The sequence below is a fragment of the Triticum aestivum genome, chromosome 3B (assembly GCF_018294505.1).
Source record: "Triticum aestivum cultivar Chinese Spring chromosome 3B, IWGSC CS RefSeq v2.1, whole genome shotgun sequence".
Taxonomy (NCBI): domain Eukaryota; kingdom Viridiplantae; phylum Streptophyta; class Magnoliopsida; order Poales; family Poaceae; genus Triticum; species Triticum aestivum.
Window position 1 is genome coordinate 356,606,503 of NC_057801.1, and position 72,089 is coordinate 356,678,591.

A 72,089-nucleotide genomic window follows, 5' to 3' on the forward strand; every position below is an offset into this window, starting at 1 on the left:
AATGAATGGCATGGCATGGATGATGAAAGTGGATCCCTCAAAATACTAAGGACAAAGGATTGGCTCAAGCTCAAAAGCTCAAGACTCTTCATTTTACATTTTAGTGATCCAAGATCACATTGAGTCTATAGGAAAAGCCAATACTATCAAGGAGGGATGAGGTGTTGCTTAATGAGCCTCTTGCTTCATGTGCTTAGTGATATGCTCCAAAATCCTCAACTACTTTCCCACATCCACAAATGACCTAAACCTAAAGCCAAAATCGGTCACACCGATTCTTTCTATCCGGCGCCACCGATTGCAAAAGTCATAACCAATGCCACAAACCCTAAGCAAATCGGTCTTACCAATAGGGATCTCGGTCTCACCGAGATGGGGTTGCAATCTCTTTGTTTCCCTTCGTAACATTTCGGTCTAACCGAAGTGAGCGATCGGTCCCACCGAGATTGCAATGTAAACTCTCTGTTTCCTTTTTGTAATATTTCGGTCTCACCGAAAAGAGCAAATCGGTCCCACCGAGTTTACTTGACCAACTCTCTGGAAAGCATATTACCAAATCAGTCTCACCGAGTTTGTGTAATCAGTCTTACCGAGATTACGTTATGCCCTAACCCTAACCGAATCGGTCTCACCGAGATGCATGTCAGTCCCATCGAAAATCACTAACGGTCACTAGGTTTACTAAATCGATCCGACCGAGTTCAACTATTCGGTCCCACCGAGATTGGTAAATTGTGTGTAACGGTTAGATTTTGTGTGGAGGCTATATATACCCCTCCACCTCCTCTTCATTCGTGGAGAGAGCCATCAGACTAAACCTACACTTCCAACTTACCATTTCTGAGAGAGAACCACCTACTCATGTGATAGAGGCAGGGGCTATGGGTGTAACAATGGTATTGATGTCCTCATCATCATGTGTTGAGGCCGAGATATTCCATTCCTACCATATGAATCTTGATCTCTAGCCTTCCTTGAGTTGCTTTCCACTCAAACCCTCTTTCCACTAGATCCAAATCCTATGAGAGAGAGTTGAGTGTTGGGGAGACTATCATTTGAAGCACAAGAGCAAGGAGTTCATCATCAACGCACCATTTGTTACTTCTTGGAGAGTGGTGTCTCCTAGATTGGCTAGGTGTCACTTGGGAGCCTCCGATAGGATTGTGGAGTTGAACCAAGGAGTTTGTAAGGGCAAGGAGATCGCCTACTTCGTGAAGATCTACCGCTAGTGAGGCAAGTCCTTCGTGGGCGACAGCCATGGTGGGATAGACAAGGTTGCTACTTCGTGGACCCTTCGTGGGTGGAGCCCTCCATGGACTCGCGCAGCCGTTACCCTTCGTGGGTTGAAGTCTCCATCAACGTGGATGTACGATAGCATCACCTATAGGAACCACGCCAAAAACATCCGTGTCTCCAATTGCGTTTGAATCCTCCAATCTCTTCCCTTTACTTTCTTGCAAGTTGCATGCTTTAATTCCGCTGCCTATATACTCTTTGCATGCTTGCTTTAATTGTGTGATGATTGCTTGACTTGTCCTAAGATAGCTAAAAGCTGCCAAACTCTAAAATTGGGAAAAGGTTAAGTTTTTAATTGGTCAAGTAGTCTAATCACCCCCCCTCTAGACTTACTTCAAGGTCCTACAAGTGGTATCAGAGCTTTGGTCTCCATTTGCTTTGATTTCCATAGCTTTTGGTGGTCATAGCCTTGGCTTCACAACCTAGGAGAGTATGGCGTCTAGCGAGGGAAATTATCACCGTAGAGGTCCTTACTTTGATGGTACTAATTTTGCTAGTTGGAAGCATAAGATGAAAATGCATATTCTCGGACATAACCCCGCCGTTTGGGCAATTATTTGTATTGGCTTGCAAGGTGAATTCTTTGATGGGAGAGAACCGAACCGTGAAGCGAATGCGGAAGAATTGAAGATGCTGCAATACAACGCTCAAGCTTGTGATATCATCTTCAACGGGTTGTGCCCCGAAGAATTCAATAAAATCAGCCATCTTGAGAATGCAAAGGAAATTTGGGATACTTTGATTGATATGCATGAAGGTACCGAATCCGTCAAGGAATCCAAGTTGGATGTGCTCCAAAGTCAGCTTGACAAGTTCAAAATGAAGGATGGTGAAGGTGTTGCTGAAATGTACTCTAGGCTTGCACTTATCACAAATGAGATTGCCGGCTTAGGGAGTGAAGAGATGACCGACAGATTCATCATCAAGAAGATCCTAAGAGCATTGGATGGGAAGTATGATACCGTGTGCACATTGATCCAAATGATGCCAAACTACAAAAATCTCAAGCCAACGGAAGTCATTGGAAGGATTGTTGCTCATGAGATGTCACTCAAGGATAAGGAGGAACTTCACAACAAGTCAAGTGGTGCTTACAAAGCCTCAAGTGAAGCCCCCACATCATCAAGTGAGAAACAAACCTTCAATGAAGAATTGAGCTTAATGGTGAAAACTTCAACAAATTCTACAAGAGTAGAGGCAAAGAAAGAAGCTCCAAGTCAAGGTCTTATCATGACAAGAGATCTTCTAGTCGAGAGCGCAATTGCTATGATTGTGGGAAGCCCGGACACTACTCCAATGAGTGTACGGCACCCTACGAAAGAAGAGAATATTCTCCAAAAAGAAGAAGCAAAAGAGAAGAATCACCACCAAGAGAGAGGAGGAGTAGAGATGATCGTTATGAACGAAGACCCTCACGAAGAAGCAAGGATTCGGAAAGGAAGGACAAGTCATCAAGGAGCTACACAAAACGAAGACATCAAGATCATGTTGGTGAATGGGTTTCCGGCTCCGACTCCGACAATCACTCCGAGAGAAGCTATCACTCCGACTCCGAACATACTCAAGATGAAGGTGTTGCCGGTCTAGCACTTGTGTCAACCAACTCCTACGACATATTTGACTCACCAAATGAAGGTGTTGGAAGATGCTTCATGGCCAAAGGTCCAAAGGTAACACATCCTGAGTATGTTGATTTCAATAGTGATGAAGATGACTTGCTTGTGGATGATGATTTACTTGTTGACAACTCTAGTGATGAATACTATGATGAAACGTCAATTAATCATGTTAATCAAACGAATGACAATGATAAGGAGAAAATTGAGCTTCTAACTAAAGAACTAAACACTCTTAAGTTGGCTCATGAAACTATCTTCGAAGATCATCGAGAACTTTTAAGGGCTCATGAGAAGTTACGCTTTGAAAAGCTCAATCTTGAGCAAGAGCATGAGTTCTTAAAGGCAATCAATGATGATCTCCACAAGAAAAGTTCTTCTTACATTGCCAAGCGTTTACTCTTATCTACTTACATGCCTCAAGTCAAGACTAGTAATAAGTACAAGAAAGATACTTCCTCTAGTAGTAACAATAATAATGTTAAATGCAATGTTGTTGCTTCTAGTAGCTATCTTGATTCCACTAATGATTCTCTTAGCCAAGTTACACTTGAGCAAGAAAATAGTTTATTGAAGGGAATTATAGAGAAAGATGTTTACAAGAGCCTTGCCGGGAGTAAGCAATTCGAGGAAATTGTACGCAAGCAAGGAAGGCACCGGAAGAATCAAGGTGTTGGTTTTGAACAAAAGTTCAACGCCAATGGAGTTGAGTGGGAAGAACATAAATACCCCAAGACAAAGTTTGTTCCTCAACAAGAGAAGTATGATCCTACTTCCTTCAAGGGGACACAAGCTCAAGATGATCTTCCACCACAAGACCACAATAACAAAGGCAAGGACAAGCTTCAAGAAGAGATTGATGCATTTGAAGAAGCACCTAAAGTCTCGGTCAAGTGGATTCCCAAGACTACGTCAAGTTCTACTTCATCAAGTACAACTACAACTCCAAGGATTCCCACCAAGATGATGTGGATCCCGAAGAAGAAGAACTAGAGAGTTCTTGAGGGTGACTCCGCCAACATTCTTCGCTCATATCATTTTGGCAAGAACAAGTGCAATCAATTTTCACATCTTGCACTAGTTCAAGGAGTCACAAACCCTCTTGTTGGTAAGGCAAGGGACAAGGTAACCTAATGTTTTCATGGACATCATCTGGTGTGTGCATCACTCTATGTCTATGGATATTCTTGTTGGTTCCTTGTGGGACTAACCCATGTAGGCAAGTTGAAAGTGCAACTCACTCCAAAGGATTGCTCCAAATGATCTACATAAACATTGAGCATCTACATCTTCAACACCTACATGAAGTCATCATCGACAAAACCCAAGCTTAGTTCATCCCTCTAAGGGGGGATCTCACATCTAGGGGGAGCTTAACTCAAAGAATTGAGTCAAAGCGACTCTAATGGTGTGAACACATTAATGCATTATGTAAAAGTGGTAACTACACTTGAGCTTAAACGATGAGTATGACCTATGATCAAATGTTCTCATTTGACTCCTAAGTCAATATACTCATATATAGATGACCTAGTCATCGCCAATTGTTTGATAGATGCTAGAATTGGTTGTGCATGCTTTGCCACATATTTCATTTGCCATTTTATTGTGTGAGCATGTTGGTGCATATTTTACTCATTCAAGGACATCCACTTGTTGTTTTGATTGTTTGGTTCTTTCTTCTTTTGGCGAAGTGGATGGATAAGAATGCCTAAGAACCCTCTCTAGCTATCTATGCTTTTCGTCTCAAACTCTATTCATGCTACATTACAAAATTTGATCAAGTCGGATTCGAACCACTCTATGTGAGGAGCACTCGAAGTCCCCGATTCGTCATAGACTTAAACTTCCAAAACCTCTTTGTGATTCTCGGTCTGACTGATTCCTCCATTAAAGTCCTACCGAGATCATTAAGTTGATCTGAGTTTTCCATCTCGGTGCAACCGATTTGAACTTTTCGGTCACACCGATTGCTGTAACTGAACACAGTTATGCATCTCGGTGCCACTGAGTTGTTCCACTCGGTCACACCGACAGGGTCGGGCTATAAATAGACACGGGCAAAATTTTGGAAATTTCTCCGAAACCCTTCGTCCACGCAACAGCTCGCTCTGCCATCATGGTCTCCGGATCGTTTCCTCGTCGCCAGCAGCCTCCTGTCGCTGGTCTTCGCCGCCGTCAACGGATTTCGTCCCCACCGTTGCCGCCGTAGCAAGTCCACCGCCAAGTTAGGGTATGGAGTTAATCTTTGTGCTATCCACGTCTGATTCCTAGCACATTGTCTTCATATTGATTCTTGCCATGATTGAAACTCTTCTATCCAGCCAAAGTAGTTCATAGATTAGATGTGATTCAAATTTTTAGGGTTAGGTTTCCGCTGAAACCATCTCGGACCCACCGAGTTGAAAAACTCGGTCTCACCAATTTGGCTTATGCCATTGCACTAGTGACTCTCGGTCTGACCGAGAATTACTAATCGGTGCAACCGATTTGAGGATTCAGTGAAACCCTAGCAGTCTCGGTACCACCGAACTGAAACTCGGTCCAACCGAGATCATCAGTTTAGGTTCCAAAACTGCTTCGGTAGCACCGAGTTTGAAAATCGGTGGATCCGAAATGCTTTCTGTGGAAAACTAAGACTGAACTTTTGAATCATTCTTTTGCAAAAACCTCTGCATTTTGTGATGCTCATCTTTTCTATCTCATCTATAACTCTTCACAGGGTCAGCAGTCAGCTTTTGCAGTATGTCTGATCAAAGTGACAGCCAGAACAGGCCAGAAGAGAAGATGGACTTGAGTGAGGGCACTAGTCCCTCAACTTCAGATGAAGGGAGCAGAAGTACTCCTAGCAATTTGCCTAAGGCTGCAACTAGGCAAAGGAGGAAAAGAACTTCAGATTCATAGGATGAGGACTACAAAGCTGAGGAAGATGAGGCTACTTCCAAGAAAGTGGTGCTCAAGAAGGAATATGGCTCAGCTAAGAATATAAAGCCAGGCATGAAGATTAAAAGGCCTGCAAGAAGGCAACCTATGCCCAAGGCCAGAGCATCAACTCAACTGCCTGTGAATCCTGATCCCAAAGAGCCAGCTGATGAAAGCAAGAAGAGGAAGGAAAGGGTCAAGAAGACCATGGCCAGAGTTGTTGGGCAACCTTCTATGATGGAAGAGGAAGAGCTTGCTGCACCAGCACCAAAGGCACCTAAGCTTATGGGTGATGCTATCAAATCTGGGGCTGCAACATCTAAGCCCAAGGAAGCACCCAAAGCTGCCCCCAAGGCCAAGTCTGCACCAAAGAGGAATACCAAGAGTATTCCAGCTGCTGAGAAGAACAAGGCCCCAATGCCTGAGGTTGCTGAGGAGGAAGATGAAGAAGGACAGGTTCTAAGGAAGCTCAAGCCAAAGATACCAGATCACAATGATGCCCATCCTGTGGCTGAGGACATGAGAATCGGGAAGGATTCAGGGCTGAGACTGTGGAGGATGGCAGATCCATATGCCACAAGGAGAAGAACTGCTGTTGACTACATGTTCCATACAAAGGAACAATAGGACTTCTATGAGACAATCTTATTGGACAAGAAGCCCATAGTTTGTGATATGAGGTGGGTTGACTGGAAATTCATCAAAGAGAATGAATAGCACTATCCTGGAGTGCAAGACAGCTTTGTTGCTTGTGGAGTTGCAGATTTTGTTGGGCAAAAGCTCACAAATTTGAATGATGAACTCATCATGCAATTCTACTCCACAACACATTTTTACCCAGATGGAAGAATTGTTTGGATGTCTGAAGGTACAAGGTACCAATCCACTGTAGAAGAATGGGCAAAACTGATAAATGCCCCAAAGGAAAATGATGATGATCTGGATGTATATGCCAAGAAGAAAATGGGACACAATACCATGTCTCACATGTACAAGGAGATACCAGACAAAGCCCTAGAGACTTCCACTTTTGGATCAGTCCACTTTCTGTTGTCAGGGCTGCCTACTATCAATTGGATTCTGAGGCACACTTTGTTGCCCAAGTCTGGTGACCATAACATGATCAGAGGGCATGCCATCAATATGTTGCATTTATTTGATGTGCCACAAAAATGCAAAGTCATGAGCCTTATAGTTGAAACAATCAAGAGGACTACAGCAGATCAGAAGAGGAGTTGTGGATATGCACCTCAGATTCAAGAATTGATAAACTCAAAGATGGGCACAGGAAAATATCAGTTGGATAAGGAACACTTTCCACTTTATCCAGACTTTGAGGACAATGAGGTTGTCATGAATGAAGATGATCCATCATCAGTTCAAGCTCAGGAGAAGAAGGAGAAGGCAAAGAGGGAGAAGGCTGCCAAGATGCCAACTCAAGAGGAGGCATCTGAATATTTCTTGAAAACCAAACAAGAGCAGCTTGGTTACTTGATAGCATCATCTCTGAGGATTGAGAAGGGGTTGGCCACCCTAACTCAAAACCAGGAGAGCCTGGAAAGAATCATGGAACAAAAATTCTATGATTTAGATGTCAAGGTAACTGAGATTCAGTCAGTTGTGGAGTAGCTGCAGGATGACATGCAGGAGAGGAAGGGCAAGACTACCACCAATGTGTTTGCCAGAGTGCCTAGAGCCCAGAGGTCAGCTGCTGTGCCAGTGCCAGACACTAGAGCAACATCTTCAGCACCAGCTACTGCCCCTTCAGCTCCAGTGCAACCAGCTTCAGCATCAACTCCAGCACCCTCTACATCAACTGAAGCCTTCGTCCTAGGAGTTATCAGGACACCACCACCAGAAGATCAAGCCTGAGAGTTGATCTAGCACTATGCATTTTCTATGAACTTTTTGGTAACTTGTTGCCAAAGGGGGAGAAAAATGTATAGATCATAGGCTTCGAGAGAGAGTGTGTTGCCTTTGTTCTCTCTTGCTTTATTTGGTGGTTTGTCAATCTTTGTTTGCTTTTGGTTGAGATACTATGCTTATGAGACATTGATGATCATGTGTTTGATCATAAGCTACACTTATGCATGCTTGATATTATCCTATCTATCTTATGTGATCACTCATTATGCTTGGTGATGAGTGCATGTATTCATTGTTTATTATTTTGAGCGCTCCACCAAGATGTATGTGACATGGAAGAGTAACCCATGAGCCTAATTCATTGTGCATTTGCAGTCCAAAGCAAATCTAAAACTATGCACAAATTTAGGGGGAGCTCTTGCTTATCACATACTTCTCAAAGCAATGATGTTATTTAAATTTTATTATCATTTGTCGAAGCTTTGATCTATATGTTGTCATCAATTACCAAAAAGGGGGAGATTGAAAGTGAAATTATCCCTAGGTGGTTTTGGTAATTCATAACAACATATAGCTCATTGAGCTAATGCTATTCCAAGACTATTATTTCAGGAAAGCTCAATGAATGGCATGGCATGGATGATGAAAGTGGATCCCTCAAAATACTAAGGACAAAGGATTGGCTCAAGCTCAAAAGCTCAAGACTCTTCATTTTACATTTTAGTGATCCAAGATCACATCGAGTCTATAGGAAAAGCCAATACTATCAAGGAGGGATGAGGTGTTGCTTAATGAGCCTCTTGCTTCATGTGCTTAGTGATATGCTCCAAAACCCTCAACTACTTTCCCACATCCACAAATGACCTAAACCTAAAGCCAAAATCTGTCACACCGATTCTTTCTATCCGGCGCCACCGATTCCAAAAGTCATAGCCACTACCACAAACCCTAAGCAAATCGGTCTTACCGGTAGGGATCTCGGTCTCACCGAGATGGGGTTGCAATCTCTCAGTTTCCCTTCATAACGTTTCGGTCTAACCGAAGTGAGCGATCGGTCCCACCGAGATTACAATGTAAACTCTCTGTTTCCTTTTTGTAACATTTCGGTCTCACCGAAAAGAGCAAATCGGTCCCACCGAGTTTACCTGACCAACTCTCTGGAAAGCTTATTACCAAATCGGTCTCACCGAGTTTGTGTAATCGGTCTTACCAAGATTACGTTATGCCCTAACCCTAACCGAATTGGTCTCACCGGAGATGCATGTCAGTCCCACCGAAAATCACTAACGGTCACTAGGTTTACTAAATCGGTCCGACCGAGTTCAACTATTCGGTCCCACCGAGTTTGGTAAATTGTGTGTAACGGTTAGATTTTGTGTGGAGGCTATATATACCCCTCCACCTCCTCTTCATTCGTGGAGAGAGCCATCAGACTAAACCTACACTTCCAACTTACCATTTCTGAGAGAGAACCACCTACTCATGTGTTGAGGCCAAGATATTCCATTCCTACCATATGAATCTTGATCTCTAGCCTTCCCCAAGTTGCTTTCCACTCAAACCCTCTTTCCACCAGATCCAAATCCTATGAGAGAGAGTTGAGTGTTGGGGAGACTATCATTTGAAGCACAAGAGCAAGGAGTTCATCATCAACGCACCATTTGTTACTTCTTGGAGAGTGGTGTCTCCTAGATTGGCTAGTTGTCACTTGGGAGCCTCCGACAGGATTGTGGAGTTGAACCAAGGAGTTTGTAAGGGCAAGGAGATCACCTACTTCGTGAAGATCTACCGCTAGTGAGGCAAGTCCTTCGTGGGCGACGGCCATGGTGGGATAGACAAGGTTGCTACTTCATGGACCCTTCGTTGGTGGAGCCCTCCATGGACTCGCGCAGCCGTTACCCTTCGTGGGTTGAAGTCTCCATCAACGTGGATGTACGATAGCACCACCTATCGGAACCACGCCAAAAACATCCGTGTCTCCAATTGCGTTTGAATCCTCCAATCCCTTCCCTTTACTTTCTTGCAAGTTGCATGCTTTAATTTCCGTTGCCTATATACTCTTTGCATGCTTGCTTGAATTGTGTGATGATTGCTTGACTTGTCCTAAGATAGCTAAAAGCTGCCAAACTCTAAAATTGGGAAAAGGTTAAGTTTTTAATTGGTCAAGTAGTCTAATCGCCCCCCCTCTAGACTTACTTCAAGGTCCTACAAGTTGCTTCTCAGAAATGGTTGGAGAGGCCTACTAGACAAACTGAGGGTAGAACTGCAATATCAAGAAGAGAGGGGATGTGTTTCTCTCTCTCTCTCTCTCTCTCTGTGTGTGTGTGTGTGTGCGCGCGCGCGCGTGTGTGTGTGTGTGTGTGTGTCTGTGTGCGATAGATGTGTCGGGAGGCATGCATGGATGATGAAGGGGGACCATATTTGATTGGTAAGCAGACCTAACTAGATCGATAGATCAATTGTTGTGTGTCGGAGGAAGGAAGAGACATAACTAATGAGGTAGATTGATCGGCGCGTGGGGAAATGAGTTATAAATGACCTAGCTTGCTATATGTATAGTGGGAGATCGGTCGGTGTACATCCATTTGTTAGAGGCAAATAAGGCCCAGGGAGACGGATAGAGAGAGAGCGATGGAGCAAGGAGGTGGTGCGAGAGGCCTACTAGATAGGGGGAGGAGTGTGCGATTGTGAGATCGATGAAAAGAGGGGTGAGAGTTTACACATGTGTGGGACCGTATGAGAGACATTAGGCATGGACATAGAAAGGAGGAGATGGAAAGTGTGTGTATGTGGTAGGCGGACATCGCTAGAGAGGTTTATCGGTCGACCTGTGTAGGAAAGGAGTTGTGGAGACCTTGGGAGAACAACCTAAATAAAATAAATGAATGTGCGCGATGGATAAAATGCTGAGGGAGGGGAGGGCGAGGAGGGTGTGTGCATGCACGAGAGAAAGTAAGTGCTGGCTACAAAGGTTAGAGGATTGTGTGGGTGTAAGAGACTAACAAAGATCATAATTCGTTTGAAAGTGGATTCATAATTTCATATATTTGAATAAGAGATTATAGTGTTATAAACCTATGCATGCATGAATATAGAGGTGATACGCGTGGTGTGGTTTTGGACATGTTATACAATAATGTGATAATGTGTGGCATTTGCAACTCACAGCTAAATATCGAACAATCTAAACGATACTATATATTGAACAATCTCACATTTCATTTGAATTTGTGATAATGTGTGGCATTTGCAGCTCACAACTAAATATCGAACAATCTAAACCACACTATATATCGAATAATCTCACATTTTATTTGAATTTGTGATAATGTGTGGCGTTTGCAGTTCACAGCTAAATACTTGTAGGCGTAGGGTCGGGGTACCATACATTATGTGATAAACACATTATACATATGAGACATGGTTTAGATTATGAAGATCTAGCTAGAGCTTAAAATGTACTGTGATTTGAAATCAACATAAAGTGGATTGAAAAATTCAAGTTTGAGTTCATATAGTACACATAGTTCATATCTAACTTGACAGTAATCATGTGGTGTGTTGTGAAGATAATATAGAAACGATGGTTTAACTTGACAACAACGATGATTGCAGATCTTATTAAAATAGAGAAACAAATTCAAATGGTTTAACTTGACAGCAATCGTGATTGTAGATCTTATTCAAATAGAGAAAAGAATTCAAATTTAGTTCATATTGAAGCGGTAGTATATACGTTTGGAGTGCACTAAAATGTTCATTTGAGTAGCAGGTTACTTGCATTATACACATAGCAAAATATTTTAATTGAACATAACATGGATTGAAAGTTTTGAATGGCATTTGTTGTAACTCATACAGTAAAATGGGACTAGACTCTCTTGTGTGTTGAGAATTGATTTCTTTTTGGTTTTTTCGTCGAGGGAAGTGCGAGTTGATTTGGTACAGTACACGTTAGGCTTGTCCAAAAATTTCAACCCGCGCCTTGTTATCCCAAAATTTTAAGATATCTCTTTGTCTTGTTGTGTGCCTAAAATTCCCTCCATCTCAACCCGTGCCTTGCTATCCCAAAATTACAACGCGCGCAAAAACTCCCACCTCCTGCGAAATCCTGACACGCGTAATTCCCGTGATACCCCTGAACCGAAAGAACCACTGTCGGTGTCAAAACCGGCGGATCTCGGGTAGGGGGTCCCGAACTGTGCGTCTAAGGCTAATGGTAACAGGAGGCGGGGGACACAATGTTTACCCAGGTTCGAGCCCTCTCTATGGAGGTAATACCCTACTTCCTGCTTGATTGATCTTGATGAATATGAGTATGACATGAGTTTATCTACCACGAGATCGTAATGGCTAAACCCTAGAAGTCTAGCCTATGATATTATGATTGTTGTAGCTAAACCCTAGAAGTCTAAACCCTCCGGTTTATATAGACACTGGGGGAGCTAGGGTTGTACAAAGTCGGTTACAGAGAAAGGAATCTACATATCCGAATCACAAAGCTTGCCTTCCACGCCAAGGAGAGTCCCATCCGGACATGGGACGAAGTCTTCTATCTTGTATCTTCATAGTCCAATAGTCCGGCCAAAGTATATAGTCCGTCTGTCCGAGGACCCCTTAGTCCAGGACTCCCTCAGTAGCCCCTGAACCAGGCTTCAATGACGATGAGTCCGGCGCGCAGATTGTTTTCGGCATTGCAAGGCGGGTTCCTTCTCCGAATACTTCAAAGTAAATTCTGAACACAAGAATCATGTCCGGCTCTGCAAAAAAAATTCCACATACACCCATAGAGAATATAACATTTCACGAGTACAATCTACTGACAATCTTGGTGGCTTGACATTACGTCATCACTCAAGCATTATTTTGAATCGTTTTCTAGCCTGCCACTCCACGTTCCGAGAGGCGGTTTTTATTTGCACGTCTTATCAAAGCAGAGATCATGTCCCCTCATTGCGGGATTTTCATCAACACAGGCGTGGGTAACCCAACCGTTCTGTTGGCATGTTTCCTTGGGGATAGGCATGTTTTAAGGCCACGGAGGGGACGTTTGATATTCGTCGCCTTTATAAAGGGGCCAAGGCATGTCCTTTTACTGCCACACTAGTTCTTTCTTCCACCTCCCACCTCAAGCTCCAACACCCAAGGGTTAATCCAGTCGCTTCGAGCATCTAGCCATGTCCGGACTCAGCCTTCAAGGCCGGTGGCTGGCCTCTTCTATCACAGAGGAAGACATCTCGAAGCTTAGGGAGGAAAGATACTTGACTGCGGAAATTTATCACAGGCTTCCTGCTCAAGGGCAGGTTATTCCTACTCCCAGATCCAATGAGAGGGTTGTGTTTATCTCTCACTTCCTCCGAGGGATTGGGTTTGCACTCCATCCCTTTGTTCGAGGGCTCATGTTTTATTATGGACTAGATTTCCATGATCTAGCCCCAGACTCCTTCCTCCACATCTCGGCTTTTATGACCATGTGCAAGGCCTTCCTCCGTATCTCCCCACATTTCGGCTTATGGCTCAAGACCTTTAGCGTGAAACTGAAGGTAATCGGCGGGAAACAAGCGGAGTGTGGAGGTGCTTCAATAAGCAAACTTACCACTCCCCCCTGTCCGAAGGGCTCCTTCGCAGAATCCTCTGATTCATGGCAACGGGAGTGGTTTTACATTACCGAACCCCATGGTACAAAGCGGGTAGCTGCACCTGCATTTCGGTCTGGCCCTTCGCTTCATGAAAGTGCTAGTTATCGACTAGAGGGGGGGTGAATAGGCGATTTTTATCCAAGTCTTCAAAACGTGGAAGTTTCAAAGACAAACAATAGAAATGACCTAATTGATGTGCAGCGGAAGATAAACTACAACAAGCAAGCCATAGTCAAGTATGCAATAATTGTGAACGTGCAAAGACTAATAGCAGCTAGGTAGTAAGGATCAGGATGGAAGATAGTATGAAGCCAATCAACGATAGTAGTCAAGCAATGAAGTCAAACAGATAAGAAAAATAGGCAATGACTTCACGAAGACAAACTCAAAGTAAAGGAGGGAAGGGATAGAACCAGTCACTTGTTGAAGACACAGGATTTGTTGGACCAGTTCCAGTTGCTGTGACAACTGTACGTCTGGTTAGGGAGGCTGAGATTCAACTCAGAAGACCGCGTCTTCACCTTATTCCCCTTGAGCTAAGGACACACAATCCTCGCCCAATCACTCTGGTAAGTCTTCAAGGTAGACTTCCGAACCTTCACAGACTTCGTTCACCGGCAATCCACAATGACTCTTGGATGCTCAGAACGCGACGCCCAACCGGCTGGAGGATACACAGTCCTCAAGTGTAATAAGTCTTCAGGTCACATAGACAGAAAGACTTCAGTGATGCCTAACACTCTTTGGCTCTGGGTGTTTGGGCTTTGTCCTCGCAAGGATTTCTCTCTCAAAGGCTTTGAGGTGGGTTGCTCTCAAAATGACAAAAGCCGTAAACTAACTCTGAGCAGCCACCAATTTATGGTGTAGGGGGTGGGCTATTTATAGCCACAAGGCAACCCGACCTGGTATGTCCGAAATGACCCTAGGTCACTAAGGAACTGACACGTGTTCCAACGGTCAGATTTCAAACACACACGGCAACTTTACTTGGGCTACAAGCAAAGCTGACTCATCCAGCTCTGGATAAGATTTGCTCTCATTGTCTTCGCTCGAAGACATAGGATTTGGGTTGAGCATCACTTCATTCACTCTGACTTTGTTCACTTGGACCCCACTTAATAGTACGGTGGTTCCTATGACTCAACAAAGAAGAAAAGGAAACAACGAAACAACACAGTCTTCGCGCTCCATAGTCTTCACTCAATGTCTTCTCATGTCATAGTCTTCAATGTGAATATCTTCACACACCACCATTGTCTTCAATGTCTTCATAGATTTTTAGGGGTCATCTCCGGTAGGTAAACCGAATCAATGAGGGACACTACCTACATTATCCTGCAATTCTCACAAACGCATTAGTCCCTCAACCAACTTTGTCGTCAATACTCCAAAACCAACTAGGGGTGGCACTAGATGCACTTACAATCTCCCCCTTTTTGGTGATTGATGACAAACTGGTTGAAGTTTTCAACGGGAAGGAAGTATGTGAAATTGTAAAGGATAGGGTATTATCTTCATAAGTGGCAAGGGCTCCCCCTGAAGATGTGCATATAAGTAATTTGCTTTTGGAATGCAAATGCACATGGCAGGTTGTACTTGTGGAGATCCTCTTCAACTTATGAAGATAATTCATCATGCATGAAATGATATAACTAAGAGAATGACATGCATAATGAAAAATGGACGTCTGCATAATGATCTAAGTGCGGAAGTTATCATCGCACATGGAAGAGCAAGTAAGTAGCAGACGACCATCGAGTTTAAGTGTTACAACTCAACGAATGAAATGTATCAAAAGCAAGAGTTGTAACCACTAGGCAAAATATAAGCACCCGCTCATATGAACCCGCTTGAAGACTATCAAACTCATATGCTTCTCCCCCTTTTGTCAGTAATGACCAAAAAGGTTTGAAGACATAGAGCATCTACTCGTCCTCATGAGGAGTAGTTGAAGCAGCAGGGTTGTCGTTGTTGTTTGGCGGTGCAGACGAACTTGGTGCAGTGTTGATGCGTGCAGAAGTAGGGGGCGGTGAAGTAGCATCGTCTTCATTATCGATCATATTGGCATGCACAGTGGCCGCGGAGGAAGAATAGTCAGAGTCTTCAAGGGATGGAGTTCGTTATAGGACAGCATTCCTTGGAGGAGTGGAGTCAAACTTGAATCGTTCAGAAAAGCCATCGTCTTGAAGATCTGCTTTCAGCACTGAGCAGGGTCAAACTCTTCCACGATCGCCGACAAGTTTCGTGAGTGACAAATGCATTCTTGGTGGCAAGATTTCGAATGCGATTTACGTCCACCAAGAGGCTTTGCATCTGACGCTTGAGCCAAAAGTGATACTTATCTTGTTTCTGATGCAGTGCCACAAGAAGTTCTTGGTCATTTAGGACACGAGAGCGCTTCCTAGGCCTTTGAGCAATTGTGCTCTCAGTAGCTTCAGTTGGCGCACGATGAGGTAGACGAGTGTTACCAGCCATTGGATAGATACGAGTTACAGCTTGGACTCCTTCCATAGGCTGAGTGAAGCTTTGGTGTTCAGCATTTTGAAGACAAAGAGGCTTCTTGGCAGGCTCAGGGTATATGGCTTCAACTGACATATCAACCTATGGTGGAAAGATCACATGATTGCGAGCAGAGGGCTGATAGTTGATAGCAGAGTGTAGCTTGATGAGGCGCATGACCCATGGAGCATAGAATTTCAGGACAAACAGATCAGATCCAGACGCAGCCAGTTGACTGAGGAAGAAATCTTGTGCATTGAAGCTGATGCCATTGAGGATGTAAAAGACCAATGTCTTCATGGCTCCTTCAAGTTTTGCAGCTGACGAATGTCCTTTGATAGGCCATAGAGTCCGCCTGATGATGTGATATATGGTGCGCGGCAGATACTCAAGGTCATCAACAAAGAACTCCTTTGGGTATTCAACGTCATGTGGCAATGGCTTCATCATGCTCAACATCTGGCTCATGTTTGGTTCTGGCTTATGGAAGATGCTCTCCAGTGCATTGCGGTGGTTTTGACAACCAGGTTCATACAGCTCTCCGGGAGTGGATAGGCATGTAAGCTCAATGATGTCAAGAGCTTTGGCTTCATGATGAACATTTCCTGTCATCCACTTGAGAACCCATATCTTTGTATCTCTGTTGTAGCCGCAAATGTGGAGGGTAGCATAGAATTGAAGCAATAGTTCTTCATTCCAATGTTCTTTGTCTATCACAAAGCTGAGCAGACCAGCATCACGGAAGCAGTCAAGTGCTTCTTCTAAGAATGGCAGTCCAGCAATGGCTTCAGTGTCGAGGCGCATATGAGGGAAAATGCGCCCTTGATCATACAGAACGCAGGAGTAATAGCTTCGCTGCTGATGACTCCAGAAACGATCAGATGATATTCTTGGCCTTGTGTAGGGGTTCTTTGAGCTGTCAAAGAAGGTGTTGTGGCTTTTGAAGCCATTTGCATTGAAGGACCCGACAGATGTGGCAGTACCTGGAAACCTTGGTAGTCTTGGCTTTGGTTTCTGGACCTAAGGCCTATGCTCAATGTGATAATCAAACTGAGGACCAGAGACATTAGGCGGAGGGACCAGAATGGGCCATCTTACTGTGATTAGCTCGCCATGGTTGTAAGCTTGCTCAATTGTATAGGGCCTTGGTGGCGGAACAAGAGCAGTGGCAGCAACAGTGGCTTCAGGCTGCACAACAGAAGCTTCAGGAGCAGTTGCAGCATTGACTTCTGGCATGTTGCTTGGTGCAGGCTCCACATTAGCTTCAGCCATGACTACGTCATTGGCTTCATTCATGTTAGTGGTGGCAGCCTCAACATTTTCAACCACCTCTTGATGAACTGGAGGGTCTGGCATAGACACATTCACTTCAGGAACTACTTCTTCAGTTATGGGGGGAGTAGGGACACGTTCTTCTTGATGTTCGTCATCGGCTGATGCAGCCGGATTGTCTTTAGCAGCTGGGGCTTCAGACACGGAGACATTCACAGGTGGAGTGGCTTCTGAAAACACTTGACGTGCAATAGGTTGATGGTGCACTTCTCCTTCTGGAACGCTCGGAAGAGGGACTTGAGGCCTTGGTCCTTTGCAAAGCCTTTGTAATACAGGCGACGACTTTGGAGATGGAGTAGGCAGGTCCTCATCCTCTTCAACTTGTACAGATGGTGTGACTTGTTGTTGTTGGGGAGTACTGGGGGAGTCTTGTTGTTGCGGGCGATCAGCCGACGATGCATCCTGAGCAATTGGCGTCAGAGGACGACCAATGCTGATGATTTCGCTATTCGTGAGAACAGGCGATGATACCATATTGTGTTCAATCTAAGGAAGAACTTTATCATCTTCAACATTGTCATGGTGACCAATGTCTCCAGCAATGATGGGATCAACTGCTGGAATCTCTTCAGCTTCATGAGCCTCTGTGGAAGCAGGCTCATGAACAATCATACGTAGTTCTTGATTTGGAGATGCAGGGCGAACCACTGAGATAGGTTCAACAACAAGGGGCTCTGTGGGAGCAGCCCGATTCTACTTGGTCTTGCGCTTCTTCTTGGAGGGAGCAGCATCAGAGGCTTCTGAGGTTTTCCTTTTTCTGGCTTCAGCCTCTGCAGCCCTCGTCTTCTTCTGTTCTAAAGCGGTTGACATGGCTTTTGGCTTCGAGCCAGTCATGTTGCTAGGGAAGACTATGGGAGGTTCATCTTGCCTTGACAGTGCAGATTGGACAGTCGATTGCTTCTTCTTCTTTGCAGCCATCCTGGGGTCGATGCCAGGATGACCAAGAGCCTTGCGCTTCTCAGCCTCATTGTAGGCAAGCACAAACTTGTCAGCCAGACTCTTCATGCGCTCTCTAGAGCCTCAAGCTTCTTCACGCTTCTTGTGAAAGGCTTCTTTGAGCTTGTGCAGCATGATCTTGAAGTTTTTGGCATCTTGCACGTTGAGCGTGGCCACGTGCTTCTTGAACTGAGCCTTTTCAAAGTCAATCTTGTGCTTCAGTTCGATGATGCGCTGAGCAATAGCTAGCTCAGAAGCAATGGCGCCATTGAAGGCGACGCTGAGGCCAATGGGAAGTTGGAAATCATCAAAGCTGAGATTTGGTGTGTCAAACCACTCATCAATGAAGTTATGGATGATTGCCACGTCAAAGAGAGGCACATTGTTGAAGATCTCTGCTTCTGCCTTGCTCTTGATCAGTTGCTCAAGAGCATCATCAGGAAGATCGTCATCGCTGGACAGATCAATGTGCTCTTCACGCAGAATAGCAGTAGGAGTCAATGTCTGATCCGTACTCTTGATGATTTTCTTTTTCTTCTCCGTCTTCTTGGAGATGTGTGAAAGATATTTAGACTGCACACTATCTTCAGGAGGTGCAGTGGCCAGTGGCTTCGCACGTGAAGCTTTTGGAGGTGCAGCTGATGTTGAAGCCTTAATTTTCTTTGGCTTCTGTGGCCTTGGAGGAGGAGCTGGGGCCTCATCAGTATCAGCATCATTATCAGAATGATCCACTTTGGCACCTTGTACCAAGATGTAAGAGATGAGGCCATCAAGGTTCGTGAAGGGGCCGATTTCATTTTCTTCAGCTTCACGTGTGCTGTCATCACGGGGAGCAGAGGGACCAGGATTGAAGTCCAATCCCCATGACTTCTTGTTTTCCTTTGCCGATGCCTTTGCATACTGGAAGTTGCGCTTGAAGAGATTATCGTCACGACACCAGAGCAATGATGATGGATCGGCATTTTCAGGCTGTGGTCCACGGACCATACAAGGATAGAATTCTTGTGCAATAGCTTCAGCTTTGTTCTTGGGGGGAAGGCCTCGATAGAGAATATCACCCCAAGGACTTTTGATAGCATTTTTCTCAGCGTACTCCTGGGTCACGAACTTGTACTTGAACCATTGTTCAGCCCAATAGCATCGAATCCATTGGATTCGGGTCTTGCGCTGATTATAATCCTCTTCAGGATCTGTCTTATAGATTTCTGCGAGGTCATCAGGCAAATCTTTTGATGTTCCCCCTCGACGCTGTCTGCCACCCTTCCTTACTGATTTTTCTGCAGCCATGAACTTCAAACTGAATGGCTTCAATATGTTCAAAGGCTTCAAGGGCTTTCGCTTGCTGGTCAAACAGGAACTAGCTTCAGGAGAGTTAATGTGTTGCTATGAGAATTCTGCAAACGAATGCGGACTATGAGAACCAAGGGATTCTCCCACGGACATGTACCTGTGACAGCATTAGATATGCGAGGGAAGGGGAAGAGGTCATATGCATTCTCAGAAGATTTTGAAGATAAATCAGTTTGAAGACATTGACCTCATGTTGCGAAGACATTCACTTATATGTTGAGAGTTGGTTCCAGATTTGTACGAATCCGTGAATAAGTACAAGTGAGGAATCTAACTATATATGAAGCTTAAGTGAATATACTAGGCAGTATGAGATGCAGACAGAATAGATCTAACATTGTGTAGACAAGAAACCAATTTTGGTATATAGGATGAATCATTGAGGATCAAAAAGATGGTAAAAACAGAGTTATATTTACCACACGAAGAACTGCTAGATGGGATGAATAGGAGACCGAGCAGTTCAATCCACCGTGCCCTAACTTGGCGACGGAGGACACCTACGGCGGCGGCGGAGAGGACGATGCCCGCGGCCAGCGTGAGGATGGCGTCGGAGAAGTCGTGGCAGCTAAGCGCTTCGTCGCTGGTGTCGTCGAGAGCTAGCGGTGGCGCTAGGGTTTTGATGAGGTGGAGAGGTGGAAGAAGGTTTTCTTGACCGCAGGGGACACGTATTTATAAGTAGGTGTGCGACACAACACAATTACGCAGGTGCCCCTGCCTGTTCACATCCGCGGGACACGTGGCAAGCATGCAACATACTCAGAGTTGTCCCACGTTCCCACGCCCGCGAAGTTTGTCGGATGGTTGTTCCGGCTTCTCCGGATTTCAACAATAAAGATGAATCATTTAAAAGTACTTGATGTTTGTCTCTGTGTCTTCTGCTGACAAGGATGCAAAGAAGACATTTGACAGTTTCAATAGAATGCATATGATTTGGATAGATAGAGTTTGAGACAGAAAGCATAGAGAGATTAGGGTCCGATCACATTCACTTAGTTCAAAAGATTCACAAATGAAGACATAGCTATAAGTGAATGCTGTAGAGGACAGAATACTAGTACATATATATGAGAAAGCAATCAACTCAACATAGTGAAGTAAATCATGAAGATAAGTTGAAAGTTGAAGACAAATCAATATGCGAAGATATTCAACAATAACGCCATGAGTTAAACACTTCAAACCAAGAAATTTGGTGGTGGCGTTACCCATCGTATAGGAAGTATTAGACCCAGACACGGCGTGCAATTATCATGGCGCTCCGAAGTCAAATTCCATGTTAATGTATTCACACTCAGAATGTAAGTGTTCATTGATTGAAGATATACTTTACTTCATGTGTTGCACATCTAAGTCATCAACATGCATAAGTGTTAGGATGTGTGCCTGATCACAGGACATTTGAGGATTCCAAGATATTTAGCTCACACTGTAACTTGCAAAACCTTTTCTCATCCAAGGGCTTTGTGAAGATATCTGCCAGTTGCTCTTCAGTGTTGACGTGAATGATGTCAATATCTTTCTTCATGGCATGATCTCTAAGAAAGTGATGACGTATTTCAATGTGCTTTGTCTTCGAGTGCTGGACTGGATTATTGGCAATCTTGATAGCGCTTTCGTTGTCGCAGAAGAGAGGGACTTGTTTCAGATTGATGCCATAGTCCTTGAGAGTTTGCTTCATCCACAGAAGCTGAGCGCAACAAGATCCAGCAGCAATGTATTCAGATTCACCAGTTGAGAGTGATATACAGTTTTGCTTCTTTGAAGACCAACAGACAAGTGATCGTCCCAGAAAGTGACATGTGCCTGATGTAGACTTGCGATCGACCTTGTCACCAGCATAATCAGCATCCGAGAATCCAACCAGATCAAATCTTGAGCCCTTTGGATACCATAATCCGAGTGTTGGGGTGTAAGCCAAATATCGAAGAATTCGCTTCATAGCTAAGTGATGCGATTCCTTTGGTGCCGCTTGGAATCGAGCACACATGCAAACACTAAGCATACTATCTGGCCTAGATGCACATATGTAAAGTAAAGAACCAATCATGGAGCGATATACCTTTTGATCGAACTCTTTACCATTGTCGTCGGGACCAAGATGGTGTTTGGCTGGCATTGGCGTCGTGTAACCTTTGCAATGTTGCATTCCAAACTTCTTCAGACAATCTTTGAGATATTTTTCTTGAGATATGAAGATGCCATTCCTTTGCTGATGAATTTGAAGACCAAGGAAGAACTTCAGCTCACCCATCATGGACATCTGATATTGCTCTTGCATCATGTATCCAAACTCATCACTATACTTCTGGTTGGTGCAACCGAAGATAATGTCATCCTCATATATTTGGCACACAAAGAGTTCACCATCATATATCTTCGTGAAGAGTGTGGGATCGAGGGATCCAGGTTTGAAGCCTTTGCTCTTCAGGAAGTCTTTGATCGTATCATACCAAGCGCGAGGAGCTTGTTTGAGGCCATACAGTGCTTTGTTTAGTTTGTACACCATATCAGGATGTTTTGGATCTTCAAAGCCAGGTGGTTGAGCAACGTACACTTCTTCTTCAATCTTGCCGTTGAGGAATGCACTCTTCACATCCATTTGATATAGCAAGATGTTGTGGTGATTAGCATAGGCTAGCATTATGCGAATAGCCTCAAGCCTTGCTACAGGAGCAAATGTTTCATCGAAGTCAATTCCTTCAACTTGAGTATATCCTTGAGCCACAAGACGTACTTTGTTTCTGATGACTTGACCATGCTCATCTTGCTTGTTTTGATATATCCATTTAGTGCCAATAATGTTATGCTTGTGAGGGTCAGGGCGCTTGACAAGTTCCCAAATATTATTCAGCTTGAACTGTTGAAGTTCTTCTTGCATGGCTTGAATCCATTCAGGTTCCATAAAGGCTTCAGCAACTTTCTTGGGTTCTGGTATTGATACAAATGAAAAATGCCCACAGAAATTTGCTAACTGTGTTGCTCTTGAGCGAGTAAGTGGACCATGTGCATTGATGCTATCAATTATCTTCTCAATTTGTACTTCATTTGCAACATGAGGATGAACTGGATGAAGACCTTGCTCATGCTGATCATTGTCATCATTGGGAGGATTGTCTTCGGTCTGAGCATTGTCTTCAGGTTGGTTTGGTGCAGAAATGATAAGTTACTCTTCAGGTTGTGCTTCAGAAGGCATGATTTCACCAGTTCCCATCAGCTTGATAGATTCGCTGGGAGGAGCTTCATCTAATGTCCTTGGCAGGAGTTCTCGTTGTGAACCATTGGTTTCATCAAATCGTACGTCCACAGTTTCTACGATTTTGTAGTGAAAGAGGTTGAAGACTCTGTAAGAGTGCGAGTCCTTTCCATAACCGAGCATGAAGCCTTCGTGAGCTTTAGGTGCAAATTTTGACTTGTGATGGGGATCCTTGATCCAGCACCTAGCACCAAAGACTCTGAAGTAGCTGACATTTGGCTTCTTGCCAGTAAGGAGCTCATAGTATGTTTTGCCCAGAAGCTTATGGATGTAGACACGGTTGATGATGTGACAAGCTGTGTCAATAGCTTCAGGCCAGAACTTTCTTGGTGTCTTGTACTCATCGAGCATTGTTCGAGCCATCTCAATGAGGGTTCTGTTCTTGCGCTCTACAATGCCATTTTGCTGAGGTGTGTATGGAGCAGAAAACTCATGAGTTATTCCCATTGTATCCAGATAAAGATCAAGCCCGGTGTTCTTGAATTCAGTGCCGTTATCAATTCTGATATGCTTGATCTTGACGCCATAATTGTTCATGGCTCGATTAGCGAATCGTCTGAAGACATCTTGTACTTCAGTCTTTTAGAGAATTATGTGCACCCATGTATATCTTGAGTAGTCATCAACAATGACGAAGCCATAGAGACAAGCTGTTGTTGTGAGGGTAGAGTAGTGAGTAGGGCCAAATAAGTCCATGTGCAACAACTCGAAGGGTTGAGATGTCGTCATGATTGTCTTCGAGGGGTGCTTCGCCCTAGTCATCTTTTAGCTTCGCAGGCACCACACAAATGATCTTTCTTGAACTTGACACCTTCGATGCCTATGACATGCTTCTTCTTGACGAGAGTGTGTAAGTTCCTCATGCCAGCATGCCCCAGCCTCCGATGCCAGAGCCAGCATTCTGAAGCTTTTGCAAGAAGATATACGGCAAGCTGTGGACCTGCTGAGAAATCTACCATGTATATATCATATTTCCTATACCCTTCAAAGACTAGAGACTTGTCAGATTCCATTAGTACAAGGCAACGATATTTTCTGAATATCACAATCATGTTTAAGTCACAAAGCATTGAGACAGACATTAAGTTGAACCCAAGGGATTCAACAAGCATCACTTTATCCATGTGTTGATCCTTTGAGATTGCACTCTACCTAGACCCAATACCTTGCTTTTACCAGTGTCAGCAAATGTGATTTGACTCTTGTCGGATGGATGTAAGGTTGAGTCCATGAGAAGACTTCGATCACCAGTCATATGATTAGTGCATCCGCTGTCCATAATCCATTCTGAAGCATGAGGTGTCATACCCTACAGTGCAGTTAGGAGGATAGGCTTCACAAGGTATGTTGTGAAGCATAAGCATTTGAAGCGCACTAGGATTATCACAGCTTAGATCAAGGTTAGAACACACAGTATGACAGGTAAGCGATTCATATGTGGAATACATAGTAAGTCATTTTATCATGCGTCCCTTAATGTGTTTTAGGTCCCAAGCAATAGTATCGGACGCCTTTGATTGCTGGCTCGAGACCATATTCTGGAAAAGAGAGTTAATTTTTCTTCACCACCCACATCTTCAAGGGTGGCTTAGAAGCAATGAGTCTAAGTGCAGCATCTGAGAATTTCGGCTTTGAATCCCTAGCAAATAGCCTTGCGGGAGATGAATGATACTCATATGAATAAGCAGAGAAGTTCTTAGTCCTATGAACATGGCGGTTTGAGGACACACGTTCATATTCATAAGGTTGAGTACGATTTCCCTGCAAAACATTGGCGTTAGGGTGACTCAAGTGAGTCTTGTATTCGTAAGAAGCCGTTGGACCATATGATGCCTTTGGTCTGGGGTTTGTCTTCTTCCCTGGTGGTGTCATGATGACATTCACTCGAAGATTCTCAAGACAGCTTTTGGGAACCCAGATCTTCTTCATAGGTGGTCCATTCCTAAAGTTAGTACCAATATACCTGGCAAACACTTCACCATTCTAATTTTTGAATAGTTTATAGTTTGCATCAAAGGATTCATCAATGATAATAGGATTAGCACAGGTAAAGCCAGATAAAGTGGATGGATCCACTGAAGGTTCCTTTGCAGCAACCCATGTGGTTTTGGGATACTGCTCAGGCTTCCAGTAGGAACCATCAGCATTCATTTTCCTCTCGAACCCAACACCCTCTTTCCTAGGGTTTCGGTTCAGAATCTGCTTTTTAAGGACATCACAAAGTGTCTGATGTCCTTTCAGACTTTTATACATCCCTGTTTCAAGCAATGTCTTCAACCTAGCATTTTCATCAGCAATAGCAGTGGTATCCTCCGTAGAGGGGTTAGTTCCCACATTAGTAGTTGAAGACAATGAAACATCAGCGACATTGGTAGCGTTATCACGCTCAATGCATTTTATACATGGTGGTTCAACTCCATTCTGTGTAACGCTGATTCGTTGAGCAAGTAATGAATCGCGCTCCTTCAGAAGATCTCCATAATCCACTCTTATCTTTTCGAGATCTTGCTTTCTTTGAAGACATTCAGAAGAAAGTTTCTCATGATCAGACAAGAGAACATTATGTTGATCTTGAAGGGCGTCAAACTTGGAATGAAATCTCTGAAGACTCTCAGCCAATGCTTTTGACTGATCCATTTCTTCGCCCAACATATCATCGCTCTTACTAAGCATGTTTTGAACCTTTTCCAAAGCTCTTTGTTGTTTAGTTGCAAGGGAAGCAAGTTTGACATAGCTGGGGTCAAATTCATCACATGATTAATCATCACTAGTTTCAGAGAGGTAGCAATCAGTTACCTTAGCACCCCCTGCCATGAGGCATGGTGAAGATGAAGACGATTCAGGTGGAAAGGTCATCTCCTTAAGAGACTCCTTGTAATCATCAAGCCAAGGATCATGATGATTAAGATGACCTTCATAGACCTCAGAAAGACGGTCCCAGATTAGCTTCGCGTGATTGAGGTGCATGACGTTCCTGAACTGATTTCGGGACAGACAGGAGCAGATGACATCCTTCGCTGTAAGGTTCAGTAGAGTGTACTTGCGAATGTCATCAGCCTCTGCCATCTTGCATAGATCGGTAAGACCAATCTCAGTGACGGTCCACGGTTCACTATTCATAGCCATGAGTCGCTTCTTCATCATGGCCTTGCACCGAGGATACTCATGACCGTCAAAGGTGGGACAAGATACGTTCCTCAATCTTGCAGTCGACATAGCTAAACTCCAGGTGGTTAAACCGAATCACACAGAACAAGGGAGTACCTTGCTCTGATACCAATTGAAAGTGCTAGTTATCGACTAGAGGGGGGGGGGTGAATAGGCGATTTTTATCCAAGTCTTCAAAAAGTGGAAGTTTCGAAGACAAACAATAGAAATGACCTAATTGATGTGCAGCGGAAGATAAACTACAACAAGCAAGCCATAGTCAAGTATGCAATAATTGTGAACGTACAAAGACTAATAGCAGCTAGGTAGTAAGGATCAGGATGGAAGATAGTATGAAGCCAATCAACGATAGTAGTCAAGCAATGAAGTCAAACAGATAAGACAAATAGGCAATGACTTCATGAAGACAAACTCAAAGTAAAGGAGGGAAGGGATAGAACCAGTCACTTGTTGAAGACACATGATTTGTTGGACCAGTTCCAGTTGCTGTGACAACTGTACGTCTGGTTAGGGAGGCTGAGATTCAACTCAGAAGACCGCGTCTTCACCTTATTCCCCTTGAGCTAAGGACACACAATCCTCGCCCAATCACTCTGGTAAATCTTCAAGGTAGACTTCCGAACCTTCACAGACTTCGTTCACCGGCAATCCACAATGACTCTTGGATGCTCAGAACGCGACGCCTAACCGGCTGGAGGATACACAGTCCTCAAGTGTAGTAAGTCTTCAGGTCACACAGACAGAAAGACTTCAGTGATGCCTAACACTCTTTGGCTCTGGGTGTTTGGGCTTTGTCCTCGCAAGGATTTCTCTCTCAAAGGTGTCACGACCGGTTTTCCAATAAAATATTTATTGAAAAGCCAATCTTTTAAGTCCAGTATGAGAGGAATCCTCTACACTGGCAGACAATTCTTGATACAATAAGCCAGTAGCATAAAATATATTACAGGGTCGAACTACGGTTGCTCAACCAAATTATTACAAGCACGCCAATAATCATACATAATGGCGGACAGAACACAGTGGTGTGGAGATATACTACTGACTCAAGGATAGGCTGGTGGTGGAAAAACACAGCGGGGAGAGAAATACAAGACTCTACGTCTGTCATCTCATCGAGCGTCGAGGAGAGGCTCGATGAATTTATTTGGTAGCGGAAGCGGATATAAAACAGTGGCCAAATCCAGGGTCGCACAAGACTGACTGGGACTCCTCTAAGTGTCGGGCTCGCTATCGAACTCTTCATCCATGAGATCGCCTTCGTCAGCATCTGGCCAAATCAACAAGCCAGTGAGTACTTTGAAAGTACTCGCAAGACAGTTCGGATGTAAGGTATAACAAATGCATGCATGGATGCAACATGATTAATTCCTTAATGCACAATAAATAAAACTGGCATAACGGGTAAGTAAAAAGGGAAAACGGCGGTAGTCCGCCTGAAATTCCACAGAACATAAATAAGGACCGATCGGGTGTCTGAAGCGACGCCTCGAAAGGTGAACAAATAAAAATAAGGAAAATGATGCCACAGTCGGGCATCTTAGCGACACCACATAAAGGGCTTTTTTAAAGAAATGCCACGGTCGGACGTCTGAGCGACATCACAGAAAGGGCTTTAAAAGAAATGCCACAGTCAGACGTCTGAGCGACATCACATAAAGGGCTTTAAAAGAAATGCCACAGTCGGACGTCTAAGCGACATCACATAAAGGGCTTTAAAAGAAATGCCACAGTCGGACGTCTGAGCGACATCGCAGAAAGGGCTTTAAAAAAATGCCACAGTCGGACGTCTGAGCGACATCACATAAAGGGCTTTTATTCACAAGTAAATAATACCCATAATAAATATTCAATTCATGAAAACAAACGGGTTAGTCCATCCACAGGAGTGATCACTTAACCGGACTTAGCACTCATGCGATTCACCGGAGTCTCTGTCATCAAAGCTGACAATTGATTAGGATAAGAAGGAATCGAAACTTGACATGGAAGAGATGATTTGGAGGAATATATGACTCTGCAGAGTTTGTACAAAATTTTTCCCACAGTCAACGGATTTCCGTAGTCACGAAGGACTAGTTCCGTTTACGGTATTTCAGAAGAAAACACAGCTAACCGGTACACACCCATCCTACCTCTCGATGCTAGGAATCACCCTAGTCATCGTCCAAGAAAAACTTTTGAGACGGGGAGATCACAATCTCGAATAGCATGGGATCAAATTTATATACGCGCGCTCTAAGGGGTGCCCCCCTCTCGGTCCCAACCGGAAACACCCATGTCCCCTGACCGGATGACTGGCTTTAATCCAGGGCCATGGAACCATCATCACGGCCTCTCCTCTTTGGTGTGTACCATGAAAGCGGTTTGGAACTTACTAAACCATATTCCTTGCGGAAAACATGTGGTAGTACAAGGAAGGAAATGACAGGTACTGGACCGATATGGTTTGACACTGAAGTCACATGGTCTGGCGTAAGACTGGCATGCTACAACACTGCCGTCGTACCCATCCTCATGCCAACGCATGGCCATTCATATTCACCTTCATCCACGTATGGATCATCGAACTCACTTACCTCATTATCACATAAAATAACGTTCATCGGTATACTCACCGGCAAGCCATGAAACTAACTAAATGCAAAACATGCCAAGACACTCATCATATCAAAAGTTCAAACATGCTTGCCTGGTTTAGAGTAGTCGGAGCCTAGCTCGGTGAAGTTCGCGGCTCCGTCACCTCCTTCGGTATCTACGTTTAAAGAAGATATATGCGCTAACGTAAATACCAAGGAGAGCACAGAAGGTAAACCAAATATTTTTCAAATAAATCTGATAAAAAACTAGACAAAATTTTAAAGAGAACAGAAAAAGAATCAATAAAAAATACTTTTCTGATTAAAAGTTATAAGGGTTTTTGTCCAGGGACTTATCTGTAATGAAACAGAAGATTTCCAGGGGCTAGTTTATAAAAACAGAAAACGCTTCGGTAGCGAATACGCCAGCCCGAAGAGAAAACGCATTCTGCCCGAAGGCGCTTCCAGAAAACGGTTCGAAGGAGAGAGCAGAGAGGCTGACGGTGGGGTCCCACCCGTAAGGTTCAAATGTTCAAAACGGGCGGCAGAGTTCGCCGGCGCCCAAGAGCCGCGGTGGTCGCCGGCGACGATCCACGGCGAGGCAGAGAGATCGGAGAGTACCTCCGTGCTCAGGGTACCTTTCCGCGTCAGTTGATGGTGGTGGAGTTGGTCGGCGAGCACCACGTCGACGGCGAGCTCTGCTCCGGCGGACGGCGGCTCGGGTGGTCGAGGGGCTCGTCGGAGAGGGCTGCAAAGATTAAATTGAGGTGGGGGTTAGATTACTGGGTGCAAGAGAGGGCTATGGACGAGGTTTGGGCGCCGGAGGTGGCCTCACCGAAGTGAATCGAGCTGGAGGCCGAGGCGGATCGGGGTGGCCGGAGCCGGGGAAGGAGACCTCCTCGAGGTCCTCCCAGTGGCCTGGCGGGGTGTTGGTGAGTAGTGGGGGTGCTGCGTGCACGAGAGTAAGCTCAGGACCCCTTTATATAGGCGGTCCGAGGCGGTTGCCGTGAACGGAGATTTCCGGCGAGCGATTACGGTGGCGTAGTGCTCGGTCGGGGTGGTTAGGGGGTCGAGCGTCATTACGGAGGTTCAGAGGGTCCATTTTTGTGCTAAGTTGGCCGGGGTTTGGGTGTTTAGAGCGAGCTCGACGGAACGGGGTGGTGCGGGCCCGTCGGCGGCAGAGAGCGCGCTCCGTGCGTGCTGCGCCACGGCGACGGTGCCGCATGCGTGCGCTGGCACGGAGAAGGCCACGCGGAGCCACCAGAAGATTTGGGCGGTGCCGAACGGCGTTGCGCCGCCGTTCTCCTCCCTGTCGGCCGTTACGGGGAGCCGGCCGCCGCAAGACACGCTAGCGCAGGCGGGCCAGGGCGCCACCGACGCCAGGGTCGCGCCAAGCGCGCGTGTGAAGCTTCGGACAAGCAAGCGAGGCCGCGAGCAACGTGCCAAGTGCACTGTGGCCGCGTGACTGAAACTGTCGAAACTGAAGATGACACTGAACTGAATTTCTGAACATTGAACAGTAACAGTGCCCACAAGGTGTTCGACCGAATGAAATTGGCCTCTGGTGATTTTTCCTTGAGCTGATTTTTGGTGGAGTGGCTTCTCCTTGCTCAAGTAGGCTGCCTGAATTTTGGTGGAATTTTTGGAGGAGTGTAGATATGAATTTCACCAAATTTGGCAAATCTGGTCCAAACTTGCAGAGACTGAATTTTGAAAAATTTGAAAAGAGGAGGAGTGGATCAAGATGGTTCTGGGTTGTGGGTTCAAAGGACAATCCAGGAGAATTGGTTTGAGGTCAAAACTCAAATGCAATAGGGCACTTGCTTTGAAAATCTCTCAGGCCCCAAATAATTTTCAGAATTGATTTGAGGGAAAAATAATTGGAATAAAAATCCAAAACCAGTTTGGATTAGTTGGGACAGAGAATTTAGGTTGATCACAAGTTGTAGGGGGTTTTGGAGGGGTTTTACCACTTGGGCAAGAATGCCAAGTCATGGTGGTTCCAAGATATGAAAATCCCAAATTCCATGGAGTTTTTTTTTAAAGAAAAAGACTAAACTCCCAAAAATAATTTTGAGAGAGAACCAACAGAGAAGAAGTTTCAAAAGGTCAAACACCAAAGTTTGAAGCCAGAATAAAAACCTTGTCAAAGAAAAGAAAGTTTCTTAAGAGGAAGGTTTTCTGGAAAAAATTTAAATGGCCTCTTTTCAAAAACCACAAAGTTTTTGCTGAAAACCAAAGTAAAAATTTTGGAGTGTCACAACACCTACCCCCTTAGGAAAAATCTCGTCCCCGAGATTTCAGCTGATCCTTAAATAAGTGTGGATGCTCTGTCCGAAGAAAATCCTCGCTTTCCCAGGTTGCTTCACTGTCGGTGTGATTGCTCCACTGGACTTTGAAAAACTTGATGGTTTTCTGTCGGGTCCTCCTTTCAGACTCCTCTAATATTCTTATGGGACGTTCTCGATAAGTGAGGTCTGGCTGTATGTCAATGTTCTCATGAGATACTTGTTTCTCTGGGTTGCTTACGCACTTCCTTAATTGAGAGACGTGGAACACGTTGTGAATGTCGGACAAGTCTTCGGGTAAGTCTAGCTGGTAGGCTACAGTGCCTCTTCGTGCCACTATGCAAAATGGTCCAATGAATCTTGGTGCTAATTTTCCTTTAATCTTAAACCGTTGCAATCCTCTCATCGGGGATACTCTTAAGTATACGAATTCACCGGCTTCGAAGCTGACCCTACGATGTTTCTGATCATAATAACTTTTCTGTCGACTTTGAGCGGCCTTAAGTCGGTCCCTGATTAGCTTGACTTTTTCCTCGGCTTCTCTGAGCATATCTGGTCCGAAGATGCGGCTGTCTCCGGTCTCTGACCAATTTAACGGGGTACGACATCTCCTTCCGTATAGGGCTTCGAAAGGAGCCATTTGCAGGCTGGTCTGGTAGCTGTTGTTGTATGCAAACTCGGCATATGGCAGGCTGTCCTCCCAACTGGTTCCATAGGTGAGGACACATGCTCTCAGCATGTCTTCTAAAACCTGGTTTACGCGTTCTGTTTGTCCATCAGTCTGTGGATGGTATGCGGTACTGAAGGCTAGTTGGGTTCCCAGAGCCTGTTGTAATTGCTCCCAAAATCTTGAGACGAACTGAGTGCCTCTGTCGGAAATTATAGTCTTCGGGACACCGTGCAGACAGACTATGCGGGAAAGATAAATCCTGGCAAGCCTCTGAGTGGTGTAGGTTGTCTTCACTGGAATAAAGTGTGCTACTTTGGTCAACCTGTCAGTGATGACCCATATGGCATCATTCCCATGTCGTGACCGAGGTAATCCGACAATAAAATCCATCCCTATTTCATCCCATTTCCACTCAGGTATTTTGTTAGGTTGCAGTAGTCCGGCTGGTCTCTGATGTTCAGCTTTTATGCGTTGACACGAGTCGCAGCATGCAATGAAAGCGGCTATGTCCCTCTTCATACCGTGCCACCAAAATCTTTCCTGAATATCCTTATACATTTTGGTTCCTCCAGGGTGGATCGAATATGGAGTGGTGTGTGCTTCAGTTAAAACTTGCTGTTTAAGGTCTTCTATGTTTGGCACGCATAGCCTTTCTCCGTACCATAATATTCCTTCATTGTCTATGACGAATTCCGAGGCCTTGCCCATACTCAACTTCCTTTTAATTCCTTCAATGCTGGGGTGACCGGACTGAGCCTCTTTAATTTTCTCCACAAGGTGTGGTTGTATTTCCAAGTTTGATATGGTGCCTTCTGCTACCATTATCAAGTTGAGCTTGACAAATTCTTGATGGAATTCGGGCCTCAAGCTGTGCAGATAGTTCCCGTCGGAGCTGGGGTTCCGACTCAGGGCATCGGCCACTACGTTTGCTTTCCCTGGATGGTAATGGATACCAACATCATAATCCTTTACCAATTCTAACCAGCGGCGTTGCCGTAAATTTAGTTCTGGCTGCGTAAAAATGTATTTGAGGCTTTTGTGATCCGTATATATCTCACATCGATTCCCAAGTAGAAAATGCCTCCATTCCTTGAGTGCATGAATAACTGCTGCCATTTCTAAATCATGAGTGGGATAATTTTCCTCGTGTTTGCGAAGTTGCCTAGAAGCGTAGGCGACAACCTTGCCTTCTTGCATCAACACGCATCCGAGACCCTTTCTGGATGCGTCACAAAATACTTCAAAATTCTTGTGTATATCGGGTACAATTAATACTGGTGCTGTTGTTAACTTCCGCTTTAGCTCTTGGAAGCTTTTCTCGCAGGCTTCTGTCCATTCAAACTTCTTATCTTTCTTGAGTAACTGTGTCATAGGCTTGGATATGGTGGAAAATCCTTCAATAAATCTGCGGTAATACCCTGCCATTCCCAAGAAACTTCGTATGTCTGTTACGCTGGCTGGTGACTTCCAGTCAAGTACGGCCTTGACTTTCTCTGGGTCCACTGCTATACCGTCTTGAGTCAGCACGTGGCCTAGAAAACCTACTTGTCTTAGCCAAAATTCGCACTTGCTGAACTTGGCATACAATTGGTGTTTCCTTAGCTCTCCTAGTACAATCCTGAGATGTTCTGCGTGCTCTTCTGGTGTTTTGGAGTATACCAGAATATCGTCGATGAATACTACGACGAATTTGTCCATAAACTTCATAAATACTTTGTTCATGAGGTGAACAAAATATGCCGGGGCGTTAGTTAATCCAAATGGCATCACTGTGAACTCGTACAGTCCATATCTGGAGGTGAAGGCTGTTTTGGGGATATCTTCCGTTCGTACCTTCAATTGATGGTATCCTGACCTTAAGTCAATCTTTGAGAATACCTTGGCCTGAGCAAGTTGATCAAACAAATCATTTATCCTTGGCATCGGGTATTTGTTTTTGACTGTGACCATGTTAAGTGCTCGATAGTCGATACACAATCTCAGCGTTCCATCCTTCTTCTTGGCAAATAAAATTGGTGATCCCCAAGGTGAGGAGCTGGCCCGAATGTACCCTTTATCCAGTAATTCCTTTATCTGTTTCTTCAATTCGATCAACTCGGATGGTGCCATTCTGTATGGTTTCTTGTATATGGGGGTGGTTCCTGGTGCTAGCTCAATGCGGAATTCTATTTCTCGATCTGGTGGCATGCCTGGCAGCTCTTCAGGGAATACATCTGGAAATTCACACACTACTGGAACCTTGTTTAGCTCAGAAACGTCCACCTTATTTAATCTCGGTTGCCGGGGTCTTTTTCCTTCCTTGGCTGATACTCTTATTGTCTTCCCTTGGTGGTGTGTGAGAATCACGGTCCTGTTGAAACAGTCTATAAAACCTTTATTGGTGGTTAGCCAATCCATCCCTAGGATGACATCCAGTCCTTTATTTTCCAATACAATAAGATTTGCGTAAAACTCCAATCCTTCAAACTCAATGACCACATTCTGACAGTAATTCTGAGAAACTTGCTGAATCCCGGGGGACTTGATTATTATGGATTTCTCCAAAGGAAGCATCGAAAAATTATTTTGCAAAGCAAAACTTTTCGAGATGAAAGAGTGAGAAGCTCCAGAATCAAACAAAACCATTGCAGGTATTGTGTTGACAGGAAACGTACCGAGTACGATATCCGAAGCATTTTGTGCCTCCTCTTTGGTTACGTGGTTCAGATGACCCTTCCTGTGGTTATTGTTGGGATTGAAATTGTTTCGTTTGGGCGCTGAATTATTGCTGTCGTTGTTCGGCTTTGGGGTTGAATTCCTTGGCTTGGGGCACTGTTTGGCATAGTGCCCTTCTTCTCCACAAGCGTAACAAGTAACGCCGGGGCGATAGGTGAATTCCTTGTCCCTTGCATGAAAATTCTTGATTGGGCGTGAGACATTGGATGAGAATTTGGGTGTCCCACCCTTTTTAAAATCTATCTTGCTTCGGTGATTGCGAGTGTGGTTAGTCTGGTCCCTTTTTCGCTTGCGGATATCTTCCAGACTGCGTCTCTCATTTTCCAGAGTAATGGCCTTGTCCACCAGCGTTTTAAAATCAGGAAAAGTGTGCACGACCAGTTGGCATTTAAGTGCGGGCGCTAGACCGTCAAGGAATTTCTCCATCTTCTTGATTTCAGTCATACGCTCCTCATTGGCGTAGCGGGACAATAGGGTAAATTGACTGTTGTAATCTGACACTGTCATGTTCCTTTGTTTGAGGTCATCAAATTCCCTCTTCTTGATTTTCATAATACTCTTTGGAATATGTGCACCACGGAAACCTTCCTTGAAATCATCCCAGGTTATGTCATTTTCGTTGGGATGCATGTGCAGAAAATTCTCCCACCACGATGCGGCTGCTCCTGTGAGATAGTGTGGAGCATATAGTACTTTCTCGAGATCTGAACACTTTGCAATAATTAATTTCCTCTCCATATCTCGAAGCCAGTCCTCGGCTTCAAGAGGCTTGTCAGTGTGAGAAAATGTTTGAGGACGTGTCTTCTGTAGCTCAGATAACTTGGAATGTTGCTGATACTGTCCATGGTGATTTCCCATGTTGATGACTTGGTTCATTATCTCACGATGTTGTTGCTGACTCTGTTCATAAAGGCGGCACATTTGTGAAAGTGCCGATTCATTTCCCGGTTGGCTTGACTGTCCCTGAGTGAACTCGTTGCTGGGTTGTGCATCATAATTTTCCTCTGATGGAAATGGCATGGAGCGAGTCCAAGGACGAGACATTTTTCACTCTGGGGATATATTTTGTAAAACCCATAAGAAAAGCGGAAAGAGTCGCAAAAAGAACAAATCCATAAAATGCATAAAGCTGGCAAATAGAATTTAAATAACTCAGCTTACTTAAGAAAAATAAAACGACTTGCGCACGGAGAAGGACTGCTCATTACACATCTTACACGCGGGCGGTAATTATACAGTACATCACTCAGGATATGCGTACATAATCCTGACATGTTATTAAGGCTAGTGCACTTCTCCAGATCCTACATGATGCGCAAACAGGCTACTTCTCACAAACTATGCACATATCTTACAAAGCGGTACAACACACGGCAGCTAAGCGTACTCAGGCAGAAATGTTGACGATCTCCCTTGCCCTGCCGAGGGCGAGGCGTAGCGAGGTTGGGGACTCGACTTCCTCCTCGCTAACGGGCTCCATACGTGTAGTGTTGCGCAGAGCGGGCGGAGTGGTTGCCAGGGGCGGAGCAACACGTACAGGAGTGGGCGCGAAGGTTGGTGTAGTGCGCGCTGGAGTGGGTGCAATGACTTGGTTAAATTCTTCGGTAGAAGGCAGGCGACGAGTAGGCGTAAAAGATGCTGATGACGAGACAAAAGTCGGTGGCGGAGCGATGGGTAGGAGCTCCCTCCTGTTGGCAGCACAGCCATGGACTGAGTCCATGCGGGTAGCTACGAAGTCGTCCACCAGGTTGTCGAAGGCTGCCTCCAGGGCCCGGAGATACTCAATGAGCATCTCAAAAGCCTCGTCTCGTTCTCCTCTGGGGCAGGAGTATGCGTAGTGACAGGTGTAAGGCACATGGCACGGAAGATAACGGTAACGACGAGTCCTCATCACGGGAAGGACATCCCTGAGACGAGCTATCGCCTCGCGGGCTGCCATCTGCATAGCATGCCTCTCCGTAGGCATAGCTCTTCCCACGAACCGGAAGCGGCGTGACTCACCACGCCCTCCCCTGAACTGCACCGCGGCCTGGTGCATGGTCAGACTGTTGTTGACTCGGTGCTGGTAGAGTGTGAAGACTGGGCGCACGGATGGCCCAATCGCGACCTGAACGATGAAAGAAAGAAGCTTGACGAACCCATCGGGCACGTTGGCGAAGGTCTGAGACTCGCAGCTGACGTCGGCCATCTACAAAAGTAGGCAAAATTCTGCAGGGTCAGATCATAAATTTATGCTGACTGACAGAAAATGACTACAATTGCAAAAGTATAAAATAGCCCTGTCATGCTAATAACTAATTAGCGATCGCACCTAGTGGCTTCCTACAGTCAGCCTGGCTCTGGTACCAAGCTTGTCACGACCGGTTTTCCAATAAAAATATTTATTGAAAAGCCAATCTTTTAAGTCCAGTATGAGAGGAATCCTCTACACTGGCAGACAATTCTTGATACAATAAGCCAGTAGCATAAAATATATTACAGGGTCGAACTACGGTTGCTCAACCAAATTATTACAAGCACGCCAATAATCATACATAATGGCGGACAGAACACAGTGGTGTGGAGACATACTACTGACTCAAGGATAGGCTGGTGGTGGAAAAACACAGCGGGGAGAGAAATACAAGACTCTACGTCTGTCATCTCATCGAGCGTCGAGGAGAGGCTCGATGAATTTATTTGGTAGCGGAAGCGGATATAAAACAGTGGCCAAATCCAGGGTCGCACAAGACTGACTGGGACTCCTCTAAGTGTCGGGCTCGCTATCGAACTCTTCATCCATGAGATCGCCTTCGTCAGCATCTGGCCAAATCAACAAGCCAGTGAGTACTTTGAAAGTACTCGCAAGACAGTTCGGACGTAAGGTATAACAAATGCATGCATGGATGCAACATGATTAATTCCTTAATGCACAATAAATAAAACTGGCATAACGGGTAAGTAAAAAGGGAAAACGGCGGTAGTCCGCCTGAAATTCCACAGAACATAAATAAGGACCGATCGGGTGTCTGAAGCGACGCCTCGAAAGGTGAACAAATAAAAATAAGGAAAATGATGCCACAGTCGGGCATCTTAGCGACACCACATAAAGGGCTTTTTTAAAAGAAATGCCACGGTCGGACGTCTGAGCGACATCGCAGAAAGGGCTTTAAAAGAAATGCCACAGTCGGACGTCTGAGCGACATCACATAAAGGGCTTTAAAAGAAATGCCACAGTCGGACGTCTGAGCGACATCACATAAAGGGCTTTAAAAGAAATGCCACAGTCGGACGTCTGAGCGACATCGCAGAAAGGGCTTTAAAAAAAATGCCACAGTCGGACGTCTGAGCGACATCACATAAAGGGCTTTTATTCACAAGTAAATAATACTCATAATAAATATTCAATTCATGAAAACAAACGGGTTAGTCCATCCACAGGAGTGATCATTTAACCGGACTTAGCACTCATGCGATTCACCGGAGTCTCTGTCATCAAAGCTGACAATTGATTAGGATAAGAAGGAATCGAAACTTGACATGGAAGAGATGATTTGGAGGAATATATGACTCTGCAGAGTTTGTACAAAATTTTTCCCACAGTCAACGGATTTCCGTAGTCACGAAGGACTAGTTCCGTTTACGGTATTTCAGAAGAAAACACAGCTAACCGGTACACACCCATCCTACCTCTCGATGCTAGGAATCACCCTAGTCATCGTCCAAGAAAAACTTTTGAGACGGGGAGATCACAATCTCGAATAGCATGGGATCAAATTTATATACGCGCGCTCTAAGGGGTGCCCCCCTCTCGGTCCCAACCGGAAACACCCATGCCCCCTGACCGGATGACTGGCTTTAATCCAGGGCCATGGAACCATCATCACGGCCTCTCCTCTTTGGTGTGTACCATGAAAGCGGTTTGGAACTTACTAAACCATATTCCTTGCGGAAAACATGTGGTAGTACAAGGAAGGAAATGATAGGTACTGGACCGATATGGTTTGACACTGAAGTCACATAGTCTGGCGTAAGACTGGCATGCTACAACACTGCCGTCGTACCCATCCTCATGCCAACGCATGGCCATTCATATTCACCTTCATCCACGTATGGATCATCGAACTCACTTACCTCATTATCACATAAAATAACGTTCATCGGTATACTCACCGGCATGCCATGAAACTAACTAAATGCAAAACATGCCAAGACACTCATCATATCAAAAGTTCAAACATGCTTGCCTGGTTCAGAGTAGTCGGAGCCTAGCTCGGTGAAGTTCGCGGCTCCGTCACCTCCTTCGGTATCTACGTTTAAAGAAGATATATGCGCTAACGTAAATACCAAGGAGAGCACAGAAGGTAAACCAAATATTTTTCAAATAAATCTGATAAAAAACTAGACAAAATTTTAAAGAGAACAGAAAAAGAATCAATCAAAAATACTTTTCTGATTAAAAGTTATAAGGGTTTTTGTCCAGGGACTTATCTGTAATGAAACAGAAGATTTCCAGGGGCTAGTTTATAAAAACAGAAAACGCTTCGGTAGCGAATACGCCAGCCCGAAGAGAAAACGCATTCTGCCCGAAGGCGCTTCCAGAAAACGGTTCGAAGGAGAGAGCAGAGAGGCTGACGGTGGGGTCCCACCCGTCAGGTTCAAATGTTCAAACGGGGCGGCAGAGTTCGCCGGCGCCCGAGAGCCGCGGTGGTCGCCGGCGGCGATCCACGGCGAGGCAGAGAGATCGGAGAGTACCTCCGTGCTCAGGGTACCTTTCCGCGTCAGTTGATGGTGGTGGAGTCGGTCGGCGAGCACCACGTCGACGGCGAGCTCTGCTCCGGCGGACGGCGGCTCGGGTGGTCGAGGGGCTCGTCGGAGAGGGCTGCAAAGATTAAATTGAGGTGGGGGTTAGATTACTGGGTGCAAGAGAGGGCTACGGACGAGGTTTGGGCGCCGGAGGTGGCCTCACCGAAGTGAATCGAGCTGGAGGCCGAGGCGGATCGGGGTGGCCGGAGCCGGGGAAGGAGACCTCCTCGAGGTCCTCCCAGTGGCCTGGCGGGGTGTTGGTGAGTAGTGGGGGTGCTGCGTGCACGAGAGTAAGCTCGGGACCCCTTTATATAGGCGGTCCGAGGCGGTTGCCGTGAACGGAGATTTCCGGCGAGCGATTACGGTGGCGTAGTGCTCGGTCGGGGTGGTTAGGGGGTCGAGCGTCATTACGGAGGTTCAGAGGGTCCATTTTTGTGCTAAGTTGGCCGGGGTTTGGGCGTTTAGAGCGAGCTCGACGGAACGGGGTGGTGCGGGCCCGTCGGCGGCAGAGAGCGCGCTCCGTGCGTGCTGCGCCACGGCGACGGTGCCGCATGCGTGCGCTGGCACGGAGAAGGCCACGCGGAGCCACCAGAAGATTTGGGCGGTGCCGAACGGCGTTGCGCCGCCGTTCTCCTCCCTGTCGGCCGTTACGGGGAGCCGGCCGCCGCAAGACACGCTGGCGCAGGCGGGCCAGGGCGCCACCGACGCCAGGGTCGCGCCAAGCGCGCGTGTGAAGCTTCGGACAAGCAAGCGAGGCCGCGAGCAACGTGCCAAGTGCACTGTGGCCGCGTGACTGAAACTGTCGAAACTGAAGATGACACTGAACTGAATTTCTGAACATTGAACAGTAACAGTGCCCACAAGGTGTTCGACCGAATGAAATTGGCCTCTGGTGATTTTTCCTTGAGCTGATTTTTGGTGGAGTGGCTTCTCCTTGCTCAAGTAGGCTGCCTGAATTTTGGTGGAATTTTTGGAGGAGTGTAGATATGAATTTCACCAAATTTGGCAAATCTGGTCCAAACTTGCAGAGACTGAATTTTGAAAAATTTGAAAAGAGGAGGAGTGGATCAAGATGGTTCTGGGTTGTGGGTTCAAAGGACAATCCAGGAGAATTGGTTTGAGGTCAAAACTCAAATGCAATAGGGCACTTGCTTTGAAAATCTCTCAGGCCCCAAATAATTTTCAGAATTGATTTGAGGGAAAAATAATTGGAATAAAAATCCAAAACCAGTTTGGATTAGTTGGGACAGAGAATTTAGGTTGATCACAAGTTGTAGGGGGTTTTGGAGGGGTTTTACCACTTGGGCAAGAATGCCAAGTCATGGTGGTTCCAAGATATGAAAATCCCAAATTTCATGGAGTTTTTTTTTTAAAGAAAAAGACTAAACTCCCAAAAATAATTTTGAGAGAGAACCAACAGAGAAGAAGTTTCAAAAGGTCAAACACCAAAGTTTGAAGCCAGAATAAAAACCTTGTCAAAGAAAAGAAAGTTTCTTAAGAGGAAGGTTTTCTGGAAAAAATTTAAATGGCCTCTTTTCAAAAACCACAAAGTTTTTGCTGAAAACCAAAGTAAAAATTTTGGAGTGTCACAAAAGGCTTCGAGGTGGGTTGCTCTCAAAACGACAAAAGCCGTAAACTAACTCTGAGCAGCCACCAATTTATGGTGTAGGGGGTGGGCTATTTATAGCCATAAGGCAACCCGACCTGATATGTCCGAAATGACCCTGGGTCACTAAGGAACTGACACGTGTTCCAATGATCAGATTTCAAACACACACGGCAACTTTACTTCGGCTACAAGCAAAGCTGACTCATCCAGCTCTGGATAAGATTTGCTCTCATTATCTTCGCTCGAAGACATAGGATTTGGGTTGAGCATCACTTCAGTCACTCTGACTTTGTTCACTTGGACCCCACTTAACAGTTCGGTGGTTCCTATGACTCAACAAAGAAGAAAAGGGAACAACGAAACAACACAGTCTTCGCGCTCCATAGTCTTCACTCAATGTCTTCTCATGTCATAGTCTTCAATGTGAATATCTTCACACACCACCATTGTCTTCAATGTCTTCATACATTTTTAGGGGTCATCTCCGGTAGGTAAACCGAATCAATGAGGGACACTACCTGCATTATCCTGCAATTCTCACAAACGCATTAGTCCCTCAACCAACTTTGTCGTCAATACTCCAAAACCAACTAGGGGTGGCACTAGATGCACTTACACTTCAGCTTGCATCATGGGTCAACAAGGGGTTGGACTGGGGTTCTGTTGATGAAGTGCAGACATTGCAAAGTCGTATTTGGAGCCTCATTAAGAAGGGCACATGCCTCACCAATATCGTCCAAGTAATGCTAGTCCGCCGGATTCTTCTGTGCCAACGGCGTCCTCTCCGCATGTGGGAGTTCAATCCGGAAGGTCCACGGACCCTTCAGCACTTCTCCGGCATAATGCTCAGAGAGATGTGGAAATTGTTTTTCAGTCACGAAAATAGTGGCCGGATACAACAGAAGACCTTGGTCTTGACTGCAATCATCCGGATACTCCAGTAAGTACTTGACTTTCGGACACAGTTTAGTTAGATTACTCATAACAATGTATGGATAAAACTCCACTCGGCCAGGGTTGGCTAAATAAAGCAGAGAGAATCAGGTGTCCGGCTCTTCTTCCCGAAGACTATGCCGATCCGGTGCTACCAAGGATGCTGGCTCCGGCGCCATATCAAGTGCCGACGGGGGAAGATAAGGAGGAGAGCGAAGAGGCCCAAGGTGACCTTCGTTCCGGAGGCACACCAGGCAATTTGTCCGGGGAGATCGAAACTTCCTCTTTAAAAAGCGGAAGGGAAGGGCGAGCTGACATCCCTTCTCCTCATGGGAAGAAGCGGACCGCCTCCGAAGACTTGAAGAGAGAAGCTTCTAAGCAGGGGAAGACATCCCAGTCAGGGGATGACGCTGACACGCTGTCACCCCGTAAAGATGAGCCCCTAGCCGGATAGTAAGTGAACCAGGGTGTTTTAAACATATCTCGTTCTTTCTTGGCTGTAAGGGTAACATTTTAAACACATATTTGCAGTCCGGCACACAACCTTCCTCAACAGTCCTCCTCTTCGGAGGATCTTCTTCCGAAGATGATGGAGAGCGAGACGCGTCCACAGAGTTCCCTGCCTGATAAGGCAGAGAACGCTGAGGTGTCATCCCTGAGGATCTTTCCCGATCAACGGGTGGCGAAGAGGCAGTGAAGACTAGGGCCAAAGGTAATACTTCGACCTCCCAGGGTCCGGGGCGTGCGGCCCCTAAGGGGAACAACAAAGGTCTCGGACTATCCAATGTTGGAAGGATGACGCAGCTTATTCCGGATCCGGAGGCGCCGGATACTCTGATGGGAATATTGCAACATGCCTCCGTCTCAGAGGAACATCGTACCTTGATGGGTATGGTGGTTGAAAGAGTTCGGTCAATGAAAAGCGGATTGAATGAAGCTTTTACGAGCCTGCTAAGAGGCTTCGAGGTACGTAGTATAACTTTGATTATAAATGCAAATTGCACCTGTGTATAGATAGTAGCCCCTGAGACTCTTGTTGACATCCAAAGGGAGGCAATCGGAGGATCAAAAGTATATGCCCAGGAAATGATCTTACTAATTTGAAACACAGGCTGTTACATCCGTGGCAACTGCCCAAGCTACAGAGGTAGCCCATCTGAAGCAGAAAGTTGATGTAGCGGATGATGACATCACACTTATTAACAGGTGGCTCGACGAGGCACAAGGTATGTCTCTGGGCACTCAGTACATGCTTGTATTGTGAAATGAGCGTGATACTGAAAATTTGTATATGCATAACTGCAGATAGCACCGGGCTGTTGAGATCCTTCGGGCGGAACTTGCCCGGGCCAAGGAGCAAGCCAGGATGAGTAATGCGGCTGTCGAAAAGGTAGCCGCCGAATGAAAAGCCGAGAAGACTGCTCGACATTAGTGCGAGGAGAGAATATCCACTATTGCACTTAAGCTGAAGGATGCCACTAGCCGATGCCAAGTTCTTGAGAAAGATAACAAAGCCAAAGCGGTCGATCTTGACAAGGCCTTACAAGAGGCACAAGAATCTCGGTCTGAGTCTAGAGCAGCCCGGGAGGAGATCCGACAAGCTGATGAGATCGCGGCTGGTAAGCCCTTTTTATTGCAAAATAAGTTTGGCAATCCGAAGTATGCGCCGCTTAATCAAATATGGAGTTCTCCAGACGTCTTTATGGACCTGCCGAAGAGTGTTGTTGATGCGAATCAACTTTTCCATGCGCAAGAAGGGCATGCGACAGAAAAGCTATTTTGGTCCCAATTTGATACGCCAAAGCGTCCACTGTTGAACGAACAGATGGCCCAGTGGGTCGAGCTCCACAAGATGTCCGGTACTGCCATGAAGGACGTCATAGCCCGTCTGTGGCCAAATGAGCCCATTCCGAATTGTTATTTTGGTTTGGTGCAGCAACTTATTAATGCGGTGCCGCGTATTGACGATGTGAAGCGGTCAATATGCATTGAAGGTGCACGGATGGCCCTTGCCCGTGTCAAGATGTACTGGGCGAAGATGAAGGCCACCGATATTGCAGCGCAGAGTCCACCCAAGGGCAAGGACCTTAACATGCCAGAACATTACTTTGAAGATGTCCTAGAGGGTGCCCGCTTGATAGAGGGTCAGTGCTCGAAAAATATTATGTCCGAGTGAAGTGTATCAAAATTGTAATAACAATATCATGATATATTTAAGGCTATGTTTTTATACTTTTTGCCCAAAAAGTTTTGGTGCCTCCTGTGCGGCCGTCTTTTTTATGTATATACAATCTAAAAGTTTGCAGTCGTCGGCTTCAGCCCCCTTGCGTATAACACGGGGGTGTTCGGAAAAGCACTTAATCACACTTGATCCAATGTCTTGGTCCATTAAGGAGGTGTTAGTGCGGCGAACGAGGCAATCGTACTATAGAGCTTTAACACTTTCACTTAGCCAGAGGAGTTTGACGGCGGGGCTACTATATAGCCCCTGATATGTCTACGGTTACCCGAATACGGTGCATTTACATACGTGACCAAAGTAACGGTCCTTCGTTTAATACGGAGGGAATCGCGAAGATTCTGATGAGTCATTGAGTGGTTGACCTGCTCTCGCCGCATCATGACAGTCAGTTTTCGGGTTCTCTACTGAGGTGCTCATCCAGCCTAGCCGGGACACAATCGCAGTAGTTCTCCCTTTACTACCCTAGCCGATATAGCGGAACGTAAGGTAGTAAGCACAGGAGCCGGGCAACCCAACTATTGACCAAAGACATGATTCGGAGCTGATGCATATGAGGCCAAACTCACGACGCCGAACACTCCCTATAGGTGTTTGGACTTTACACTATACACCGGGCTGAATATAGCTCCTGATGATAGACCCATGGCGAGCCGTATGTTTACAGATAATGCCGATATCTTTCTTAGACATTTTACATGCCAGGAAAGTATAAAACAACAAGAGATAAAAAAGGTTTACACAGGGTCTTTATCTAAAAAAAGAAACCTTAATGCGGGGCCCTGCTGCACGTCTGCGCCTTTGTCTCCGTTGTGAAGTGTCCTTGAAGGGTGTAGTATGATGGCCATCTGTAGAAAGGAAAAAAGAGAAAAAACCAGGTAAAAGAATCTGGTGTGGCCGTAAGTAAAGCTGGTTCGTTTTAATGAACCGTGAAGGATAACTTCTAGAGTCTGAATAGGGTCAAGCCGAACTATGGACCTTTTGCATGCAGAGTGCCCCCGAAGCCACCCAAGGGGTTTTGAGTGTATCTCCTTATGGGGCGGTCGATGGGGGCGTAGCTGCTAATCGAGCTCAGGTTTACCTGAGCTGCCGCACTGAGGTGTGCGCCGGACACGTTTAGCCATGTCTATGGTCTTAACGACCGATGAGCTGCTCGGCTTGAATAGGCCGTTTTGGGCTTCGACTACTAGAGCCGCCGTGTATTCTTCTATACGAAGAGAGCGCTCCATATTTCCACTAACCATAATGACGCCACACGGTCCAGGCATTTTGAGTTTTAGATAAGCATAATGCAGGACTGCGTTAAAACGGGCGACGGTCGTTCTTCCGAGTAGTGCATGATAGCCGCTTCGAAACGGAGCGACGTCGAAGATTAGTTCTTCACTTCAAAAATTATCGGGGGAGCCGAATACAACATCCAATGTTAGAGAGCCCGTGCAGCGGGCTTCAACGCCCGGTATAACTCCTTTAAAGGTAGTGCTGCTTGGCTTGATTCTTGACGGGTCTATCCCCATCTTGCAGACAGTGTCCTGATATATCAGATTGAGAATGCTGCCGCCATCCATGAAGACTCGAGTGAGGTGGTATCCGTCGATTATGGGGTCGTGCACTAGGGTAGCCGTACCCCCGTGACGGATACTAGACGGGTGATCCCTACGATCAGAAGTGATCGGACAGGCCGACCATGGATTGAATTTGGGGGCAACGGGCTCAAAGGCATAGACATCCCGGAGTGTGCGTTTGCGCTCCCTCCTTGGGATGTGAGTGACATAGATCATGTTCACTCTTTTAATCTCTGGTGGAAATTTCTTCTGTCCCCTCGTGTTCGGTTGGCGTGGTTCGTCCTCGTCTTCGCTCTGAGGTCCCTTCCCTTTGTGTTCGGCATTGAGTTTGCCGGCCTGCTTGAAGACCCAACATTCTCTGTTGGTATGATTAGCTGGTTTGTCGGGAGTGCCGTGGATCTGGCAGGGCCTATCTAGGATTTTGTCCAGGTTGGATGGACTGTCTTTATTGCCTTTAAATAGCTTTTTCCGTTGACCGGGTCTGGAGCCCCTGAATCTGGCGTTAACTGCTGTATTTTCTGGGCTTTCTTCATTGTTTCGACGTTTGTTTTTGTTGCGCTGTGGTTTTCCGTTGCCATCCCTGACTTCGGATGTGCCGGGCTCACTCGTGCTGCTACGGGCTAACTAGCTATCTTCGCCCGCGTAAAAGCGGGTCATGAGTGTAGTTAAGACGGCCATTGTCCTTGGCTTTTCCTGGCCGATGTGTCTGGCCAGCCATTCATCCCGGACAGTGTGTTAGAAGGTTGCTAAGGCTTCGGCGTCCGGACAGTCGACAATTTGGTTCTTCTTAGTGAGAAACCTATTCCAAAGCTTACGGGCTGATTCTCCGGGTTGTTGGATTATGTGACTTAGATCGTCTGCATCTGGGGGCCGGACATATGTCCCTTGGAAATTGGCCCGAAAAGCGTCCTCAAGTTCCTCCCAACTTCCGATGGAATTCAAAGGGAGGCTTTTTAGCCAGTGCCGAGCTGGTCTGTTTAGCTTGAGGGATAAATATTTAATGGCATGGAGATCATCTTCGCGAGCCATGTGGATGTGAAGAATAAAGTCTTCTATCCAAACCGCAGGATCCGTCGTTCCATCGTATGCCTCGATGTTTACGGGTTTGAACCCTTCTGGAAAATCGTGTTCCAGCACCTCATCGGTGAAGCATAGGGGGTGTGTAGCACCGCTGTATCTGGCTGTGTCGTGGATTGGGTCCAACAGTTGTAGTGCTCGGTATTGGTTCCAAGCTGTTAAATGGCCGGCATGTTTTGTTTGATAATCATGATCCCATGTAGGAACATGTTCCCTGGATCCATAGATGGACCTGGTTTTGCCTGCTTTTTTGTCCAGGTCCTCACGTAGATCGTGTTTCTGGTCCTGGGCCGCAGCCTTCCTTCCTTTGCGGGGAGGGGGTGCGGGCTTGTGTACGACATTGCTAGCAGCTCTGTCGCGACCACGAGGTGGTCGGTCCAGCCTGTCGGCCGTATTGTTCTTCGGCGGGATAGGCACAATAGCCTCGTTGTCGTATTTGGGCAGCAGCTTACGTTTAGGATAGCTCTTTGTTTGGCGATTACCGCCGTATTTTTCCACAGCGTCTAGCACTTCATTCCATCTATCATTGAGCGTATCCTGTGTGGCTTTAAGCCGCTGCTTCTGCTTCTTCAGGCTCCTTGCAGTGGCGATAAGCCTTTGATGGAGGCGTTCTTGTTCTAATGGTTCTTCTGGGATGACGAATTCGTCGTCGCCCAGGCTGATCTCTTCTTCAGAGAGGGGTTGATAATTGCTATCTTCGGCATTGCTGTGGTCAAACAACGTCTCCGAACTATGTTTGCCGTCCTCTCTCACGCCCTGCTCTAGTGCTGGGTCTGCAGGGTCCTTGGCTTGGTTCAGATTATCATCATTGTCCATGACAATGTTGTCGTTTATCTTTTTGCCAGATCGAGGTCGGTGCTTAGGATGCTGGCACTTAGGAGGTTCATCGACATGCATGTTGTTATCGCCGTCGGCCTCATTCTCCTTTCGTGTGTCCACCATGTATATATCGTACGAGGAGGTGGCTGTCCAACTCCCTGTAGGCAGTGATTCTTGCTCTTCTCCAGAATTCTCGTCCATACCGTTGATGTCTTCGGAGTCGTAGTCAAGCATGTCAGTTAAGTTGTCGATAGTGGCTATAAGGTGGCTGGTGGGTGGGAAACAAAGTTCTTCGTCATCCGCTTCCCATTCGAGCCGGAGATTGTTCAACCGAGGGTCCCCTGACAAGGAGAGGGACTTCAATGAGTTTAACACGTCACCAAAAGGCGAGTGTTGGAAGATGTCCGCGGAGTTGAACTCCAAGACCGACGCCCAATCAGGTTCGATGGGCGCAGATGCGCGCGGTCCGGAACCCATGGACGGAGACGAGTCCGAGGTTCCGGTAACACAAGCCCAGCTCGATGTTGGGTCCGTGTGTGGCTCGAGCGCTGCTGAGTCTGCGGCCTTCATGGAGGGGCTAAGTTTCCCATCTTCGGATGACGCAGTCCGCTCTAGCTCTAGGGCCAGGGCGTTCACAGGCGCTAACTCTTGTGCGTGGCCAGATGACAGATCTAAGTCATGTTCATTGTGGTGGCCGGGGACAGCCTTCATGGGCTCGAATACGTCGAAGATCAAGTCTTCACGTACATCGGCCACAAAATTCATGCTTCCAAATCTGACCTGATGGCCAGGGGCGTAGCTATCAATCTGCTCTAGATGGCTAAATGAGTTGGCCCGCAGTGCGAAGCCGTCGAATACGAAGATCTGTCCGAGGAGGAAGATCTCCCCCTGGACTTCACTGTTGTAGATGATTGATGGCGCCATCAAGCCTATCTTCGACGACACAGCGGAACTCTCAATAAAAGCACCAATGTCGGTGTCAAAACCGGCAGATCTCGGGTAGGGGGTTCCGAACTGTGCGTCTAAGGCTAATGGTAACAAGAGGCGGGGGACACAATGTTTACCCAGGTTTGGGCCCTCTCTATGGAGGTAATACCCTACTTCCTGCTTGATCGATCTTGATGAATATGAGTATTACCAGAGTTGATCTACCACGAGATCATAATGGCTGAACCTAGAAGTCTAGCCTATGAGATTATGATTGTTGTAGCTAAACCCTAGAAGTATAAACCCTCCAGTTTATATAGACATCGGGGGAGCTAGGGTTGTACAAAGTCGGTTACAAAGAAAGGAATCTACATATTTGAATCGCCAAGCTTGCCTTCCACGTCAAGGAGAGTCCCATCCGGACACGGGACGAAGTATTCTATCTTGTATCTTCATAGTCTAACAGTTCGGCCAAAGTATATAGTCCGGCTGTCCGAGGACCCCTTAGTCCCGGACTCCCTCAACCACCTATTTCAAATCGGTGAGGCTACTTTCGTAACTTACCCCACATTTCAGACAAGCGTGTCCTTCAGCCATGGTTCCTCGTCCCATCCCCTCCGCCCCCATTCGTACACCGAGGTGCTGAAAACCCGCGAAGCCACACACCCTTCTCCATCTGCCACCCAGCCGGAGCCTCTTCCCCGATGACATCGTCCACCGCAACAGGTCAACTTCCCTCACCCACCACACCGGATGAGGATCCGTCATTGATCTTGTCGTCCCGCCAATTCAGCCACCCCGTCCTCCACCTCCAAGGAGTTGCCCCGATGTTCTCCTCGTCTTTCGCGCCACCTCCATTCCCACACCGCCACCTTCACCTGCACCACCGGAAGAGTAGCACCATCACTGATTCCTCGGATGAAGCTGAGGCCTAATCGGTGCCACCAAAGAGGTTCTATAGTAATCGCTACATTTTCTTCTTGATTCGATCTCACAGTCCTGCCGGCGCTCGATCCTGAGCCGCCATTGCGCGGCTCCATCTACGGCAACATCGCCGGCCACTTCCTCCATGGTGTCTCTCCCTCGACGACGACGTCCACATTAGTAGGAGCTGCTACTACTGCTCCGGCTCTCGTTGGCCCTACTGCTGCTACTTCAGCTCTCGCTCGTGCTGCTACTCTACTCTTGCTCTCGGTCCCCTACCTGGTCTGCTTTATCTCTTGCTCTTTCTTGCGCTGCTGGTCTACTCTTGCTTGCGCTGCTGCTGCATGAGCATCAGCTCTAGCTGTCGCTCGAGCTCCTACTGCTGCTACCCGAGGTGCTGCTACACGACCAACTGCCCCAGCTCTCGCACGCGCTGCTGCTCTGCCGCGGCTGCTCTCTGTTAGGATGTTCCTTGCTGGAGCGGCTACCAATTTAGATCACTGCTACTCTACCACTAGTGCTCGTGTGGCAAAAACTATTAGTGCACTGCTTTACTGCTACTAGTGCACTCAGTTTTGACAGTAAAATTCAGTTTCAGCAGTAAAATTCAGTTTCGACAGTAAATTCAGTTTCGACTGTTAAATTTAGTTCTGACAGTTAGTTTTAGAGATGAGTGGTCGATGTATTTTACATCTAGCACTTTTTGGTTATGTATTTTACATCATCTATTGGAGATGCTATTAGAATACCACTTCAGGTTAACATTGTCTCTCTTGTCCTGCTTCAGCGTCACCGTCGTACACCTTACCGGAGTTGCTCAAACGATGAAACCCTCCATCACACTGGAGTAGTCACATTGTCTCCATCTCCAGGCACCAAAAATCTTCTTCCCTCCTCCGACTTCCACATCAGCCGCATCATCCTCAGTGACCAACCCAATGATGCTGAGATCGACATGGCTTCGCCAAAGAGGTAGTACACTTGCTGCATCGCTGTTTTACTCTACATGTTATATATATTGCCCACTGAGCACATGTAGTAACGTGAAATACGATTAGTTTCTCCTATATAACAAGCAGTGAGGTACGAGGCAACTTAGCTATCCGTCATGGACTCTCTCGAAAGCCATCATTATTTATGTTTGCGCGTTTGAGCTGTTCATGTGTAGATTGGCCTGGGAGTTGAGCTAGTAGGCAGTGGCCTAGGTCCAAAGTAGTACAAGTAGCATAAAAACATTTTTGGAGTGTAGGCTTTTGCCTGTTCAAGCCTGCCTACTAGAATAGCCAGTGGTTGAAAGGAAAAGTGAAGGAAAACATAGGAATTGGAAAGTTTCCTATGGTACTACTATTCATGCATTTGGTTCCAAGGAATGGAGCAAAGGAAAACTATAGGATTTGTGCCTTTAGTGTATCTTTCAAAGAAAAACTGTAGAAATTTTAATATCCACTTGGCCCTCCTTTTCAAATTCCTATTCATGAAGAAGAAGACCAAGGTTCTCTTTGATTCAAAGGATCTTCATAGGATTTTTGAAGGATTATAATCCTTAGAAATTTTTCCTACGTTGGTCCTTTGATTCGTAGGATTGAATCTTGTTGGGATTTTTCCTAAGGATTTTTTGTACTACATTTCACAGGAATTCTAACATCCACTTCGACCTCTTGGAAGAAATCCTTTGCTTTTTCCATGACACAATCAAACAAACTCAAATCTTATAGGGATAGAAAGGACATGCCATTTCAATCCTATTTTTTTTCTTATTCCTATGTTTTTGCAATCCTACGAATCAAAGAGGCCCTAAGTGATAGTAGTATAATAGCATTATAGTTGTACATTTTCTTGTGGTTTGACTTAATTTGACCATGCTTCTTTGCATTTCTGTGACCTTCCAATTCCTGTGAACCAAACACCCAGATTGACAGAAATCATGTGATTTAAAATTCTCAGTTTTGCACATGCATTCCTATCCTATTACTGTGTATTTCCTATCCATGCATTGTTAGAATCCTCCAATTCAAACGAGCCCTTACAGAATTACTTTTCTTAAAGATAGTTCTCAAAGAAAACCTTGTGTGGTTTGTCCTGCTCCTGCCGCGCTGTCGTCCACCCCAGTTCAGCTACTCCAACGATAGAAGGGTCCACTGCAGCAGGGATCCGCCCTCCAGACTGTCTTTCGCTACCTCAGATCTTCTTCCCTGCCTCCGGTAGCCACGGCAACTTCATTACCATCATCAACTGAGTAGATGACCTTGAGGACTATACGGGTCCGCAAGAGAGGTCGCACTCTTTCGTGTCTCCTTACATTATGCATCGCTTAATATTACTTGCTACTTTATCGTCCTGTTCAACGATGAGACTCGGAGTCAGCTCCAAACTAATGCTCAAACTTGAGTTTTTAAATGATCGTTAGGTGCATATCGGGGCCGCAATCAATAGTATTTGTCTACTATCTAGTTAATCTCTGGTGTCTACTATGAGTTTCATGTTGGGTGGGAAACAAACAATAAAGAAGCTATTATTTGTATTTTTTAACTGAAGCTATTATCTGCCTGCTATCATTGGGTTTGGGTCTATCCACATGTTGCTACCATCACTCTGGATTTCTGCATGCACTCCTTACATAATCTTACTACGTTTTATTCCTATGCATGTCAGTTATTGTACACAATGGAACTGAACATGTAGAGCAAAAGAGACGAGCCTTGCATGGAAATAAAATTTCATGCGGACATTGCTCCATGGTGGGCGCAAAGGCAGCCCCCTCCACCCATTTCATATTGTAATCAAGAGGAAATTAACTGTTCCGAGGGGGATTCAGAAGGAGGAGACCGCTCCTATTTACCCCATGAGGTCTTTGCTCTAACTTGGCATGTTGTTGTTGGTCATATCATGCATATAGTGCCTTGGATTGCTTACTTTATACATCAAATATGTCATCTACTTAGTTTAGACATGCTTTGTGTGAATGCCATCTATTTAGTTTCTATACCATATATGTGAATTATGCAACGCCATCTTGTTTAGCTAGACATCATATATGTGAATTTTGCGAGGCCATCCTGCTTAGCCAATCATCTTATATGTGAATTATACCACGCCATCCTTTTTTGCATTACGTATTACATTTGTCAACAATGTTAGTACATTCAACTACTCTTCGTGTGCATCAGCCATCTGACATGGTGATGGAAAAATATGGAGTGAAAACAAGGTCTTCAGAGCAGACAATGCTATCTAACGAAGCGCATATCTCGCTGGTTACAGGTAGCTCCTCAGAGGAGGATTCAGAGACAAATGACCAGTCCTACCCCCCCCCCCCCCCGCCGAGGTGTATGCTTGACACGTCTCCAACGCATCTATAATTTTTGCTTGTTCCATGTTGTTATATTATCATTCTTGGATGCTTTACAGTCATTTTATAGCAACTTTATGTCATTTTTTGGGCCTATCCTATTGACATAGTGCCCAGTGCCAGTTGCTGTTTATTTGCTTATTTTTTACTTCGCAGAAAATCAATACCAAACGGAGTCCAAACGCAGTGAAACTTTTTTTGAGAATTTTTCTGGGCGAGAAGATAAGTGATGGGCCAAAGAAGTACCATAGGGGGGGTTCCGAGGGGAGCACAACCCACCAGGGCGCGCCCAGGAGCCCGGGCGCGCCCAGGTGCGTTGTGCCCACCTCGGTGGCCTCCTGTACCACCTCTTCGCCCTATAAATCCCCAAATATTCCAGCCCTAGGGAGTTGACGAAACACAATTCCAGCCGCCGCACATTCCAGAACCACAAGATCCAATCTAAAATCCATCACAAAGGGGTTCATCATCCTCATTTGTGCCTCTCTGATGATGCATGAGTAGTTCATCATAGACCTATGAGTCCGTAGGCAGTAGCTAGATGCCTTCCTCTCTCTCATTTGTTTCTCAATACAATGGTCTCTTGGAGAACTATTTGATGTAACTCTTTTTGCAGTGTCTTTTTTGGGATCCGATGAAATTTGAGTTTATGATCAGATCTGTATCCATGAATATTATTTGAGTCTTCTTTTGATATCCTATATGCATGATTATTTATAGCCTCGTATTTCTTCTTCGAATCTTTGGTTTAGTTAGGCCAACTAGATCAAATTTTCTTGCCATGAGAAGAGGTGCATTGTGATGGCTTCGATCGTGTGGTGTTCTTTCCCAGTGATAGAAGGGGCAGCAAGACACACATGTATCGTTGCTATTAAGGGTACCAAGATGGGGACTATTCCTACATGAATAGATCTCGTCTACATCATTTCATCGTTCTTATTGCATTACTCCGTGTCTCCATGAACTTAATACACTAGATGCATGCCTGATAGCAGTCGATGTATGGAGTAATAGTAGTAGATGTAGAAAGGAGTCGGTCTACTAATCTTGGACGTGATGCCTATATATTGACATCATTGCCTTGGATATCGTCATGATTATTCGATCTTCTGTCAATTGCCCAATAGTAATTCGTTTACCTGCCGTGTGCTATTTCTGGAGAGAAGCCACTAGTGATATCTACGGCCCCCAGGTCTATTATTTATCTTATTTGCTTTCCGATCTATTATTTACCACTTTTATTTTCTGATCTGTTGTTCCAATAACCCAAAAATACCTTGCTGCACTTTCTATTTGCATCTTTTATTTTGTGTTTTAGCAAGATCTATTTATCCAATCTATGACAATTTTTATCCCGTCAACTTGACAATTTCTGGCGCCGTTACCCGAAAAGGGATTGACAACGCCTTATAAGCTTTGGGTTTCAAGTATTTGTACTTTGTGTGCAGGTATCGTTTACATAGTGTTGCTTGGTTCTCCTACTGGATTGATACCTTGGTTTCATAACTGAGGGAAATACCTATCGTAGCTGTGCTGCATCATCCCTTCCTCTTTGGGCAAATACCGACATAGTTCAAGCGACATCAAAAGGAATTTCTGGTGCAGTTGCCGGGGAGACATCATCAACATCTATCAGGTTCCTAATAACAAATCTCATCTCCTTGCAATTTACATTATTTTCCATTTGCCTCTCGTGTTCATCTCCCCCACTTCACAAAAATTTGCCATTTTATTCGCCCTCTTTTTCGTTCGCCGTTTTCTCATCAGATCTCTTATTTGTTTGAACTTGTCACTATGAGTGATTTTGGTATTGCAGAAACAGATGATGGCCTAATTCCTAAAATTGGATGATCTGGCAATCTGGATGCTAAAACTTTTGTTTTGGGGCAAGGAAATTTATGGGAAAAGAACATATCCAAGAATTTTTTTAATTGTGTTGGAAATTTGACTCTTGATGATACTCCTATACTTAAAAGAACTGAATCTTATGCGGAAGCTATTTCAGCTCTTGTTCTGAAACTTGAATATAGATTTATCCGTACCCATCCTACCTTGCAAAGATTGTTTTATGAGCTACCCGTTATAAAGGATCCTAAAGCTAAAAAGTTAGCTAACCTTGTTCTTATGAATGGATTTGATTACATAGTGCGGGAAGCTAGGGATTTTTTTTATTTTTATGGTATGAGCCATGAAAAACCGATGATAGATGAGATCCTTTATAATAGTTATATGTTGAGACATATGCTTGGGAATAATCAAAATTTTGATGAGAATCTCAAAAAGGAAATCCCTGTTTTAGATATAATCCAACAAGTTTTCAGTGATGTTAATCAACATTATTCTTGGATTGTGGCCAGAAATCAATGAGGATATGTTGATGGGCAACTTGATAATGCTAAAGTTTCTATGGATAATGTGTTTCAAGTTATTTTTGCGAAACCTCCTCATAAAAACACATCTATGGAAAATAAGAAGAAACATGATAAGACTTAAATCTATGTGTTATGCCTAGCTAGGGGCATAAAACGATAGCGCTTGTTGGGAGGCAACCCAATGAATAAATTTTATTTTTGCCTTTTTCTTTCTATTCTTGGGTGTTTACAGAATTATGCCTCTGTTATGATTGTGTTTTTCATGTTTTAGTTAGTTTTTGTGCCAAGTAAAGCCTTAGGGATCATGTTGGGTGATAGTTGATTTGATCTGGTTGGAAAACAGTAACTTTTGCATCCAGTAGCAGAATTTTAGAAAATCCCAGAAGCGACGAAAAATTCTGAACTTTTTACACAAGATTGATATACAAATTGCCCACATTGTCCGTTTCAGAATTTTTGGAGTTACATAAGTACATGAAGTTTTCAGATTACTATAGACTATTACGTTTTTGATAGATTCTATTGTCTTTGCATTGTGTGCTTATTTTGATGAATCTATGGATTGTATCGGGGGGTATAAGCCATGGTAGAGTTGGAATACAGTAGATATAATTCAAAAATAAAATATAAATGGGTTTGCAACAATACATAGAGTGGTGATTTGCTTTCTTATTCTAACAGATCTCACGAATATTTTGTTGAGTTTTGTGTGATTGAAGTTTTCAAGTTTTGGGTGAGATCACAATGGATGAAGGAATAAGGAGTGAGAAGATCCTAAGCTTGGGGATGCCCCATGGAACCCCAAGTTATTATCCAAAGAGAAAAAGCAACTAAGCTGGGGATGCCCCGGAAGGCATCCCCTCTTTCTTCTAACGACCATCTGTATTTTACTTGGAGCTATATTTTTATTCATCACATATCATGAGTTTTGCTTGGAGTGTCTTGTATTATATGAGTCTTTGCTTGTTTTGCTTTTTAGTTTGTGTCATCTATCCTTGCTGGGCATACCTATTTGAGAGAGCCAAAATTTAAGCTATGATTTGTTAGAATTTCTCTTTATGCTTCACTTAAATTTTTTGAGCTATGGAATTGTTGTAGTGCTTCACTTATATCTTTTTGAGCATGGTGTGCTTTAATATTTTTGAAGAAATGGTCTCATGCGTCACTTAGATTTATTTGAGAGTTAGTAAAATTTTGAAGAAATTTTGTCATGCGTCACTTATATTATTTTGAGAGATGAAAATTTTTATGCTCATGTTCTTCACTTAGATTTGTTTGAGCTTGTCATAAGCAGCATATGAAACTAGTCCCAAAGTGATAGATATTCCAGAGGGATATAATAAAAACTTTCATGAAGATCATTGGACAAAATAAACTTGATTCTTTGTAATAGTTTTGCGATATGATGATAGTGATATGTGAGTCATGTTGGTGAGTAATTATGCTTTGGTAAGAATATTGGTGTTAAGGTTTGTGATTCTCTATGCAAGCACAAAAGTCAATAGTTATGCAGTGAAGTTACATCCTACTTGTGGTGCATTATTCGGTGTTGGCTATGCTTAATGCTCGCTTATGTGATTTTTTGTTTCTTGGTTGGGTGCTTCTCAATCTATTTGCTAGCCTTAACTTGTACTAAGTAGAAATACTACTTGTGCATCCAAAATACTTGAACCCAATTTTGCCATATGAGTCCACCATACCTACCTATATGGGGTATTCCCATGCCGTTCTAAGAATATTTGTATGTGCCATCTCTAATTTTCAAAATAAATTTTCCTTTTTGTGTGCTCGTACTGCTCATGAAGCGGGAGGGGGTGGCCAATATTTTCCATGCTAGATATGTTATTCTCAAGATGAGTGTTTATTCACTTTTCATTGCACGAGAGTACGGTGGTAATAAGGATGCCTAGTCCTGAAATGAAAAGGAAATTTACTTTATGTTGTCAAATAATAAATTCCTTGGAAAGTGTTGGTATGGAAGGCACCCGTGGATACAGCTAGGCATGGATTGTGAAAGAATGGTGGAAAAATGAATAAACTTTATTTTCTGTTTGGGAACCGCCTATGATATATCTAGCATGGAAAGTGTTGGGAATTACTCGGTTGTTTTCGTTGACGGGAAAGTATGCCTCTCAAAAAAATTTTATCTCTCAGTTTAAGCTTTGAGCTTCGGCACCTCTACAAATCCCTACTTCCCTCTGCGAATGGCCTATATATTTATTTTATGCAATTTTTATTTTTATTTGAGTCTCCATCTTCTCTTATAAAGCACCAACCAAGGGCACTATGATTGTACTTGAGCATTAGATGTAGCTAATATCCGAGTGTGTTTCATGAATGGATTAATGATTGAGCATGCTGGGCTAGGGATAACTTTCTTTAGTGTTGATATTTTGAAAGACATGGTTGCTTATTGATATGCTTGAATATTGAAATCTTCATGTCAAAACTAGACTATTGCTTTGAACCATATAAAAGTCCAAATGTCCGTGCTACAAAAGAAAAGAATATGTGATGAACATGTTAGGCAACATTCCACCTCAAGAATTCTATTTTTATTATTTACCTACTCGAGGACGAGTAGAAATTAATCTTGGGGATGCTGATACGTCTCCAACGTATCTATAATTTTTGCTTGTTCCATGTTGTTATATTATCATTCTTGGATGTTTTACAATCATTTTATAGCAACTTTATATCATTTTTTGGGACTAACCTATTGACATAGCACCCAGTACCAGTTGTCTTTTACTTCACAAAAAATCGATACCAAACGGAGCCCAAATGCAGCAAATTTTTGGCGCATTTTTCTGGGCCAAAAGACACCTGATAGGACAAAGAAGTACCAGAGGGGGGCTCCGAGGGGAGCACAACCCACCAGGGCGTGCCCAGGAGCCTAGGCGCGCCCAGATGGGTTGTGCCCATCTCGGTGGCCTCCCATACCGCCTCTTTGGCCTATAAATCCCCAAATATTGCGGAAACCCTAGGGGAGTCGATGAAACACAACTCCAGCCGCCGCAAGTTCCATTACCACAAGATCCAATCTAAACACCATCATGGAGGGGTTCATCATCCTCATCGGTGCCTCTCCGATGATGCGTGAGTAGTTCATCATAGATCTACCGGTCCATAGGCAGTAGCTAGATGGCTTCTCTCTCTTTTGATTCTCAATACAATGGTCTCTTGGTGTAACATCCCAAAATTCTAAATTTTGGAATGTTATATTAAATAGTTAGTATTGATAGATTGTTTGATTGTGGCGTGGTTGCTTGTGTGAAATTGAGTGAAATTTGAAACTTTATGAAAGTTAAATGAGAGGGAATAAAAAGACTTTCACAAACTTTCATTCTTGCATTCTTGATCTCCATGAATTCAAATTCTTTTCAAATACAAAACCCTGGAGAGAAGATGATATGACATCTTCCATTTATTTAAATGAAAAAGGGTTTTAAAAGGGGTTTGAATTCCATTTGGAACTATTTCAAATTAAGAAACTTTAAGCAACTCAATGATTTTCATGAGAGAAGATAAAATGACTTTTTCAAAATATATGAAATATGAGTTGGGAGTTTAAAAGAAATCCAATTTAAAGTCCTTTTGAAAATTATTTTCAATTTGGAGCTATTTGGTTTTTATTCAAATTATTTTTCTCCAAAAATAAAATATATGGAAATTAGGGTAAAATGATTCCCTACATTAGAAAATTGGAGATCAATAAATTTGATATCATTTTGGTATTTTTAAAATGATTTTTACATTTTGTGGATTTTATTAGACGCTAGAAAAATGTTCAAGTTATAGAAAATATTTTTCTAAACTTTTTTATATATTATATGCCTATGTACAATTTTATTTGTTTATTTTCGTTATTCAGCTTTCTATTTCTATTTTACTTAAAAAACTGCGCGTGCGCCTGGAACTAAAAGTCGCCCATGTGCGCTGCATAGTGGCATCAGGCGCCCCATCATTTTATTTTTCTTCTCTCCTACATGGGCCAGGCCCAGCCAGCCATTTTACTTTTTTTTCACTTTTACCGAATTTTGTTTTAAAAACAAAAAAACGCGCGCCGGGCCGAACTTTTAGCCCATGCGCATGATCTTTTTCAATTTTCGTCTGCGTACGTATACGTTTAGTCCCACATTGCCTAGCCTTTAACCTCTAAGCCTCTTTTCCACCTATAAATATATAGATCTATAGAGCCTTCAAAAATCATCCGATTCGGGTTAAATCAATATATTTTGGTTTGACTAGATTTATTAAAAAATATTTTTCTCCTTCCGGTGGAACTTCTGTAAGTTGTCTCCTCTCCCTGAAGTCGTCTTTTCTCTACCTTATAAAGGTATCTTTCTTCGCATTTTTTTATATATACTTCCATAGCTTATTATGCTTATTATGTAGATATTTTTCTTCCGTAAAACAGCTTGGCCCTGATTTTTCAAATAGTCATAACTTTTTACTCGTTCGTTCAAATTAGACAAAACCAACGCCAATATTTTCGTCTTGATTTCACCTATCTAGTGAATCTATCAAATAAACTTTTTGCAACTTTCAACTTTCAAAATTTGTTTCATACTCAAATTTCTTTTGATCATATGTTTTTATCCGTACCTTCGTTTTCGATGAAACCAACGCCCATTTCTTCGTTATGATCTCATCTATCAAGATAATCATCTTTAACATATTTTTGAAAGTGTAAAAATTGATTTCAAACAAATTTGAATTCAAACTTCTTTTGTTCATAACTCGAGTTTTATAACTCTGATTTGAGTGATTCTTTTTGCAAATCAAACCTCTTGAACTAAACTTTATGATAAGGCCAAATTCACTTAATTTTGGTACTGTTAGAATTTATTTTATGTTGCAAGAGTTCAATTGCTTGTTTTCGAAGTTTTCCGAGATCTTTTCTTCGATTCATTTGAGTGATTGCTTATGTGTGGTTACTATTGCTTGCTTACGATAGATTGACCGGAGTGTGACGAGTAGAACTATCAGGAGTTATGAGTGCGAATCATCTTCATCAACAATACAAGGCAAGTTCACATTTTGATCATACCCCTTTACTACTTAGTTTTTATGCATTAGTTCAGCCCTCAAACATTGCATGAGTAGGATTGATAACATGTGGGTATTGGAAGTAGTTGATGAGGTAGGAACCTATTGTCCTGCATTCAAACCTTGGGAGTTACTTCTACGTTATGCTTACTGCTATGCTGTGCTCGTAGACGTGGTTTGGTTTTGAGAGAATTCATGACAGATGTGAGAGTTTTAATTAAGGGTTAACTTAAGGTGGCTACTTTAATACACATCTGGGTGGAATGGTAGGGGCACCCTGGAGTACCCAGTGGTTGCCCGGGCACCTGGAGAACCCAGTGCTTGCCCAAGGGAATCCCGGAGGACCCGTGTGATTACCCTATGGAATGCCACTCAGGCTCAAAGGGATCATAACATTATTCATGCTAGAAACTTCTGCGTGCAACCACAAGCCACTATGGGCTCTGACATAGTTGAGTATGTTGCGTGAGCTCTTGAAGAGGTAGACTAGCAGATGTAGGGGGTGTAGGTGGTACTATCTACCCAGAGTAAAGAGTTAATCCTTCTAAAAGACTGTGTCTCGGTCATCCGTTTCTCAAACATCATGTAGTGCGAGAAATCCAACGGATGAGATCGAGTCTTGTGGGGAAAAGTGCGCAAACCTCTGCAGAGTGTACAAACTGATCATGATTAGCCGTGTCCCCGGTTATGGGCATTTTGAGTATCTGGTTCTTGGATTATTGTGTTGATCTCATCACATTATCTAATGAATTTGATTGGGTTAATGATTATTAATTTGGGATTGAGTTGGAGGAACCTTCTCAATAATTTTTCAATCAACTTTGTAGTTAAATGAAATATATTCCTTTGTTGTAGGGAAAAAATGGCTTTATGCAAAATTAAACCTTGAGCTTCCACCAGCCAAGTATGCATGTAGAGATAGCTATTATTCAGTATTATCCTATGGTGTGAATGTGCCAGTACATTCAATGTACTGACCTACATGGCTGCAATGTCTCATGTTGCAGGAATCTTACTATGAGTAAGTGATAAGTTAGGGTTACAATTTCTACACTCAACTTTGCCATTGATGTTGATGGGAATCCACAACCTTGTTGTTTCTTCCGCTTTATGGATTGAGGTAATAGTATTTACGTTACTTTATACATGTGATTTACCTCTGTTATAAATCCTTGAGTACTGTGTGTGTCAGCATACCGATCCAGGGATGACACTTAAGCACAGAGACTTGACCGTCTGAGGTCGGGTCTCTACACTTGGAGATCTATTTGATGTAACTCTTTTTGCGGTGTTTTTTGGGATCCAATGAACTTTGAGTTTATGATCAGATCTGTATCCATGAATATTATTTGAGTCTTCTTTTGATCTCTTATGTGCATGATTTTTCATAGCCTCGTATTTCTTCATCAAATCTTTGGTTTAGTTAGGCCAACTAGATCGAATTTTCTTGCCACGGGAGGAGGTGCTTTGTGATGGGTTCGATTGTGCGTTGTTCTTTCCCAGTGATAGAAGGGGCAGCAAGACACACATGTATCATTGCTATTATGGGTAACAAGATGGGGCTATTCCTACATGAATAGATCACATCTACATCATGTCATCGTTCTTATTGCGTTACTCTATTTCTCCATGAACTTAATACACTAGATGCTTGCTGGATAGCGGTCGATGTGTGGAGTAATAGTAGTAGATGCAGGCAGGAGTCAGTTTTCTAATCGTGGACGTGATGCCTATATATTGATCATTTCCTTGGATATTGTCATAATTGTTCGAACTTCTATCAATTGCCCAACAATAATTTGTTTACCCACCGCGTGCTATCTCTTGAGAGAAGCCACTAGTGAAATCTACGGCCCCCGGGTCTATTCTTTATCATATTTGCTTTGAGAGCTATTTTAATTTGCTTTTGTTTTGTGATCTATTATTCCAAAAACTCAAAAATATCTTGCTGCACTTTTCATTTGCATCTTTTATTTTGCGTTTAACGAGATCTGTTTATGCAATCTATCACAATTTTTATCCCCTCAACTTGACAATATCTAGCACTGTTACCCGAAAAGGGATTGACAACCCTTTATAAGCGTCGGGTTGCAAGTATTTGTTCTTTGTGTGCAGGTACCATTTACATAGTGTGATAGAGGCAAAGGTGTCCCGTCTTTCGATGAGATGATGGGTATCGCTTTGGTGGAAGTCGACTTGGACGATCCGACTACGAACGTGCGAGGACGTCGCGCCTTAGCAATCGCTAAACCAACTCCGAGAGGTTATTGACCACGCCGGAGCACGATCAACCTGACCACGAGGCTCTGTTTCCTGCGAGAAAACGAAGAATAAGCAAGAAACTGAGATTGCAATCTGGATATTGTGAATATAAGATGAAAGCTTTATTGATCAAGGTGGGGTTCTGTGACGCCTTTGTCTGGTCATTGAACACAAACGAAGTATGCGAAGTTGCAGCTATGGCGAACTTTTAATCTAAACAAAACCCAAAGTCTAAACGGTGCCCTAAGGGTTGTATATATGGAGGAAGAGAGGGGGAATTTCGTGGCCCTTGGTGGAGGGGTCCGAAATCAACCCTATCTCTTGTTTCCCCACACATATGGACTCTAAAAATAGCCTATACTTATGTATTTCGAAATTACATGGGCCTGGCCCAATAAAAAGGTGACGCAGCACCTATAATAGCCTCTGGACAAAATTTATGAAGTGACATCTTGTATATTTCATCCAAGGCTTCATGCACTCGTTATGGTGGCTTCAAAGACCTGAAATCATCACTTGTAACTCTGTTCTTGTTCCCCTTGCGCATGCCATCATCTCCATGCTTGTTCTTGCTCCAATGTTCATCCTTCTCCAAGCTAGGCCCTTCATTTGTAAGCAAAACAAATGTATCCAATTTAGGCAGCATCATATTCTCATGAACATTAGAATCATTACCAAGAAACGAAAGTACCTGGTAATTTAGTTGGCGTGCGCGAGCTCTAGTAATTGGTCCAGTATGTATAGCAGCAGGGGCTGTGGGTGTAACAATGGTATTGATGTCCTCATCATCCTCCCCTTCTTGAAATAAAGTCATCCTCGACGGAAGCTCATCTTCCTCACCCAAATAAGGCTTCAAATCTGCAATGTTAAAAGTGGGACTAACCCCAAAATCTGCAGGCAACTCAAGTTTATATGCATTATCATTTATTTTCTCTAACACCTTAAAGAGACCATCAGCACGTGGCATGAGCTTTAATTTGCACAAATCAGGAAATCTATCCTGACGCAAATGTAACCAAACAAGTTCTCCAGGTGCAAATACAACATGTTTTCTACCCTTATCTCCAGCAAGTTTATATTTGGCATTCATACGCTCAATGTTTTCCTTAGTTAACTCATGCATTTTTAAAATCAATTCAACACGTTGTTTAGCATCAAAATTAACCTTCTCCGAAGATGGAAGAGGCTACAAATCAATAGGTGCACGAGGTAGGAAACCATACACAACTTCAAAAGGGCACATCTTAGTAGTAGAATGCAATGAACGATTATAAGCAAATTCAATATGACGCAAGCATTCCTCCCACATTTTCTTATTACTCATCAAAACAACCCTAAGCATAGTAGACAATGTTCTATTGACTACTTCAGTTTGTCCATCAGTTTGGGTGTGACAAGTAGTACTAAAAAGCAGTTTAGTCCCCAACTTAGCCCATAAACATCTCCAAAAGTGGCTAAGAAATTTAGTATCACGATCTAAAACAATAGTATTTGGCACACCATGCAAGCGAATAATTTCACGAAAGAATAAATCAGCAACATTAACAACATCATCGCTTTTATGACATGGTATAAAGTGTGCCATTTTCGAGAATCTATCCACGACAACAAATATGCTATCCCTCCCCTTCTTTGTTCGAGGTAAACCTAAAACAAAGTACATAGATATATCCTCCCAAGGAACACTAGGTACAGGCAAAGGCATATATAAACCATGAGGATTGAGTCGTGACTTAGCTTTTTGACATGTAGTGCAGCGAGCAATAAAACGCTCAACATCCCGTCTCATCTTTGGCCAAAAGAAATGTGTAGCAAGTACATCCTCCGTCTTCTTCACGCCAAAGTGTCCCATTAATCCTCCTCCATGCGCCTCCTGCAACAACAAAAGATGAACGGAGCTAGCTGGAATGCATAGCTTGTTAGCACGAAACACAAATCCATCGTTAACGACAAACTTGTTCCACATTCTTCCTTCTTTACAATTCTGCATTACATCTTTAAAATCAGCATCATGCACATATTGATCTTTGATGGTCTCCAAACCAAATATTTTGAAGTCAAGTTGTGAAAGCATAGTATAGCGACGAGACAATGCATCAGCAATAACATTTTCTTTTCCCTTCTTGTGTTTAATGACATAAGGGAAAGTCTCAATGAATTCAACCCATTTAGCATGTTTACGATTCAGTTTGGCTTGACTTTTAATATGTTTCAAAGATTCATGATCAGAATGTATAACAAATTCTTTGGGCCATAAATAATGTTGCCATGTTTCTAAAGTCTGAACAAGAGCATATAATTCTTTATCATAAGTAGAATAATTCATACCAGGCCCGCTCAATTTTTCAGAAAAGTATGCAATAGGTTTGCCATCTTGTAATAACACAACTCCTAATCCAATTCCACTATCATCACATTCAAGCTCAAAAGTCTTATTAAAATCAGGAAGTTGGAGTAAAGGAGCATGTGTCAACTTATCTTTCAACACCGTGAAGGATTCTTCCTATGCGGTACCCCAAACAAAAGGCACATTGATGTAGGGTAGAACCCTAGGATGGATCTTTTCACACTTGGAGGGGGAAAAGGAGAGAAAGAACAAGAACACAAAGAGGCAATCACTCCAACAATTCCCGATTACACATCCACTAGGGTAACAACACAAGATCCACAACTCAGAAACACAATCAAAGGAAAGATACAATGACAAAGTTCATCCCAAATCCAAGGGAGATGGGGTCTTAAAGGTAGTCTTCTCCTTGTGGAGGTCTTGAAATCCACAAGGATTCTTCCCTAGGGGGTCTTGATCCTCCAAGAGGGAAGGTGAAGGAGCAAAGCTCACAAATATCTCATCTAATACTTTGCTAACCCTAAACATGGTCCTTGGTACGGATTATATAGCCTTGGGGTCGAAGGAGATGAAGGGGAGCCGAAGATGCCATCTCAGTCGGCCATCCTGGGAGGCCCGTGCGCACGGGGTAAGTTGGGCCCGTGCGCACGGGGGTCCCGTGGGCACGGTACAGGCCCGTGTGGACGGCGTGCTCCAGTGTCCACTTCCTGGGAGGTCCGTGGGCACGGGGTCTCGGGGGCCCATGTGCACGGGGTCGCCTGGAGCTTCCTGTGCTGCTGCTGTTGTCCTTCTTCTTGGATCGCATAGCCTTGGGGTGGTCCTCCTTCTCCTTGGTGATGCTCCTGAGCTTCTTGGTGATGTTCCTCTTCATATCTAAGGAGGCATAGCATATCTTGGTGAGGTAGTAAACATGTTCCATTCGTGTCCACATGCAAGTCTAGTAGGAAGGATTTCACCTCGGTTTCCAAAGCACGTGCTCTAGCTCTTGTCATGGGTCCTCGTGGGGTTGGATGTGTCGGTGTAGAGTCCACGGGGATGATGGTAGGATGCTCTGCATGATCTCCCCTCCCTTGGGAAAGATCCGACCTCGGATCAAAATCTTCATCACCATGGTAAGGTGAGAGGTCCTTGACGTTGAAGATGCCGCTCACATTGTACTTGTATCGTGGGAGTTCAATCTTGTAGGCATTGTCGTTGTAGCGTGCTAGCACCTTGAAGGGTCCATCGGCTCGATGGAGAAGTTTGGACTTGCGTTCGTTGGGGAAGCGGTCCTTGCGAAGGTGTAGCCACACGAGATCGCCTATGTTGAAGATCATGGGTTGCTTGTTGACGTTGAGCTTGGTCGCTAGTCGGTGTACTTGGCGCTCGATGGTGTTCCTTGTATCTTCATGCATCTTCTTGATGTAGCTTGCTCGTGCATTCGCATCCATGTTGGTGCGCTCTTGTAGAGGAAGAGGTAGAATGTCCAAAGGGGACAACGGGTTGAAGCCGTAGACGACCTCGAAGGGGGACTTGCCGGTAGTCGAATGTCTTGCACGGTTGTAGGCGTACTCGGCGATGGGTAGACACGCCTCCCACTCCTTGATGTTCTTCTTGATCAACATGCGAAGTAGAGTGGACAGTGTCCGGTTCGTCACCTCCATTTGGCCGTCGGTTTGAGGATGGTATGCGGATGAAAATAAGAGCTTGATTCCGAGCTTGGCGCATAGCGTCTTCCAAAAGTAACTCAAGAACTTGATGTTGCGGTCGGAGACGATTGTCTTTGGTACTCCATGGAGGCGCAAGATTTCCCTACAAAAGAGATTTGCAACGTGTGAAGCATCGTCTATCTTGTTGCAAGGAATGAAATGTGCCATCTTAGAAAATCGGTCCACAACAACAAATACGGAATCCTTTCCATTTTGAGTTCTAGGCAAACCAAGTACAAAATCCATGCTAACGTCTTCCCAAGGTTGATAAGGAATAGGGAGAGGCATGTAAAGACCATGGGATTGAGCTTTAGACTTAGCTTTGCGACATGTAGAGCATCGGGTGGTGAAGTGTGACACGTCGCGGAACATCTTGGGCCAAAAGTAGTTCTTGGAGAGTGTGGCGAAAGTCTTGTCGCGTCCAAAATGTCCCATGAGTCCACCTCCATGAGCCTCTTGCAAAAGGAGAAAACGAAGAGAAGACTCGGGAATGCATAGTTTGTTAGCTCTCATAAGATAACCATCCTTGATGTAATATTGTTCCCAAGATGTATGTGTCAAAGGAGTTGCAAAAGATGGATCATTAGCATACAATTCTTTTATGTGCTCAAAGCCAATAACATTCAACTCAAGTTTAGTGACAAGCATGCACATGCGTGAAAGTGCATCCACAACTACATTTTCCTTACCCTTAATGTACTTGATCACATATGGGAAAGATTCAATAAATTCACTCCATTTGGCATGACGCTTGTTCAACTTAGTTTGACCTTTTAAGTACTTAAGTATTTCATGATCGGTATGGATGACAAACTCATGAGGTCTAAGATAATGTTCCCAAACATGCAGCACACGCACTAAAGCATACAATTCTTTGTCATAAATGGGATAGTTAAGTTGAGCACCGGAGAGTTTTTCACTAAAATATGCAATGGCTCGCTTTTGTTGCATCAAAACTCTGCCTATTCCGGTACCACTTGCATCACAATGAACCTCAAAAGTTTTGTCAAAGTTGGGCAAAGCAAGAATTGGAGCATGAGTAAGCAAAGACTTGAGCTCATCAAAAGCGGTGGATTGCAAAGATCCCCAAACAAAAGGAGCATTCTTCTTACTCAAAGCATGCAAAGGAGCGGCAATAGTGCTAAAGTCTTTCACAAAGCAACGATAAAAACCTGCTAGACCAAGAAAGCTACGCACTAGTTGCAAATTGGTGGGTTGGGGCCAAGTTTTAATTGCTTCAATTTTAGATTCGTCAACATGGACACCCTTGGAAGATACAACAAAACCCAAGAAAACCACTTTGTCAACACCAAATGTGCACTTTTTCATGTTGGCAAAAAGATTCCTTGCGAAGTGTTTGCAAAACTGACCTAACATGATCAAGATGCTCTTTCATGGTTTTTCTAAACACAAGAATATCATCGAAGTAAACCACAACAAAGACTCCAATATAAGGGCAAAGTACATGATGCATGAGACGCACGAAAGTACCGGGAGCCTCCGATAAACCCATAGGCATAACTGACCACTCATATAAGCCAAATTTGGTTTTGAAAGCAGTTTTCCATTCATCGCCCTCTTGAATGCGGATTTGATAATAGCCACTTTTAAGATCAATTTTTGAGAAAAAGTTGGCTCCACTAAGTTCATCAAGCATATCATCTAAGCGAGGAATGGGATGCCTATAGTGAACGGTAATAGCATTTATGGGTCTACAATTGGAACACAAGTGATAGCTACCATCTTGCTTGGGCACAAGTATAACGGGAACGGCACAAGGGCTTAAGCTTTCACGTACATGACTGTTGTCGATGAGTTGTTGTACTTGCCGTTGAATCTCATTTGTCTCGTCGAGGTTTACGCGGTAGGGAGCCTTGTTCGGAAGAGGAGCGCCGGGGATGAGGTCGATTCGATGCTCATTGCCTCGAAGAGGAGGAAGACTCGGAGGTAGCTCATTGGGGAAAACATCTTGAAATTCCTGCAAAAAGAGATTGAAACACTAAAGGTAGCTCGTGAGTGGTGTTAGTTTTTGGTTCTCCATCCTTGCACACAAGGACAAAGTGCATCACACTCGATGGGTTCTCACACACTTCTCTCATCTCACTTTTTGTGGCAAATAGTATGAGGTTTTTCTCTATAGGCGAAGAGGCGCTCAAGTTTGGCTTGTGCCTCTCACTCACTTTTGGGTGGCTCACTTTCTCACTCTTCTCTCCATGATGGTTGGCTTGCTTGTCGGCTGTCACTTGACTAGGAGACATAGGTGCTGTCACTTGACTAGGAGACATAGGTCGTAGCACATACTCCTTCCCTTTCATCTTGCAGCTATAGTGATTGGTACGCCCATTGTGGATGACACCACGGTCGAATTGCCATGGTCGACCAAGAAGGAGGTGGCAAATGATCATCGGGACCACATCACACTCCAAAGTGTCCTCATATGCACCAATTTTGAAAGAGACTTGGACCGTATGCTCAACTCGTATAGTGCCGGAGTCACTTAGCCATTGAACCTTGTAGGGGTGCGGGTGCTTCTTCTTGACCAATTGAAGCTTGGAGCATAGTTCTTCGCTTGCCAAGTTTTGGCAACTACCTCCATCGATGATGACCTTGACGGACCTTCCATTGATGCCGGCCTTGGTGTGGAAGATGTGGCATCGTTGGTCTTCTTCTTGTTGATGTTGAAGAGTCAAGACCTTGGAGACAACGAGAGCGGGGCTCGTATCTTCATCACAAAAGACTTGATCATCTTCATCCTTGTTCACGCGCCGGTGCATGGCCACTTGCTTAAGAGCTTCCATTTCATCTTCACTCATTGAGTCATAGGTGCCATCATCATTGAGGATCATGGTGCACTTGTTTGTGCATTCATAGGACTTGTGGCCTCGACCGCCGCAAGTGAAACATTTGAAAGAGCTTGTCTTGACGGTCTCGTCGGTCGGAGTAGATGAAGAAGCACGCGGCTTGAAGTTGCTTGTAGTAGGAGGAAGACGACTTGAACTTGCCGACGTTTTCTTGTAACTTGACTTGTCGTCGTTGCTTGGAGAAGGCTTGGTTGATGTAGATGTTGGAGGAGTTGTTGAAGCTTGGATGTTGGAGAAGCCGTATGTCTTGGATGAGTACTTGGCGTACTTGAAGTCATCTTGCACTTGACGTTCCGCCTTTGTAGCTTGATGCACGAGCTCAATGAGGTTGGACTAGGGTTTGAAGTTGGCGATCTTCTTGATTGGGTGATTGAGTCCATTCAAGAATCGTGCCATTGTTTGCTCGTTATCTTCCTTGACATCTGCTCAAATCATGGCAATCTCCATTTCCTTGTAGTATTCTTCAACACTCTTTGTTCCTTGCTTGAGGAGTTGTAGCTTCTTGAAGAGATCACAGTTGTAGTATGTGGGCACAAAACGTGCTCGCATGACATCCTTCATTTGAGCCCAAGTGGTGATTGGAGGTTCACCTCTTGCTTGTCGGCGCTCAAGGACTTGTTCCCACCATATGAGCACATAATCTTGGAACTCAAGTGATGCCATAGCGATCTTCTTCTCTTCCTCATAGTTGTGCAAACGAAAGATTTTTTCGACCTTCAATGCCCATGAGAGGTATTCTTCCGGATCATTGCTTCCATTGAACTTGGGCATTGTGAATTTGAGCTTTCCATAGTGTTTCTCTTCATTGTATTGTTGGCGATGGTGATGATGACGCCCTTGATGCGGAAGGTAATCATCCTCATATTGCTCTTGCCATGGAGGAAGTCCATGATCAACTTGCTCTTGTTGAACTTGAGGTTGAGGTGGAGCTTGACGAGCTTGTGGAGGAGCTTGAGGAACTTGACGGTGCACACGTGGTTGGTAGTTCCTCTCTTGGATTTCTTCTCGAAGGGCTTCCTCTTGATTGCGCCGTTCGCAATTGCGGTTGGCGATGGCTCGACTTGATTCTTGAAGGGCACGTTGTGCCTCAAGAGCTTGCGCTTCACGTTGTTGTTGTTGAAGACGTTGAGCCTCGGCGTCTTGTTTCTCTTGGTGTAGACGTGCTTGTTCTTCCTCTTGGCGCCGTAGTCGTTGTCGTTCGTGAGCTTGAGAAAAAGCGTCTTGGTTTGAGTGAGGATGAGGAACTTGCTCATCGACTTGCTCTTGTGAATGCTTGACATGTAGCGGGTTGCGAGATGCATGACGGTCTTGACACGCGGCTCGTCGAAGAATGGTCGATGACGGTGTACTTGAGCCGGAGAAGGTGTCGTCGGAGTGTCGACTTGAGTGGCTCCGTCTTGAGTAGGAAGAAGTTGAAGGAGGCCGGTTGACCAACAAAGCTTGGATCTCGTCCATTCTTGCATCGTTCTCTTGCTTGTGCACATCGAGCTTGTTGTCGAAGTAGTCTCGTGTATATTGCTCGGAGAGTCGCGAGTTGGTGGCGAGGTTCTCGATGCGGTCATTCATTGCTTGTTGCTCTTGATGTAGCGCTCGTTATGCACCAAAGAGGTGGCTCTTGGTGACGAATGATGACATGTCATCGTCTTGCTCGATGAAGAGTGGGTTGGTAGAGGAACTTGGCCTATCCATCATATGAAAGTGGTGGTGAGTAGGAAAATGAGAGAACAAAACCAAAGTTACCTTTGCCGAAGATTGTGGATGTAACAAGTACGATCCCACGTGATGTTACAATAGGGGAATTGGTACCGGGAATTGTTTCTCACACATACAAGTAAATGGTCTATGGAGGAGCTTGGTTAGGAAAGGCACAAATAATTCAAGCAAATGTTAGTCAAGATGTTGATAAAGTTGAGAAGATTCACAAATGGCAAACAAGACAAATAGATCAACTTCCAAAGATAACACGAGGAACACACACACGGAAGATAAATGGGATCCACACAACCAAGGGGTGAGCTCGAAGATGTCGAACCATGGTAAAAGCTCTTGTTGTACGGATACTAGAGAGACGCTAGCTCGATTGCACTAATGGGCTAGATACACTAGTGCACCAACCTAATAGAGAAATCACTCGTCTCACTATCCCAAGTATGCTTATGTATGTGATGACCAAGATGATGCACGTATGCTAAGGCTCGATGCTATTGCTTATAAGCTCTTTGCTTCTCTTCTCTTTTGCTTAAAAGCTTTTTCTTCTTTTTTTTGACTATGCCACGATGCTTGATATACGAGCCACACAACGAGGTAACAAGTAGTAAATGCACGGGATGGATGGAACACTAAATGGTGCACTAAGGCATGGCCCGGCAATACTCAACAAGCTAGTCTCGATGGGTAAGCTACGCAAAAGGGCTCGAAGCTATAAAGTTGATGGCAAGGGAGTACAAGGCGCCGTCGAGGTTACCGTCCTTGCTTACGGTAGTGATGAAGATGATCTTGTCGAAGCCGATATGTTGTCCGAGTCGATGATTGGTGGTGATGATGATGATACCAACTCGCGCCTAAGTAGCCGAAGCACCTTAGGACACGAGAGAAACCACGACCCAACACTCAAACAAACACGTGGAATGGTGTGGAAGAACACAAGAGGTGGTGCAGAAAGAAATGAGGAAAAACAAAAAATGGCCGAAGCTCCCTGGATAGCCCGTGCGCATGGGATAAGTGAGGCCCGTGTGCACGGGGTCCCGTGTGCACGGGGTCTCCTGTGAGCGGATGAACTGCTCGGATCCCGTGGTGATTTCCAAGTTTTTGGACAAATTCAAACGGTGGAAGGGTGGGGATGAAGGTGGAGGGGTAGATCCACTTGCCAAACACCAAACTCGTGGATCACCAAATCTCACAAGATCAACAAATTGCAAGAAAAAATTTTGGGGCTATTTTTGGTGGGGATTTTCGGATTAGGACGAAAAACAATAAAATCAAGCTAGAAAGTGGAAGGTAGGGACTCCAAGATGTGAATCAACGTGGCTCATGATATCAAGATAATGTAGGGTAGAACCCTAGGATGGATCTTTTCACACTTGGAGGGGGGAAAGGAGAGAAAGAACAAGAACACAAAGAGGCTATCACTCCAACAATTCCCGATTACACG